This window comes from Narcine bancroftii, chromosome 3, assembly GCF_036971445.1.
Source record: "Narcine bancroftii isolate sNarBan1 chromosome 3, sNarBan1.hap1, whole genome shotgun sequence".
Lineage (NCBI taxonomy): Eukaryota > Metazoa > Chordata > Chondrichthyes > Torpediniformes > Narcinidae > Narcine > Narcine bancroftii.
In genome coordinates this window covers 117,675,182-117,747,270 of record NC_091471.1, presented here as the reverse complement: position 1 = coordinate 117,747,270, position 72,089 = coordinate 117,675,182, and the positions used below count along the sequence as shown (strand labels likewise).

The window sequence follows — 72,089 nt, the reverse complement described above, 5'->3', positions numbered from 1 at the left end:
ATATGTTAACCTTCTCATGGGAATAAAGAATATCCAAGAAGAAAACAACAGAAAAATGTCAAAAACTAATTGTCTGACTAAACAAGTGAAAATGACTTCATGGTGAAGCCAAATTGTTTTAAAATATACAAGTAAAGCAAGAATAATCAAAACTGACAACCATACAGAAATTGGCTGAACATAATCTAAAGAAGTCATGGATGAGATTGGAGATCAATAGCTGATGGCAGAAGAGAGGCAACAATTTTACTTATGGACATGCAAGAATGGGATTGAATTTTAAAAGGATAAATCGGTCAAGGGAATGTCAGAAAATGTATTGCGACCTTTTTGTCCCATCAAGCAAGTTCCTTCAACGGCCAATGTAAAATCTGTTCCCTCACATAGAATAGCATCACAGGGCCTTTAGACCCTTTTCCACTGGCATCCCATTAATTGGCTATGCAGTGTCCTGGGATAGGAGGCTCTTTGTACTGTTTCCCTGGGGCACCCTTAACTGGGACATTAATTGCTTTTCAGAGTTTCTACCTTCAACTGGAAATGGATGACTCTCTGCTGTCCCTTTTCCACTGGTTTTATCAACATGCTGGCATCAGCATACACTGGGGATATGAGTAGGGACAGAGGCAAAATTAATTCCTGGCATGAAATGACATAATTTGTTCCTTTTTCACTGGATCCTGTCCCAGTAAATTACCAGTTAATTCTTTGAACAGGATGCCAGTGGAAAAGAGTTATGGAAAGATGCAGCATAGAAACACGAAATCAGCCCATCAAGCCAACATTGATCATCAACTACAAATTTCCATGAATGCTACATGAATCCTATTTCATTTTTTTTCAACTCCCCCCCCCCCGCAAATTCTTCCAACCATATGTACAATGGGGACACTTTGCAGTAGTTCATTAACCAATCAACCCATGCCATTGGAAGGAGGGGGAAACTAGAGGAAACTGAGGCCGTAACAGGGAACAAGTACAAACTTTTTACTCGCAACACCAAGGTCAGGATTTAATGCAGGTCTTTGGTGCTATGAGGCAGTAGCTTGACTAGCCATGCCACAGTGGTTTCTGAACCATAGAGTCATGTTGAGCAGACAGAGACCTGTTGGGCCATAGTGACTGTTCCGGCTCTTTGAAGAATGTGTCAATTTAGTCCCACTCCTCTTCTCACAGCAAGCAATTTGAAAATTTAAGGAAAAGAAATAAGGGAAAAAAGCCCTTTACAGAAATTTCATTCTCTGGATATATAGGTGTGGTCAAAAAAAAATCAAACTGAAAAGTTCAAAACCAATTTTCAATGATTTTTGACCTATATTATAATACTGCCTATAATATGACACTGGTTGAAAAGACCACAGGATATCTAGTTTGGAAAGAAAAACATGATACACTCTTGCAGTAAAGAATGAGCTTTTGAGGTTAAAGCAGAAAACCATAACTGGGACAAAACAGAGAAAGCTTTATGTTAGATGTGATCATTCTGCATTTTATTAAAAGAATTTGATGCCAATAAGGATACTTGAAATCCAAAGTGTTCCACAGCACAGCATTAAAATCTCTCACTCCATTGAACATATAAATAAATCTCACCATTTTTCTCTGAATTAAATTGTGGAACTCCCTCCCCACCATGCTGGCATGTACGTTCAACAAATAGCCTGCACCATTTCAAGATGGTGACCCACCAAGAAAAATTCAGAATGCCTTTGTCCTAAAAGATGAATGAAACAAAAAGATTGAATGAAGGCTAAAGAAAATAAACATTTTCTTCAATAGGTTGAAATATAGGCCCCATGAAATAGATTTGTTTCTCTGGAAAGTGCAACTAATACAAGCCACAAACAAAGTAATTTTTTTTTTCAAAGATGCTGTGATTCTTACTCTTACCTGATGAAACTTTATTTAATAACTTGATGGAAATAAGGTCTAACTTTCGATATCTGGCCATGTTAAATGTCAATATCCAGAGCAGGGCACATCCCTAAACCTGAGCATGATGCATGTCTAAAACTGCGATTTCTCAGATTTTTTTTTTAATATTCTATTTATATTCTTGTTAAAGCCAAACATGCAATCTACAAGAAAAAAAGAGAATATTTTAAATATAGAAAAGAGCTAGTGACCTATGATACATGATGACCAGAATCCCTCATCCCACCTACCCCCACCCTTGCAAAGAAAGGAAAAGAGAAATTAGTAAAGAAAGAAGAAATCCCAAAAAAAGAAATAAAGAAAATTGTCAAGGATCTGTTGTCTACTCCACAGGCTTCATATTTCCATGACTTACTTAGATCTCGATGGGATGTTGACACAGATCTCGAAGGCTGGGGGTGGGGGGGGGGTGCACACAGCTAAAGACTTTTTGTAAATATGGCTGCCATATTTTTAAAAACATGCCATACTTATTTATTAAGTTTTAGGTAATCTTCTCAAGGGGAACACAACTATGTATTTCCGCATTGCATCAAGTGACACTTAGATGGGAATCAGACTTCCAAGTAATCGCTATACATTTCTTGGCCACTGCCAATATGATCTTGACAAATTCTGATTGATATTTGGACACCCTTATTTTAGATATTACACTCATAATAATCTCCAGTTAAAAACAAAGCTTAAAAACAGTTTTCCCAGATCTCAACTTTGTGAGTTTTGGTTCACAAGACGGGAACTATGAAATCACAGCAGGAGAATGCCAAAAGAAGTCCTGACAGAGTCTTCATAGGTGAAACAGCACCTACCTGACGGAAGGCAGGAAAGCAGTGTCAACTGGAAATTTTCTTATTTCCACTGAACACAATTCTCAGCAGATGATCACTTAATTGTTTCAGAGTGACAGGAAAAAACGTATTTTAGAACATGCAACATTAAATGAGTAGCACAGTGAAGAAGTGAACTCAATCAATTGTTGACACTATCAAGGACTGACTTGCTTTGCAGCAAAATAACTTGTAAACACCCAAGGGAATAAAATGTCGTGCACTAAAGTAAAAAAAAACACTTGGAAAAGAAATATGTCCTGACCACACTGGCAATATTGCAATCCTAGATTACGAAGCCATGATGATTTTAAAAAAATCTTCTGAGCATTTTGAAGTTGCATCAATATTGGATGATACTGCTTGAAGGGATTAATTGTATTAGAAACCATTTTAACCCGCAGTCTATTAAATTGGATAAAGTTTAAGGTGAAGGAATGTCAACAGGCCATTCAGTTTCTTGCCATTATTTAATTAGATGGCAGGTGATCTGTCTCAGTGCCATTTCTAGCTTTTATATTCATTGTGTAATGTAAACCTTCTATCTGCTTGAATTTAATTGTCTCATCTGTGCAGCAATGACAATGGTTTACTTGCAGTGTTCATTTGAAAATCACTATATCATCTTTCTTCTTTCTTCTTTCTTCTTTGGCTTGGCTTCGCGGACGAAGATTTATGGAGGGGGTAAAAAGTCCACGTCAGCTGCAGGCTCGTTTGTGGCTGACCAGTCCGATGCGGGACAGGCATACACGATTGCAGCGGTTGCAAGGGAAAATTGGTTGGTTGGGGTTGGGTGTTGGGTTTTTCCTCCTTTGCCTTTTGTCAGTGAGGTAGGCTCTGCGGTCTTCTTCAAAGGAGGCTGCTGCCCGCCAAACTGTGAGGCGCCAAGATGCACGGTTTGAGGCGTTATCAGCCCACTGGCGGTGGTCAATGTGGCAGGCACCAAGAGATTTCTTTAGGCAGTCCTTGTACCTTTTCTTTGGTGCACCTCTGTCACGGTGGCCAGTGGAGAGCTCGCCATATAATACGATCTTGGGAAGGCGATGGTCCTCCATTCTGGAGACGTGACCCATCCAGCGCAGCTGGATCTTCAGCAGCGTGGACTCGATGCTGTCGACCTCTGCCATCTCGAGTACCTCGACGTTAGGGGTGTGAGCGCTCCAATAGATGTTGAGGATGGAGCGGAGACAACGCTGGTGGAAGCGTTCTAGGAGCCGTAGGTGGTGCCGGTAGAGGACCCATGATTCGGAGCCGAACAGGAGTGTGGGTATGACAACGGCTCTGTATACGCTTATCTTTGTGAGGTTTTTCAGTTGGTTGTTTTTCCAGACTCTTTTGTGTAGTCTTCCAAAGGCGCTATTTGCCTTGGCGAGTCTGTTGTCTATCTCATTGTCGATCCTTGCATCTGATGAAATGGTGCAGCCGAGATAGGTAAACTGGTTGACCGTTTTGAGTTTTGTGTGCCCGATGGAGATGTGGGGGGGCTGGTAGTCATGGTGGGGAGCTGGCTGATGGAGGACCTCAGTTTTCTTCAGGCTGACTTCCAGGCCAAACATTTTGGCAGTTTCCGCAAAGCAGGACGTCAAGCGCTGAAGAGCTGGCTCTGAATGGGCAACTAAAGCGGCATCATCTGCAAAGAGTAGTTCACGGACAAGTTTCTCTTGTGTCTTGGTGTGAGCTTGCAGGCGCCTCAGATTGAAGAGACTGCCATCCGTGCGGTACCGGTGCGGTACCGGTACCGGTATCATCACTGAAAAGAAAATTGCGGTGGAGGACTATTTCATAGTGTGCTTTGATATATATGTACATATATAATTAACATTATAGTTCTTTTGTAAAAAGAGAGTAGTGGTAAGATCACTGCAACACCTGCTGCCCAACTGCAGGTGAAATCCAATCTACTATGTTCTGATGCTTGAAATCTTTAGGATCCACGTAAACTTATAATTATCAGGGCCTAATGGTTTAAATCAATGAAGGAATTAACATGATGTAATGTGTGAACTGAATGGGATTGGTAGTAAAGTCATAAAATCAATAGACTATTGAAATGTCCTTAATAAATATCATACCTCCATTATTTGAATATTCCTTTGCACCCATGGGAAAATTCTTCCCATTCACAGATATCACTTACTTACTAGCCTTCCACCTGCCAAGCTCATTTCTAAATAAGAGCTGCCAGGTTAACTACTACCGTGCTTTTGACAATCCATCAATAACTTAGACAACAAACATTCCTTTGGTCACCAGTCTACTGCAAATTTCTATAAAAACCCTTTTGAAAACCCACCCCAACTTTGCCAAATTAATTTCCTCAAAGGAAAATCTTCTCAGCATCCACAATTATGTAATTATATTCACCATTTTTTGCACTGAAGAATTTTTTAATGAATTCTTCTAATGCAGTTAAGAATATTTTAAATAATCTTGGACCACTTACATAAATATGACTAAGAGCTACCAGAAAACATCAAAATAAAAATAAAAATACTGTATCAGAAGCTGGTGAGACTGACCAACAGATTAGGCAGCCTTCACATAGTATTGTGTGCTTATCCATAAATAAATGGTGTACATGAAATTTGTTGAGTTCAATTAAAGTATGTCTTCATCTATCTATCTATCTATCTATCTATCTATCTATCTATCTATCTTTAGTGCCATAAAACACAGGGTTGAACTAGAACCTCAGAATAAACCAGCAGAATTTTTTATGTGTATATATATATATATATATATATATCTTCTAAAAGTATGTCAGAAAAAAAGGTACACATTTAAATATGGGTCCCTTAGAGGCAGACCCAGAAGAAATAATAAATCTAAGCAAATATTTAGCATCTTCACAACAAAATATGCAATATGATGTTTCCTATGTGTGAGTTCTTAGAGAAAACAGGGATGAAGGAAAAGTTTCTTTACTTTAAAGTTGTTGTAAGAAGCCACCACGAGGCATGCAAACCTCCATTACAGATCTCTCATACAGCACTCTCTCCATCTGTGTGAACACCCTGCTGGCAGCCTGAAGTGCCAGTTGATGAAGTAGACAGAGACGATGTGGTCAAACAATAATCATGGCTTTTGTTAGCAGAAACTCATGGTACAATCATGAAAGACAATAGATGCATATACAGTTATACACAAGGGGAGATAATGCACAGCCAATGTTAGTACAGCAAGGCTCGCCAGAGGGGAGACAGGCAGCTTGGCAGACAGTCACCACTCAGCCAAGTATAATCAAACATGAACTATGATCCTTAAGACATTGCTAGTAGCAAGGCAAACATGATCACTATCATTACATCTCCCTTTCTTAAAACAAAAGTAGCATATGTTTAACTAAGATGTTTCTTTGTATAACTCTGCAATTTTAAATTTAACACCAGGAACTTACACTTTCATTATTATCAACATTGTTAACATTTTTAAAACTTGTTTTGAATGTTCACATTTACATACACTAAAACATGAAGAGAGAATAAGATAGTACTACTTCATTCTATAACAGAAGTCTCTAAATTTAATCAATGAGTCTCTTAGGAGGATTCATGTGTCTTGATGATATCCTGATTGATTGTCCTTGAATCTGAGTTGTTGCATCATACAATGTCTTCTCAGCTGTATATTCTGATTCTTCAACAGTATCCACCTTTACATCTACTGTGTCTGGTCCCATTTGAAGATCTCGACAATTTCTTCACAGAACTGCACCTTTATCAGCCTGAATGGTGTATGATCCTGGTTGGACTTCACTAAGGGCAGTTCCCTTCAGAATCTATAAGTTTGTTTTGTCTTTTAGCCTTTCTTGGTCACCAGTGTAGAGTTCTGGTAGGTTTTTTTGTTCCTCTGTGAAAGTAATACTTTTGCTTTTCTTTCTGCTGTTCTTTGAACTACTTCCCTTTTTCCCCCTCTTTTGTTTTTAGGAGGTTCTCCTGAATGGGTAGGTTTAATCTTAGACTATGTCCAATAAGGAGTTGTGCTGGTGACATACCACACTCGATCGGTGTTATGCGGTATATTAGCATGCTCTGGTAGAAATCTGTTCCACTGTCTTTTGCCTTGTTTATCAATCTTCACTGTCTGTAACAATTTATCCAAAAGACCATTGGACTGTGGAAAATAAGGACATGATGTGGTGTGTACATAGTCCCACTCTTTGGCAAACTGTCGGAACTTTGAATTGTAAAACTGCAGTCGAGTGGTCCTCACCATCCTGGATTGCCCTCTGTGGGTAAGATGATGTTGACCTTGAGTTGCGGCAAGATGGCTGCTGAGGCTTTTCATGCCATTTTCTCACTGCCAGTGCTGCCTGCCATTAGCATGTAGTGCAGCTAGTCAGCTCGGATGAATTCAAGGCAGACAGCCTAAGACTGGAATTGGATTTGGGAATGGTGCAGGCTAAGGACTTCCCCAGTCTTCTCCTTGCATGGTAAACCAATGCCCTTTCTTGCCACAGCTGGAAGACACTGAGTTTTTAGCCGGGCAACGAAATCGGGGATGCTGGCTCTTGCCACAGAAAAAGCACTTCCTAGCACGGGAAGCGGCAACCATTAGTGGGAGCAGCCTGTCCTTGGGAAGGGTCACCTGGTTGAACGAGCTCGCTGGCTTTGAGGTCATCATTCTCGAGTTTGGTCTCTTCCAGTGATTTTGCCAGTTCAATGTGGCTATCCAGGTCCTGCTTTCTCTACTCAAGCAGTCGCTGCCTCATGTACCTTGAGCAGAACCCCATGCCTAGAATGTCCCAGATCTGTTCTTCTTCATGGACATGGTCTGTCGCTGCTTCATACCTGCACTTCTTGGCAAGTGTCAACAGATCCAGCAAGTAGTTATTGATGGTCTCTCCTGGCCGCTGGCAAAGTAGTGCGAGTCAGTGCCTCACTAGGACCTCATTTTACGACTTCAGGTACCTAGCCTTCAACATCTCGTTGGCAGTGTTATTTGTAGTGCAGTCCTTGATGACAGGATACCCTTTTTTCCTACACTCAAAAAGAGCGTGGACCTCCTGAGTTCATCAGTGTTGAAGATGTCTCTGGTCCGTGGAGAAGAATGACATAAAGCCTCGAAATCAAGACTGGTAATTGCACTGGATGATGTCCTGATATGGGCTCCAGGTGCCGATGTCAGGGCCCAGCTTCATCAGAGCACTGGCCTGGGATTGGCCTGTGTTCCTACCATAGTTCCCTATCTTCCCACCATGTGGGAGGTCACCTGGGATGACAGCCGGTGTCACCCCCAGGTGAACACAGTATCTGTGTTCGTTGACCATTTTGTGGGCCAGTCCGCTACTCCATGCATGGGCCACTACATGACCTTCCCCCAGAATTGGCCATCGGGCCGTTGTCCATTGACTTGTGCAGTCTTCCATGCTTCATGAGGGAGGAGTTGAGGCCAGCTCATTACAGTCCAGATATGCTGGTTTCAGGTGGTTGACAGTAAAAGTCTTCTTCTTACCACCGATGTCAAGGACGAAGATGGAGCCATTGTCCCAGATGACCCTGTATGGCCCCTCATAGGGCCGTTGTAGGGGCAGCCAGTGTGCACCCCTCTCACAAACATGAACTGACAAGTCTTTATGTCCCTGGTGATGCTATGTTTAGGCTGGTCATGTGGTAGGGGTTGCTGAAGGATCAGGGACCCCAATTTTTGCTGCAAGTTCTCGAGGGTTGCCACAGGATCTTCCAGGCATTCATTGGGGGCCAGGAACTCCCCCAGAATGATTAAGCGTGTGCTGTAGATCATCTCCACTGCTGTGGCATTGAAGTTCTACTTCAGCGCAGTACAAATCCCCAGGAGGATAAAAGGTAGTTTGTCCAACCAGTTGGGACCCTTGAGCTTGGCCATCAAGGCTGCCTTGAGATGCCTGTGAAATCACTTCACCAACCCATTGGCCTGAGGGTGGTATGCCATGGTATGGTGGAGCTGTGTCTACAGAAAGTTAGCCAGTGTTGCCCAGAGCTCAGAGGTTAATTATGCTCCCACCCCCCCATCCAAGGTTATGTACTCCAGAACCCCATATCTGGACATCCCTTGTGTCAATGAATGCCCTGGCACAGGTTTCTGTGGTGGTATCAGCCAGCGAAACTCAAAGACTCATCATCCGAAGTAATGTCTTTTGACTTTCCCAACATCAGCGCGTAGGGGTGGTACATGATGTGGGCCACTGTTTGTATGAACTTGTGGTAAAAGTTTATCATAGCAGAGAATCTGTGTAGCCCTTTTACAGTGCGTGACTTGGCGAAGTGCCGGACCACCTCAACCTTTTTGGGGAGGAATGTTGCCCCATGTCTATTTATCCTGTGCCTCCAGAAGTCAAAAGTGTCCAGGCCGAACTGGCACTTAGTGGGGTTGATCGTCAGCCCAAACTCACTCCACCAGATGCAGTTACCTCAGTTGGGTGACTTGGTCTTTGAAGTTGCGGATAGTGATGAGGGTATTGTCCAAAATAGATGAACGCAAATGGGACGTCCCAGTCCACTGTGTCCATCAGCTGCTGGAATGTTTGTGCCTCCTTCTTTAGACCAAAGGGCATGCGGAGAAATTCCAACAAGTCAAACGGGGTTATAATTGTGGTCTTGGGGTTGTCCTGGGGATGAACTGGGATTTGGTGGTATCACAGGATGAGGTCCACCTTGGAAAACATCCATACCCTGTGCAGGTTGGCGGCGAAGTCTTGGATTTTGGACACAGAATATCTGATGGGCATGATGGCCTCATTGAAAGAGCTTTGAAAGAGCCACTTGGCCTTCAATCCCCCACCATTTTTGGCACCAGGTGGAGGGGGGGGGGCGCAGGGACTGTCAGAGTGCTGCACAATCCCTAGCTCCTCCATTTTCTTAAACTTCTCCTTCGTGAGGCTGAGCTTTTCAGGAGGGAGTCAATGTGCCCTGGTGTGGAGTGGGCTATGGGGTGGGGCCTCAGTCAGAATATGGTGCCTTAACCTGTGCTTTGGTTCAGCTGTGGAGAACTGTGGCACCACTATCGAGGGGAACTCCACCAGGATGCAGGTGAATTCTTTGTCCAAAAGTGTAATAGAGTCTAGGTGGTTGGCGGGAGGGGGGGGGGGGGTTGGTGTTTGGGGTGGGTGTGGGTAGCTTGGCTTCCCCCAGAAGCAGAGTCTGAAAAGCACCATCCCTTGTGGTCGACAAGCAAGCAGTGGGCATGAAGGAAGTTGACCCCCAGGAGCAGTTGTGCCACTGCCACGAGGGTGAAAGTCCATGCAAAGCAGCTGTTGCCGAACCAAAGGGGAATGGTGAGGGTACCAAAAGTCTAAATGGAGGAGGTTTTGGCTGCCCTCACTGCTGAACCCTGTTTGCCATTGTGGGTGTCAAGAACTGCAGTGGTGGGGGGGGGGGGGGGTGGGGTAGTAGGATGCTTATCTCAGTACTGTTGTCGACCAGGAAGCACCTAACTGAATAAACATAGATGAGGCTATCACGTGGGCCAATCACCACAGCCATCAACAATGGTTGGCCAGGGTGTTTCCTGGAAAACTGCAGGGTTGGCAGCATCAACTGGCCTCCACACCCCATCGCTGATGATAGTAGAACTGTCTTGGGTTATTACCTTGCCTCTGTGCTGGTCGTGGTCTCGCAGGCGGCTGTTCGTAGGGGCTTGCTGATGTGGTTTACTAAAGTACTTGTTTTCTTCTTTGATCTTCAGACCATGTCCACCCAGGCTGCATCCTTCCAAGGGTCGCTGAAGTCCTCATCCATGAGCAGAGTCAGATATCTTTTGCCAACTGCTCCTTAAGGATCTTCTCAAAGAGCAGGCAATGTTTGTGGCCCTCAATCAAAGAGAGCATCTCACTCATTAGGGCAGACAGGGCCCTCTCTGCCAATCCATCCATATGCAACAATCGGGTGGTGCACTCGTGTCAGGAGAGCCCAAAAGTGTGGGTTAACAGCTCTTTGAGGGCCGCGCATTTCCCTTGCTCAGAGGCTGCCACTGTTTCTTCATCAAGAGTGCTCATGACATTGAAGTAACAGGTGCCGTCAGCGATGATGTGTCGAAACTGGAGCTGGGGCTTGGCAACACTCAAAACATTGGGTGCCAGAGTGAGACCATGTGGATGGTCATTGGCTCCACTTGACCCATCAGCTTCAGGTCCAACTGCCGGTTGGACTTTTTGGGTCATCGATATAGCATTCATGCTATGCAAATGTGGAGAAGAATGACACACACTCCAAAGCCTTAAAATTGAGACTGGTTTATTGCACTGGCTATTGTGCTTATATGGGTCCCAGGTTCTGACATCAGGGCACCGTGTCATCAGAATGCCAGCCTAGGATTGGCCAGTGTTCGTGCCATAGTTCCCCATGTACCTCCTATGCACGCGGCCACGTGGGTCGACAGCCGGTGTCACCCACAGGTCTGCCCTCATCAACTATTTTGTGGGTTGGTCTGCATCTCCATGCACAGGTTGCTGCAAGAATACAAAATTATGATCCGTGGTGTGTGTGGTACTTTTTAGAAATCCATTCTGCTTTTTAAAATTTCTTTATATTTCTTTATATTTCTTTTTCTATATCTACATCTTTTTTCTTGGGGTTTTCTTGGGTGGGTGGGGTTTTGATGCGATTGGGTTATACCCATCATGGAGTAAATATTGGGTTTACTTTTATATGTGTACTCTAAATTTGTACTTGACTGCATGTATGATCAATTTTTTTTAAATAAAATATAACAAAAACAAAATATGCAATAAATGAATGAACAAAATATTTAAATAAACATAACAAAACAATGGAGAACCAAGAATCTATAGGAGGAAGAAACGTGAAATAGCAAATTTATGTAAGATGTTGGAGAAATTACACTAACTACATATCAATAAAACATGTAACTGCATCTTCTAAATCCAAGATTTTTAGAAAATTGCAAGCACTTATAAGGTAAAAATTGACTGCAACTTCTCTTACATGTTTCTTTGAGTTCATCTTGAACCTATCCAGGTGAGAAAAACAAGTCAAAGCTCAGGGAGTTTATTAAAGGTGACCAAATTCCTGAATGCAGAAACCTCAATTACAGTAAAAGTTCTACAATCCGGACGGCTGAGGGAATGAGTTGATCTGGATTTTAGGATTTTCTGGATTCACAGACTGTACTTTGAAACTTCAAATTGATGGGGAAATAAAGAGATGAGCAGGTAAATTTTGATTTTTTCATATGAAATACAAACGACATAAAAAATTATTTGCTCATTTCCGCGACTTGTCTTCATCTGCGGCACTTCTGCATGCATGTACCCACCTAAAACCCGATAAATTTTTTTAAAGTTTGAGTTTTCGAGAACTCTGAATTCTTTTGTCATCTGGATTTCTGGCGTCTGGATTTTTGGACTTTTACTGTGGCATGACATAGGTCGTTGAATGAAATGACTGAAAACTTAGTGTAAAATATGAGCATCATTTTTAAATATCTGCTCTGTATTCTGTTCCTTACACAGTTTTAATCATTAACTCAAATCTAATACATCATATTCACACATGCTCTTTCTCTCCACAGGTGGTCAATTCTGTCTGCAGTTCCCTTGTAAGCATATCTTTAATTTTATAAATTACAGAATTGTTAACTCTGGATGAATTTAAACAGAACTCACCCTGGTGATCAATCAAAATATACATTCTGTACTGTCCACAGCTCCTTGTATATTGCTCGTTTTTTTTCCTAAGTTCTGCTTAATTAATAATTCAGAAATTGCATACAGGAAAATGGATTGACACAAGCTTCTATTTTGATGGCACCATTTTAATCTTATTTACCTGCTACAAGACCATGATCTTTCCAACATAGGGCTGTTTGATGACAAAGCATTAATACAACAAAGATGCTTTGAAGAAGGAAAAAGTCTGAATTGATCAGCAGTCCCAAATGCTGCTAATGTGTTCTCCCCTTGATATTTACTCTCAGAAGTGTGTTTGGGACAGATTTGGACACCCCAGATCAATCTTGTTACTTTTTGTATCACATATAACTTTTGTTGTCATTCCCACACAGCAAAAGTCTAATGGAAAAAAAAAAGAGGTGGTATAAATGAATTCTACAGGATTTCCTTTCCAGCCTACAGCCTATTTGAAAAGTTCATGGAGGCCCCCAGAGCATCTGGTGATAGGAGTTGGGCTCATTTTCAGTCACCATGACCTGTCCTATCTTGCTGAAGGCAAGTAGTGCAAAATATAACATTGCGGCACATCTGCAGGAGGAACAAAACTAAAGAGGAAATATCTAGCAAATTGGCTAGCTATTGGAACACAATTTAAACACATGAGGCAATGAGGAACTTGAGAAGAGTCCATATTATCTTGTTATGAGGAAATTCTGTTCATCAAATCATTTTTTTAAACTTTGGAATGGCTAAGAGTTTGAATGTCATTCCTCTGAATAATTGTATCGTTGATGTCCTTTTGATAAGATAGAATGGAGGACCATCGCCTTCCCAAGATCGTATTATATGGCGAGCTCTCCACTGGCCACCGTGACAGAGGTGCACCAAAGAAAAGGTACAAGGACTGCCTAAAGAAATCTCTTGGTGCCTGCCACATTGACCACCGCCAGTGGGCTGATAACGCCTCAAACCGTGCATCTTGGCGCCTCACAGTTTGGCGGGCAGCAGCCTCCTTTGAAGAAGACCGCAGAGCCCACCTCACTGACAAAAGGCAAAGGAGGAAAAACCCAACACCCAACCCCAACCAACCAATTTTCCCTTGCAACCGCTGCAATCGTGTCTGCCTGTCCCGCATCGGACTGGTCAGCCACAAACGAGCCTGCAGCTGACGTGGACTTTTTACCCCCTCCATAAATCTTCGTCCGCGAAGCCAAGCCAAAGAAAAAAAAAAAAAAAAAAGGGTGTAGTATTTCTACTTTTGGTTAAAGAGAATGTTAGATAGCAATGATTTACTGTACTCAAAATTATGTTGGTCAGACTGCAGTTCAAGTTTTATAAACAACCATTTTCACAATCACAGGTATAAAACTATCCATGTATTGAGATGAACAGGTGGTGTTTTGGAATGAAATTGTTTGTTTTATTTCCATTATAATGATAGATTTAACAAATACACCTTTATACTGCAGCTAAAATAGGGTTCATTACAAAAAAAATCACAAAAAAATGTGTCCAGTCGTACATCTAAGAAAACTAACTGAAAACACTCGAAAGTGACTTAACAATGTATAATGTACCAGAATGTGCCATTACGCTGCCTGATGTGTGAGCTGGTTGACCCTGTTGTGGTTGATGATGACTATACAGGGAGTCCCCAGGTTACAAATGAGTTCCGTTACCCAGGTCTGTCAATAAGCTGAATTTGTATGTAAGGTGGAACAGGTACTTACAGTTCTTATTTAGCATTTGCGAGGTAATATTATGCGTATTTATGTGCATGCATGAATTGGAGGAACAGACCGTTCATAAGAATGACTTGTTCTTAGCCCGGATTTTTGTAATCCAGGGACTGTCTCTATCTACACAATTGTTGGTTGCTCATAGAGTTCATATTCAAAATAGATGGACTGGAATCTGAGCTTCTAACACTGTGAAACATCAAGGAGGGGTTGAGGTACCTGAACACTTTGTTTTGCGAGGCAGTCACACCCATTAGAATAGCTGCTTCATATTTAGCCTGTGGTCAGGTACAAGAGGGGGTGACTGCAAGTGAGGCAGGTAGTGGGATACAAGAGACAGTCCTGGAAGAGCTTCAGCCCTTGATCTTGTATCACAACTCTGAGATTCTTACTCCTTGTATAGATAAGAGTTGGTGCTGTAGGAAGGATGAGCAACATATCTGTGGCACTGTGGTTCAGGGTTCTAGCCAAGAGGAGAGAGAGAAGAGAAATGTATTGTTAATCAGGGATAGTTTAGTTAGGGGAATAGATCAAGTTCTCTGTTTCAGGGATAGAGTGTTCTGAAGGCTGTCTTAAATACTTGGTGCCCAGGTTCACGTCATCTTATCTAATCTGCAGAATAATTTGCAGTGGGAGGGGAAAGATGCAGTTATCATGGTCTACGTTAGTACTGTTACGGGCCCAAAGGATCCTAAACCACAGCAGCAATAGAAATTCACCAAGACAAATGTTTACTTAAACTAAAGTAGTTTTTAATTTTCTTTAAACATAAAAAGGACCTTTAAACTATTACTATTACCTTAACTTAACCTAACTTAATCCCCTTCTAATTCTCAGCACACATGTATCTAATGTATATAAGTTCAGAAAGGTTCGTTGATTCACAGTCCAACCTCACTTCTCACTCCTCCAAATTCACTGGTATCCGAAGTTAACATTTATGAATTTTCACCAAGCTCTGGTGTTTAAAAGTAATTGGTTACTGCTCAGGAAGGTTCTTCTTGGTTTCAGAGAGAGATTGGTTGCTTGTTGGACACACACAAACTGATTCCCTCCAATCAGTCACTTTAGTGTCTTACCAAAGAAACTTGCCCCATCAGGGTTTTCCAAATGATAACCTCTTCTTCTGCAGGTCACCACAGAGTTCCTTTTGTTTCCCTTATTTCAGGTGAAACACTCTATCCAGCCATTTCCTCTTTTATGGACCTCAATGGTTTTTGAACAGCCTAAACTCAGAACTCACAACCCATCTTCAAAATGTTTTTGTTTTAAACAAGCTGCCAGCTTGCCATGCTGCAGAAACCAGTTCTCTCTCTCCCTTAGAGAAATCCTCCTTGCTCTCCTCTCATTCTCTCTCTCTCTCTCTCTTTCTCTCTGTGCTTGCAAAATCACATGACCTTCTTAGAACAGAAAACTGCATTCAGGCAAATTGCTCCACCAATTATCGGTTACTTTCAAAACAATAATCCATTACTCCACAGGATGTTGTTAGGTCTGCTTTGTTCATGAATGAGTGAGACAAACACCAGGCTGAGTCGAAATCAGGGTTCTTTGTTCTTTATTACCGGATTGTAACACTTGCGACCAACCATGTTAGTCGGAGAATGCATTCTGCCGTTATCAGCAAAATGGTGATTTTTTATACCCTTGGATATGTGCTTAGAACATCATCATATCATTACTTGTCCAATGACTAAAACTGTTGCTATCCTTTCCCTGCTAGCTTCCTGCCTCTCAATCCATCAATGTCTCTCTTATCTTGTAAGTACAAGGATGCATTCACATCTTGTTACAGCCCTGTACATTCCCATCTCATGATGTTTTACCTAACAGGAGTACAAGGACACCTCCCCTTCTTGTTACTGCCCTGTACAGGGTAACTCCCTACACATTCCCATCTCATGATGTTTTACCTTACAATCCCTCCTTTGTCCTCTTTAGAGGACAATCTCGCCCTGACTATGCTACCACCGCGTTACATTAGTTCGCCTATTATTGCCAAGCTCTATACGGGTTCTGTTCACAGGGCAGTTCGGCTGGTGGGCGAGGGCTCCCCCAACCCTCCTTTGCGTACACCCCCCATCCGTCACCCCGATCCCATTGCCCGTTTACAAGTTTCATCCCATTTGCCCCCAAGCAAAAAACTAGCTAACCCCCCGTACATTAGTAAATTCCCAAGTTAACATATGGTCTACAATCTAATTCATAATACTTGTTCTACAATCTGATTAATAATGTTTGTGTTACAATCAATGTTATAATATTTGTTCTACAATCAAGGTTATAATATTTAGGTTACAAGCAAGGTTAAAATTATATGTGTAACAATCTAATTCACAATCCCTCCTTCCCATCACATTCCCCTTCAGACTCCAGATCGATCTCAGCAACTTTCTCCGCCTCCTGTAATGTGAGATAGTCTTGCTCCACAGCCTGCACAGCTTGATATTTCGGAGGCAGTTCATCACGGTCAGCAAAGGCTCTCTCTATGGTCCTCGTGACCAGCGATCGAATGCATGGAATACAACAACAGCCACAAGTGATAAAAATTGATACAGAAATGAACAAACCCAGCAAAAGTTGTCCTAACAATGTGCTCCATCTCCCAAACACTCCCTGTAACCAGGATAAAACAGGATTGGAGACTCCAGACTGGGCTTTTAATTCTTTCGCCAATGCCCTAAGTTTCGTTAACCCCTTAGTGAGTGATCCATCTGGCCCTGTGTTATTAGAGATAGAAGTGCAGCATAGATCTCCAAACAAAGCACACACTCCACCTTTCTCTGCCAGGACCATATCAATCGCTATCCTATTCTGAAGTGTCATAAGGGAAGTTTCTGACAGTTGTTGATGTATTGCCTCAACAACGTCCCTGGTCAAATTTGCAAGGCGCTGGACATTATAGTGAATAAGGTTGATCCTATTAACATTCTTATTTACAGTGATGGGAAAAATTGCACTAAAAACAGGAAAGTTTTCAAACCCAGCTGCAATCTCATCGGCTAATTTAAATTCGTCCGGAATATTCCGGGCTTGGCCAATGGCATCAATCCATACCCCATCAGGGTTCCTTCCTCCCGGCCCCAAGAGTCCAACACTCCTCCTTTTCCTCCACAGCCAACTCTCTGTGTGGCGCAATTCTAGGGAATCCTCGTCTCCCTCCTGCCTTTTGACAATCAGCACTGGCGCATTAAGGGTTACTAGAGCACACCGACCATCCCAGTTAGCGGGGAGCCAGTTGTACAGCACTCTTCCTCCACAAAACTCATCTGTGTAGTCATTCAATCTGCTACAAGTCTCCTTAGTTTCAGATTCATTTTTTTTGTTATGGGACCTCAAAATCATCCCCTGTATATGTTCATGATAACCAGTAACCTGTTTGGCTGCCCTGTCAGCCGCCGCGTTTCCCTTCCCTTCCTTTGTGTTATCTGGGGAATGGCCCGCCACCTTAATTAGGCTCAGAGCCCGGGGAAGCATGACCGCCCTGACCAGTCTCCGTAAAACCAGATCATGACGGACGTTTTGTCCGGCAGCAGTCCGAAAATCCCTTCTTAGCCAGCCTGGTGCTTCAATATGTACTGCACTCCAAGCATATGCAGAGTCAGTATAAATATTAACTGTTTTACCTTCGCTAAGCTCCAATCCTCGTATGAGCCCTATCACTTCTGCTAACTGAGCTGATGCCGGTTGGGGAATAATAGAGGACTCTACTAGATAGGGTGCCTCATCCTCCCATCCTACCACTGCATAACCCGCCACATTACCCTCAGAATTTTTATGGCAACTACCATCTGTAAATAACTCCCAGTCCACCTCCTCCATGGGTTCCTCAAATAGCTTTTCCCTCAGCTTGGAATCTACCTTGACTCTTGCTACACAGTCATGCGTCTCCATAAACCCCGAGTTCAATCCTCTAGCCATGTTGGAATAGTTGTCCCTGGGTGACCTGAAGGTGATGTGAGGACCCTTAAGGGCGTCCTCCATCTTAATGGATCTGTTGGCCGAAAAGCTGAAAGCATTAGACATTAAAAGGGCTGAGACACTGTGGTCTGTATTAACAACTAGGGGATGACAGAGAACAATATGCGCGGTTTTTTGTATCGTTCTAGCTACTGCTGCGAGGTAACGGAGACATGGGGCTTTTCCTCTCTCTACATTATCCAGTCTGCAACTATAGTAATTTAGTACTTTCCTTCTTCCTCTATCTCTCTGATACAGTACTGAGCTAACAATGCTCTCAGTTTCAGCCACGTCCAAGTAGAATTCTTTACTGTAATCTGGATTAGCCAGGCTGATCGTTCTTCCCAGTTCTTGTTTGACACGCAGAAAAACCGCTTCACGTTCTACATTCCACCTGACTGGTTCTTTAAGCCTCCGGTGACCTATTTCTGTGACCATTTCCCTCAGACCTTGGGTTAGACTCACATATCCTGGAACATATGTTCGACTATACCCGCAAAGCCCCAAGAATGCCAGCATGTCTTGTACTGTAGTAGGTTTTCGATACCCTAGTATCATTTCTCTATGTGCCTCAGACATGGCCGTACCGTTTTTACCCACGAGTCTTCCTAGGAAAGTTACCACCCTCCTTCCGATCTGACATTTCGACCTTTTTACTTTAAATCCAGCCTCGCCTAACCCCTTGAGTAAAACTGCTGTCTCTGTCAGGCACTCATGTGGCGTTTTCCCTGCTAATAGTAGGTCGTCTACATACTGAATCAGTGTAACATCTTCCGGGAGCTTTAATTTCATTAGGATTTCGCTAAGGGCCTGATTGAACAGTCCTGGACTGTCCTTATAACCCTGAGGTAATCTAGTGTATGTGTACCGATGTGCTTGGTAAGTGAAAGTGAACCAGTCTTGGCATTCCTCAGCTAATTTCAAGCAGAAGAATGCGTTTGCCAGATCAATGACAGTATAGTATTCGTGCTCCGGACTCAGAGCCCTAAGTGCTACATATGGGTCTGGGACTGGTCTCCCGATGGTCTTGGTAGCCAAGTTAATCTCCCGGAGGTCGTGTACCATCCTCCAGTCTTTTCTACCCTGTTTGGGAACAGGCATGATGGGCGTGTTCCACATACTGTCAGGTGCCGCCCTTAAAACCCCTGACTCCATTAACCCTTCTATCGTTCCTTTAATACCCTCCTCCTGACTGGGCGACAAGCGGTATTGTTTTCTCCATATTGGTTTCTGCCCGGGGTTGGCCAATTCTAGAAATACCTCTCCTTTTATTACTCCCACATCATAGGGCCCCGTTGTCCATATATGTGGACTCAGATTAGAAAGATATTTGTCTGAGTCTCTGTGATCAATATTTTCTCCTTCTATGGCTCGGTCTCTTTCTACTTTCTCATTCACAACCTGGTCCCATGCTTCAATATTCAGTCTGACAAATTTTCCTCCCTCCGAGGTGGAATATCCCGGGATTTCTGTCTGCCTGTATTCACACCCTATCGCTTCCTTTACCATCGGACCCAGCTGTCGAGCGTGATGATCTTTGGCAATACCCAAGGTCACATGAGGCACACTTTCTACTCCTAAGCAGAACCACTCCATTTGTTCTTCTGTCATGACAACCATAGCAGCTATTCCCTCCTTACCTACAAAGATAAATGGACAATGTATCGTTTCTGTCTTCCCTTCTTTTAGAGAGTCCCACCTCTCCTCATATTCCTGGTCCAGGTGGATGGTGTAGTTTAATGTAACATGCATAGGATCTAGTGGATAATGGTAATCCCCATACCGAGGAATACTGGCCCTCCACTCAAAAAACTGTTTAATCAGCCCTGGGCCTGGTTCATCATACAGTAGCCGACTCCAGAAAATACTAACCTCCACAGTGTCTTCTGAAGTGTTAGATGGGGTCATTACTATAAACTGTCCTCCCCTTCTTATTGTATCCCCTGGGTATGTTAACCGAAGGCCCTTCTCAGAACATTGTATGGTTATTCCTAGTTTGGTAAGAATGTCCCTTGCTAATAAATTAATGGGGCAACTTGGCACAACCAGGACAGGCGTTTTAACCCTTTGTCGTCCAAATGTCATGTCGATGTTATCTGTATAGGGCTGTGTTTCCCTTATCCCGGAGAATCCTATTGTAGATAATGTTTTGCCCGAAAATGTGCTCCCTGGGGGTTTTTTAATCACTGTCGTAACTGCTGCCCCTGTGTCAACCATAAATTCAATTTTTTCTCCATTTACCGTCCCCCAAATTTTTGGTGGCTCCCAGGGAGGCGTGATTTTTGATTCTCCAGGGCACCTTCAATAATCAAATTCAGCACCTTCCTCAATATAGTCATTACACTGAGGTGCCTGGACTTGTTGATCACTCTGCCACCCCCCGATTCTCTGGGGCCCATCAATGTGTCCACCCCTACCCCTTGCTTGTCCTCTTAAGTTTCCTCCTCTTCCCCGATAGCCTCTCATAGAGGGTAATCTTTTTTCCCCTTGCTCTCCCAGCCTCCGGACAGTTCCGCTGGTAGTGTCCAGGATTTTGGCAGTACCAGCATACTGCATGTTCCCCTCTATACATTGTACCTAGCTGTCTTTCCCAACCATTTCTTACTTGGGGTCCCGGATTTATCACTGGCCCCATGACCTGTGGGACTATCTGTTGGGCCGCTAATTTAACCCCTATATGTTCTATGGCTCTCATCAATTTATCGGTTGTCTTGTCCACCTCCTTCTGGGACGCACTTTCTGACTTAGCATGCTCTGATTGACGATGTCGTTTGATTGCATGTGTCAGGTGTCTTTTCCACAAATCCTCTGACATTGTCTCTAATCCCACAATGTCCCTTAATTTTGCTTGAACCGTAGCAGGTAGTCCGTTTATTATCCCATTACGAAAGTGAGCCCTTCCTAAAGGGCTGTGGTCGGGTCTTTCTCCAGTCCCTGTTTCCCATAAGTCCCATGCTCGAGTGAAATACTCGTGTGCAGTCTCTCCTTCCTTTAGTTGAAGGGTTACCAAGGCATCCAAACTATAGGGTGTAGGAAATGTTTCTCTAAGTGCTTCCCAAAATTTATTCCGAAGTGGGTTAAATTCTATTTCATCCCCCAATTTACTGCTTCTTACAATTTTCTCTATTTGCTTCAGGGCCCCTTCTGCCTTTAATTTTATCATGATAGTTCTGACATCTGCGAGTGCTAATTGTTCTTGGCAGGTTTCTCGCTCAAAACAAGAAATCCATGGACTAGCCCCATTACTCAACGGAGGTAGTTTTTTCATTAAACTCTCTAAGTCCATTCGTGACCAGGGTACATATTTTTGAGTTCCCCGTCCCGTGATCAGTAATGGGCATTGATATCTCAATTTTGGGGATTTCTGCTCCTTCTTTACTCTTGGCATGCATTTATTTATCCCACCTTGTTCTGACTCTTCTTCGTCACTGTCACTGTCCCTATCAGTTTCCAATGTCTCAGGGTCAAAGGTATATTGGTCACGTTCATCTCTAAGATAATCTTTTCGGCCATAGTTTAGTTGTTTCACATCTTTCTCTTTTGTTCTAACTATGTCCAGGTAGGCATGTCTATTTTTCTCCCTCCCGAGTCTTTTCCTTTTACTTTCCTCCCATGGTGGATCGTATCTCATTTCCTCATCTGTACTACACTTTTCGTCCTTTACTCCTATTACCATTCCTTCAGCTTTAATTTCTCCTGACAGTGTTGTAGTTATCTTTTCCACTTCCTTAAATACACCTACCATTAATTCTTTTTGATCCTCACTGATCTGCCCCAGCACATTAATATCTCTGTTTAAGTTTTTAATGTTATCCTGAACCTTTTTCATGTTCCATTTCTGTATCTCTAACTCCTTTTCTATTTTCTTGGACTCCAGAGGGGTCTCTACATCTATTACTCCCCCTTCTATTTTTATTAAAGGGGCCTGTACCTCGTCTGATGTGTCCCTATTCCCGAGGTTCTTGTCACACCCCAGTGTCTCAATATCTGGATATAAGGGACGTGACTCCAGGATCCCATCTGGGGTGCCAGGGGCACCTTTTGACGCCACATATGTATAGGGCGGGGGTCTACAAGCTATTTCTACAGGGGCCATAATAGGTGGGTTATCAGGGAGACCAAATTCTTCGAATATAGCTAGGACATCGCGGTACTGCATCTCCTTGTCTCTAACCCTCTTTTTTGCTGACTCGCGATTAAAGATTTTGTTTTCTGTGTCCCATTTGTATAATTGTATAAGACTCACTTATAAATGATTTATTGTCAGAGTACATACATGACATCACATACATCCAGAGACTATGAGAGAGAGAGAGAGAGAGAGAGAGAGAGAGAGAGAGAGAGAGAGAGAGAGCATAGCGAGAGAAAGAGATAGAGAGGCAGATACACAGAGAACAAGAGATAGAGAGAGAAAATGCCTTGCACTGGCCCCACTGGGAGAAAAGTCTTCAGATTAACACTTTCGTTTCAAAGGTTTTAAAAGGTTCTCATCCTGTGATCACTGGTCTGGATCAGATTGGGTCTCCCACCACTGGGAACTATCACTCCTTCCTTCCCTCCCACCTCGAGTGAGCTACACGTCAGCCCACAATGTCTGCCCTGATCCCGCAATGGTGGGGGTGCGGGAAAGAGGGAGGGAGAGAGGATAAAACAGGATCCCATTTGATGCGGAGCTGGAATTGTGGGCACAAAATTAAAACCAAATTGTATTTCTCTGCCCTGTCCAACCTGGGGATTTCAGGGCAGCACCGCCACAGATTGGGATTGGGAGGGGGAGTGGGTGAGAGAGGAGGGGGGGAGAAGAGAGAGAGGGGGAGGGTGAAAGGAGGGAGGGAGAGAGCAAACCCGGACACTTCGTGGCTGGAAACTGGAAACAGGCACTTTTCCTTTCCCTTCTGTGTTTTGTTTCTTCCAGCTTATCTAAGCCTCTACGTTTTAAAATTTTTTTTTCCCTCACCTGTCAGGAACATCTCAGTGCCCCCGGGTAACCAACCCCTCTTCCTCCAGTGGTCTACACATTTTCGGAGCATTTTTTGTTTTTCCAATGCCGCATTACTGGTATTTCGCTCCTCTAATTCCTGATTAATTTCCTTAATAACTTGGTCAAAAGTCTTAGCAGGCAACTGTACAGCCATAGCTGCGGGACCGCTTTCTAATGCCTGTTTTAATTTAGGTTCTTGTCCGTTTAGGGGATCAATGTCAACGAAAATTACTTTTAAAAATGTCTCCTTGCAAGCTGGATGACTAATATCTTTTAAAAGAACAGTCTCTAAGTCTTGTCCTCCAATTGACTTCAGACTGTCCTGTATACTCTGATTGCTCGTTTTCCACTCTCTGTTTTCCCAAAGGGGTCTGAAAGTTAAATTACAACTAGAAAACCAAATATTTGGGCTATACTTTTGTCCTGTTTCCCTGTACCAATCTATGAATTTACGTAACTTTATCTCCTTGGTGATGTTGGGAATACCCTCATTTAACTTATCAAAAGTATTTCGAATAAACTGGGTGTCTCTTAGGAGTTTGTCAACTTTTTCATTAATATCTCCTACCTGATCCGGACACAGCTGTCGCAGCCTTCTGTCGTCGTTCTTGTTCACCAGGCAGGCGTCCCTGAGTACATTTTTGTTGTCTCAAGGTCTCTAGTGTCTGCTGTGGTATTCCACCACGGCGAATTGGGGAAATAAATTCTTAACTTCTCAAGTGTACAGACATTATCATACCTACCGGACATTTATAAGTCAGTCTCTCAGATACAATTGAGGCCAATAAGCCTGAACCTTTGTTTTCTTTCAAAGCCCAACCTTCACGTGGGAGATTTCTCCTCTTAATAACCAGTTTAGGGCAGAAAACTCAGGTCCTCAATTGTTTATAGACCACCTTCTCACTCTATTGGACTTTGCAACGACACAATAAAATCTTTTAAACTCTAGTAGTTTCTTGCGAAGCACTTAATAAATGTCATTCAAACACCTTAAGGACTTTTATCTTGTCTGTAATCACTTACGTGTTACAATCCTGGCATGCGACCTTCAATTGTGGTCGTCTAATTTGTCCGATCTCCAGTTCTTACTGACAATCATAAAGATTTAAAAAAAAAAAGAGAATTTTGTTAAAACAGGCTTCTCTGGACCTTTTTATCAGCCGGCTGAGATGATTGTCAGAAAAAACAGAAACCGTCGTCCAGTGTTCACTCACCCATCACGTCGGGGTCACCAAATTGTTAGGTCTGCTTTGTTCATGAATGAGTGAGACAAACACCAGGCTGAGTCGAAATCAGGGTTCTTTGTTCTTTATTACCGGATTGTAACACTTGCGACCAACCATGTTAGTCGGAGAATGCATTCTGCCGTTATCAGCAAAATGGTGATTTTTTATACCCTTGGATATGTGCTTAGAACATCATCATATCATTACTTGTCCAATGACTAAAACTGTTGCTATCCTTTCCCTGCTAGCTTCCTGCCTCTCAATCCATCAATGTCTCTCTTATCTTGTAAGTACAAGGATGCATTCACATCTTGTTACAGCCCTGTACATTCCCATCTCATGATGTTTTACCTAACAGGAGTACAAGGACACCTCCCCTTCTTGTTACTGCCCTGTACAGGGTAACTCCCTACACATTCCCATCTCATGATGTTTTACCTTACAATGTCCAATGAACACCTACTTGTGAAGTCCTTCAGCAGAGCAGTTTCCATTGTCTTTACAAAGGCACTGGGCCCAGAATGTCTGGTTTGAGCAGATATTTTACATGAGATCTGTTTTGTGAAGTGTTTGTGTTTGTTTGTGACCTACACTAAAAACTCCCCATCTAACTCTTCCAAAACATATTTAAACATAATATGAAATATGATATAATCCATCACAGTACCAACAATGTAGGTAGAACCAGGAAAGAGGTTCTGTTAAGGGACTTTGAGGAGCTCGGGTTGAGATTAAAAAGCAGGTCCAAAAATATGGTAATCATGAGAAATTGGCACCATTATTGTGGAAGGAAGGAACTATACAAAGGGAATGGGCTCCATATGAATTGTGATAGGACCTGGATCATGGCAAATGGAGTAACTAGGACTGTGGTCAGGGCTTTTAGCTAAATAGCAGGGAAGTGGTTTCCACAGATTGGAGAGAGATTAATAAAGTAAAGGGAAGAGTTTGGATAAAGTAAAAGCAAATGTTAAAATAGAGAAAAGTAAGAATAAAGGAGTAACACACAAAAGGCTGCAGACACTGTGGTTGAAGTAAAACACATTGCTGGAGAAACTCAGCTGTTTAAACAGTGTACGAAATAACAAAGATAAAGGCACATAATCATCATTTCAGATGAGTCCTTCATCAAGATATGAAAAAATGTAGGCAGGAGACCGAATGGAATGGTGGGTGGAGGGGCATGGGAGGGGCACAGTTCCAAAGGCAAGAGGTAATAGGTGGATAAGGGAGGGAGAGCACAACAGCAAGAAGGGAGAGGAGGGATGGTTCTGTGAATGGAGAGGGAAGTGGGTGAGAGCTGGAGGAAAGAAGACAAAAGGGAAAGAGAAGGGAGGGAGAATTGAGAAATTGGAGGTCAATGTTAATGCCATCTGGTTGGAGAGTGCCCAGACAGAAAATCAAGTGTGGATGTATGGTTCTTCTCATTTACAGATCGAATAGTACATGAGCCCATGTACAGGCATTTGAGCATGGGAATAAAGTGTGGAATTGAGGTGGTTGACCACCTGGAGTTCCCTGTCACTGATGCAGATAGAGCGAAGATACTCAGTGAAGCGATCTACTAGTTTACATCCAGTCTTTCCAATGTAGAGAAGAACATGAAGGGAGCAGTAGATGTGCCGTAGATACACGTGAAGTGTTGCTCAACTTGAAAGGATTGTTTGTGGCCCCAAATGGAGGTGAAGGAGGAGGTGTGGCACTTCCTGCAGCCACAGAGGAAGGTGCCAGGGGGCGATTGGTGGGGAGGGATAAATTCACGAGGGAGTCAGAGAGGGAATGGTCCCTATGGAAGGAGGAGAGGGGAAGATGTGTCTAGTAGTGGGATCACGATGTAGTTGGAAGCATTTATGGAAGATGTATTGGATGCAGAGGCTCTACTCTTATAAAATAAGAGTAATATGTATAAATGTCAAGAGAAAAGATAACCAGATTTTAAAAGCACAGTGAATATAACGGCACTTTATTTGAAGGCCCACAGGGTGGAAAGGATTGGAAATTAAATATCCAAAGAGATCAAGCAATATGGAAGGACAGGAAGGAAGGTATGGAAGGTGGGGGAAGTAGTGAGAGATGATGCAAGATTTAAGGAACAAAATGTTGACTCCATCTGGGTAGAGATTAAGAATAGAAAAGGGGGAAAAATTACTAGTGGGAGTTGTCTATAGGCCACCCAGTAATAACATTACAGTGGCACAGGCAATAAACCAAGCATATTGGAGACATGTAACAATGGAACAGCAGTTATCATGGGGGACATTAGCATACACTGAGTATGAGTGTATGAATTAACTAGGTAAATCAGATTGGTCAAGGCAACCTTGAAGAGGACTCCATAGAATGCATACTTGATGGAATTTTTGAACAATATTTTACTGAACCTACAAGGAAATATGTTATCTGGGGTTCAGTCCTGTGCAATCAGAAAGGTAAAATTAGTGATCTTGTAATTAGAGTTCATCTTGGAAAGAGTGATCACAGTATGATTGAGTTTCTCATACAAATGGAGGGTACAATAGTTCCATCTAAAATCCATGTATGATGCCTAATCAATGGAAACTACAAGAGGATGAGGGAGAAGTTGGTCAGAGTAGATTGGGAACATAGGCTGTATGGAGGGTTGGTTGAGAAACAGGGGAAGACTTTCAAAGCGATTTTCATGGTGCTCAACAAAAGTATATTTCCAGTTAAAAGCAAGAACAATAAGGATAGGTATAACCAGCCTTGGATAACTAAGGAAATACAGGAAGGCAACAGTTTAAAAGCTTATGTATATAAAGTCACCAAAGGCAGTGGGAAACTAAGAACTGCAAAGCAAGCATAAAAAAACAGAAGGTAGGCTATAAAAAAAGAAACTCAAAATATAAAAATGGACTATAAAGTGTTCATAATTATATAAAGTCCAAAATGGTAGATGAAGTGAAGGTTGGTCCTTTAGAGAATGAGAAGGGGAAATTGATATTGGGTAATAAGGAAATGGCTGAAGATTCTAATTACTATTTTATGTTGGTCTTCATGGTGGAGGACACATCAACCATACCAAAGACAGATGTCATGGATATGATGAGAGGTGAGGATGTAATACTATCTAAAGAGAGGGTACTGAGAAAACTTGAGTGTCTAATGATAGATAAGTCCCCCGATCCTGATTGAATGAATCCCAAAGTACTTCATAGAAATGACAGAAGTTATGGTAGAGTCTTTGGTGATAATTTCCCCAAAATCTCTAGAGTCTGGGTAGATCCCAGCAGATTGGAAGAAGGTAAATGTCACAACACTATTCAAAAAAGGATATATGCAAAAGGTAGGGAACTGAAGGCCAGTTAGTTTAACATCTATAGTTGGGAAAATACTTGAAACTATAATTGAAGAAGTAGTAGCGAGGCATCTAGAGAAAATGGATCCACCAAGCAGAGGCAGTAGAAATTCAGCAAAAGCAGGTCCTGTTTGACAAAGTTATTGAGTTCTTTGAGGACGGTAGATAGAGAGGAGCAGCTAAACGGAGCTTACCTGGATTTCCAGAAAGTGTTCGAGAAGTTGCCACATTAAAGACGTACATAAAATAAGGACTTGTAGAGTTAGGGGTGATGGATAGAGCTTGGGTAACCCAATAGAAAGCGGAGAGAAGGTGGTGTTCTTTTGGTTGGCAATCAGTGGTGAGTGGGGTACTCCAGGGGTCGGCACTGGGACTGCAACTGTTCATAATCTGGAAGAGGGGACAGAGTGTAGTGTATCTAAGTTTTATGGCCCAGCGAGATCAGAAGCATCACAGAGTAGGCTTGGTGCAGTTCTTCTGCAAAAATATGGTGACTGGCAACCTATTGCATATGTATCACGCTCAGTGACAGACGCAGAGACAGGATATTCCCAAATTGAAAAAGAGCTGCTCAACATTACATACACCTGTGAAAGATTTCATCAGTTTGTATCAAGACAAGCAAACAATGTAGAGATTGGCCATAGCCCTTGATTGCATTGTTCCAAAGGCCATTAAATGAATGTCCACTTAGAATACAAAGAATGATGATTAGGCTGCAATGTTAAACACTGAATGTGACGTACACTCCAGCTAAGCTAATTTACACAGCAGGCACATTGTCTAGAACTTTTGACACTAGAGGGCCCGCAAACACCTTCATAGATATGATCACAACTGCACTGCGCATATCAGATGCAAAAATGGAGCTCATAAAGTCAGAGACAAACAGAGATGTAACACTGAGACAACTGAGAAAAAAAACATCTTGGATGGATGGGCCAACATGAAGCAGGTCTGCTCATCTGATGTTTCAGAGTTCTGCAACTGCAGTGCAGAACTATCAGAAGTTGAAGACATCATCTGCAAAGAAAGTAAAATCCTATTGCAAAGAGTCTGAGAAAAGAGATGCTAAAAAGGATCCAGGGATGACATCTCGAAATGGAAATGTGTAAGAAAAGAGCACAACAGGTGTACTGGCAAAGAATCAACAATGATATAGCAAATGAAGTGTAAAACTGTACAATATGCAGAAATATCAAGCAAGCAATCTTGCAGAACCACTAAAGCCACACCCAGCACCATGCAGATCTTACCAGAAGTTAGGTGCTGACCTATTTGAATGTCAAGGGAAGGACTATCTTGTAGTAACAGAATATTATTCCCTGTATCCAGAGGTGTGTAAACTGAACACAACCACTGCAGACGCTGTAAAAAAAGATATGAAAGCCATATTTTCTAGACAAAGCGTGGCAAGCGAGGTCTTCACAGACAATTGGGCACAGTTTTGCAATTCAAAATACTGACATGTTGCCAAAGAGTGGGACTTTGTACACACCACGTCAAGTCCTCACTTTCCACAGTCCAACTGTCTATTGTAAAAATTGTTACAGACAGTGAAAAGACTGATCTACAAGACAAAAGACAATGGACAGACTTCTACCAGAGCGTGCTAGTATACTGCACAATGCCGCTCAAGTGTGGTATGTCATCACCACAACTCCTTATGGGATGTAGGCTAAGATGAAACCTACCCATTCAGGAGAACCTCCTAAAAACAAAAAAGAGAGAGAAAGGGAAGAAGTTCAAAGAACAGAAAGAAAAGCAAAAGTATTACTTTGACAGAGGAACAAAAAAGCCTATCGGAACTCTACACTGGTGACCAAGAAAGGCTAAAAGACAAAACAAACTTATGGATTCTGAAAGGAACTGTCCTTAGTGAAGTCCAACCAAAATTATACACCATTCAGACTGATGAAGGAGCTGTTCTGCGAAGAAATTGTCAAGATCTTCAAATGGGACCAGCCACAGTAGATGGAAAGGTGGATACAGTTGAAGAACCAGAATACACAGCTGAGAAGACATTATTAGAGGCATGTAGAGTGCGTCGAAAGAACCAAAGACTTGTTGATCCAAACCAAGGCTTTTATTAACAAAAAAGACTGGAGCATATCACATATAGGTCAACCAGTCCAGTATGACCTGGTCTGGCTAGGAGCAATCCTTTAAGACCTGCCAGTAGGTGTGCCTACGCTCTCAGCCAATCACAGTCATCCTACACTACAATCTGTACATATACACATGGTGATAGAATCTGTACTATCACAAGGCAACAACTCAGATTTAAGGTCAATCAATCAGGAGGACATGAATCCTCCTAAGAGACTCATTGACCTAATTTAAAGACTCCTTTTATAGATCTTATTTGATCTTCAAGTTTTAGTGTATGTAAATGTGAACACACAAATCAATTTTAAAAAAACATTAGCAATGTTGATAAAAATGAAAATGTAAGTTCCTGCTGTTAAAATTAAATTTGCAGAGTTATATAAAGAAAACATGTTAGTTAAAATTAAGCTACTTTTGTTTTAAGAAAGGGAGATGTAATGATAGTGATCATGTTTGCATTGCTACTAGCAATGTTTTAAGGATCATAATTCCCGTTTGATTACATTTAGCTGCCAGCAGGGGGATCACACAGACAGGGAGACTGCTGTATGAGAGATCTATAATGGAGCTTCATGGTGGCTTCTTACAACAACTATAAATTAAAGAACCTTTTCCTTGTTTAAGAACTCACACATACCAATACCAATAAAAGATGAAACACTAACAAAATTTAGAAAGTATCTAGACAAGAACTTAAGGCTTCAAGGCATGAAAGGTCATGGACCAAGTGCTGAGAGATGTGATTAGTTCAGATAGGCATGTCATGAACAGCATGGATATGGGGAGCTCTGCTGTTTCATTCCAATTCCTTCCATTTTTTTCCTACTGATTAAGAGTAAGATGATGAGGGACAATTGGCCAGGTTAAATCTAGCAGTCAAGCAGAATACATAAAACTAAATTGTTGTCACATTGCTGGATACATTCCATAGCTGCGCAAGGATAGCCAAGCTTGGCAATTGGCAATTTTGTTGTACAGATCTTTAGCACCACTGCAGGATATTGTCAATGTTCATAAAGATTAACAATTTGTTGTGTCTGGCAATGTGTACCAAATTGAAACATAAATGCCACCTACAAGCAAGGGCACTTTAGCATGAAGTCAAGGGAGATAATCCAGTCAATTGAAAAAGGATGCAACCTGCAGTGGGTGAGATGCTGACAGAGCAGCTTTTGCATGCTTATTTGCTTATCATTGCTTTGCGCTGGAAGTAGCTTTGCTTGTTTCATTTAGATATGAGAAAAACATCATTTTCTTTGGTAATTAATTTTATTTCTTGTTGGCGATTGCTCAAAGTTTTCTGCCGTAGATTTTATGTATACACCAATAAAAATGGTGGTCCATTAAGTTTGACAGTGAACAAGAATGATGGATGTGTGGATTTTAAAGTTATCAAATGTAAACAGGTATCCTGCTAAAAGAATTGCTGCCCAACTTTACACCATCTGACCTATCCATGGTTAATCCTGCCCTCCTATCATGTACAACTGTTATTTTGCAAAAGTATGGGGAAAGAACAAGTTTTTTTACAAAATGGGCCACATTCTATTGAGGAAGGAATTCTTCCTTCCCAAAAGGAGGGTGGGAGAGAGGAAAGGTTGGAAGAAACGTACTGAGTTTCTGGACAGGGTTCAGTACATTTATTCCAACTGACAATATTAGTGGGCTTACATTTTAACTCTCAGCCAAAATTATCACGATTGATGTCAATATCAGTGGCTATGTGTCAAAATGCAAACAGTCTTTGGTTTGTAGTTGTTTACCACAGAAATTATTCCTAGAAAAGAAATCCAAGATATCGTGAACTAGAGAATGGATGATGATAATGGCTTTTGAAGTATCCACAATTGAAAAGGAGGATGCATCAGATAAAGCAGGCTTTAGGTGAACTTTTTCATAACCTCAATAGAAATAATAACTGGCAGAGATGTATAAGCTATTTGAAAAATTTGCATAATCAGCAATATTTCTGTGAGCTGTGCATGTGAATAATTTCAGGAAAGCAACATAAAAATATGCAAGTTAACTTGTTTGGTGTTTTCTTTTGAATGGGTTAAAAAGTGAATAGAGGAGGCAGTTATCTACACTCTGGACATCATTACTATTGTAAAACCACAAATCTGGAGAAACTCAGCTGTTCAAACAACATACTTTATATTATAATGATAAAGATACATAACCAATGTTTTGAGCTTGAGCCCCTTCATCAAGTTCCCTACCCCATAACCCTCTATTTTTCTTTCTCTATGTGTCTAAGAGTCTCTTAAATGCCCCCCAAAATTTCAGCCTCCACCACCATCCCCAGCAAGGGATTCCAGGCACCCATAACTTTCTGTGTGAAAACCTTAACCCTGATGTCTCCCCTAAACTTCTCTCCCTTAACTTTGTACTAATAGTTACTGATCCTGACCTGAAAAACAGGTACTGGCTATTCTCCCTATCTATGCCTCTCATAATCTTGTAGATCTCTATCAAGTCTCCTCCCATCCTTCTATGTTACAAAATGAAAAGTCCTAGTTCTGCTAACCTTGCATCATAAGACTTGTTTCCCAACCCAGGCAAAATTCTGCTAAATATCCTTTGCACCCTCTCTACAATTTCCACATTCTTCCAATAATGAGGTGACTAGAAATGAACATTATACTCTAAGAGTGGTCTTACCAAAGATTTGAAGAGTTGCAGCATGACCTCTCTATTTCTGAATTTAATCCCCCTATTAATGAATCCCAGCATCCCATAGGCCTTCTTAGCTAACCTATTGACCTGTACAGCGACCTTGAGAGATATATGGTTTACATCCCAAGGTTCCTCTGTTCATCCACACTCTTAAGTAACCAACAATTAACCCTATACTCAGCCTTCTGGTTACTCCATCCAAAATGCATCACCTCACACTTATTCAGATTTAAATCCATCCACCACTTTTCTGCCCAACTCTACATCCTGTCTCTATTGTCTCCATCCACAACTCTTCCAACCTTAGAGTCATCTGCAAATTTACTTCCCCATCCATCTGCCTCTTCATTTGGGTCATTTATTCATTTAAATGTGTTCATTTAATCAAATTAAGCTGGGTAAAATTCAACATTTATTTTCATGCTGCTCCTTCACTTATTAAAATTAATTTGAAGGAGGGAATTATGAAACAAAACCACATTAACTGTTGGAATGAATAGGGTTTTAAAAGATAATTATCTGAAGTCTATGGAGGGAAAAATACAAACTGTTCTTTAAAAGAAGAAGAGTACATTTCTAAGACTGAAGTTCTCTAGAACGGAGGATTGATTTATACATTGATCCAACTTACGTATCACTTAATATGGTATTGAGCCTACCATAATTTGATCTTGGTTCTGGTTAATGCATGGTTGGCTGAGAATAAACTTCAATAAATTGTGACAACTAAAAACCCAGAGATTTAAAAAAAACAGCTATTTTTTGTGCTATTTGCTAATATCTGATCCATGAAAAACAAATAATTGGTGTAGGCATTATGAGCCAAATGCTCAATTGTACAGTTTTATCTTTCATAGGTCCACGTAAAGGCACATCTCTATCTGAATTCCCAACACCTGATGCAAACTCAGTTTGGAATTGCAATCCATCTAGACTGAGCCAATTAGAGCAACATTGGGAATTCTGAACAATTTTTATTGATATTCTTTTTATATCCACCTTTCTTTTACATATTTCACGAAGGCATGATTAACAATTCACCAATCTGGTAAATAATAATCAACAGAAGGTTTAATTTGCCTTCTGCACAGAGGATTTCAGGTCTCTGAACCCCATTCTGCAACTGGATCCTTGACTTTCTCATTGAAAGACCACAGTGAGTTCTAAGTGGAAACAATGTCTTCTCCTCACTGATTGTCAACACAGGTGCACCCCAAGGATGCGTGCTTAGCTCACTGCTCTACTCATTACATACCCATGACTGTGAAGTCAGGCACAATTCAAATGCCATCTGCAAGTTTGTAGATGACACCACAGATTTCAGCAGAATTACAAAGGAAACATAGAGGAGGGAGATAGATCAGCTCATTAAGTAGCGTAGCCACAACAACCTTGCACTCAATGTCAGCAAAACCAAGAAGATGATTGTGAACTGCAATAGAATGTCAGGGGAATATTACCCAGTGATCATTGAGGGTTCAGTAGTGGAGAGGGTGAATAACTTCAAATTCCTGGGTGTAAATTTGTCTAAGGATCGGTCCTGGAGCCTCCACGTTAATGCAATCACAAAGTCTTGCCATCGGTTATACTTTGTGAGGGGTCTGAGGCAGTTTGGTACGTCATTGAAGACTCTTGTAAACTTCTGTATGTGTACCGTGGAGAGCATTCTGGCTGGTTGCATCACTGCCTGGTCTGGAGACACCGACTCTTAGCACAAGAAGAAACTTCAGAGGCTTGTTAACTCGGCCTGCAAATCTGAAGGCCACAGACTTCACTCCATTGAGGTCATCTTCATGAGATGGTGACTTTAACAAGTAGCCTTTATCCTCAAAGACCCCCACCACTGAGGCCATGCCCTCTTCACTCTGCTACCATCAGGAAAAAGGTACAGGAGCCTAAAGACGAGCTCTCAGCAGCACAAGGACAGCTTCTTCCCCGCTGCCGTCAGATTCTTGAATAATCAGTGAACCAAAGACACTGCCTAACTTTTCATTCACTGTTATTGTTATAATTAATTTACTTTTTTTATAGTAATGACATAAGATGATTATAATATGTATGTTTGCACTTTGATGCTACTGCAAAGCATCGAATTTTATGACTTGCTCATGACAATAAATCCTGATTCTGATTCTGATTCTGAATTGATGTACCATGCTTTTGGATTGAACTCCCAAACTTGATGTGGAATAATCCAAAACCACTTACACTCATTAAATGATGCTATAGTCCATTATGGAATAGATCTAAGCCATGGATTAGGACATGAGGAAAATGGGCATTATTAGTAGATGAACATGATTCTCTTTTTATCTCTGTTTCAGCACATTGGTTTGCTTTTGTGATGCAATGGATATTGCTCCCTCCTGAACACTTGCTCACCACAGAGCTGAACAAGGAAGACTTTCTATTGCAGGTATAACATGCCAAGGAACTAGAGAGTAATAAACAATCTGCTGGAGGAACTAAACAGACCAAGTAATATCTGTGGAGGGGATAAATGAAATGTTAATATTTTGGGTCAAAACCCTTCAATGCAAAATGTTGATAATTCCATCTGCTGTCTCTAATGTCTCTATCATAATTGTAAATCTACTGGCATGTTCTCATGACCAGTAACAGGATGACTTATTTGACCTGTTTCCAGCGACAAGTATCAAGGTGCAAAAACTGGACAACTGTCAGTCACACATCATTGCAGCTGTTCTGAACTTCCTCCTGCTGCTGATATGGCTAACATCCTATCAATGTAGAAAGATCAGCACCCAGTGATCAGTGGACTAACTCTGCACAGCTAGCATCTTATTTGGATTTTGCTGCAAATGCTGAGATTCACAGAATTATTGTATAACATTTGATTCTCTGTTACCGACTCTATAAAATGTTTGATAGCCCGAAGGAAGATTTATGATATTTTTGTAATAAAGAATGGGTTTGCTGTATAATGCAATGACTTTAAAAGTAATATTTACCTAGGAAGAATGGCCGATCAATGACATAGTTGACTGAAAAATCTATAGCTAAAATGTATGGATAATCTCTGAATACCATTCACAATGATAGTCTTTCAAATATTCAAGGAAAGAAGTAAAATAATGAAGCACTTTATGTGAAAATTTGTGGCGAATTCAGGATGATTGATTGCTTCAATCTTATGATTAGGTCCATCGTAATAGTGAAGAATAGCAATTTGAAAGGGGAACTCCATAACATGTATTGCCTGATGCTAGCCTCCCAATTAATGAAGGGGGACTGCAAGCTGGATTCTAACTGGGAATAAGAATTTCAAGTGTAACCTATTGTGCTCCATTTCCCCATTCTTGAAAATCAAGTAATTTCAAGGAGGGGTATGAATTTTTTGCAAAAATTGAGAGCGGAGAATTCATGTGATTTGCAGGTAGCAAACATTATCAGAATTCCACAGGATGGAAGTGACAAATTTTGGCAACATATTGGACATTTGTGTGCTGACATAATGGACCACCTTCCTTCAAATTCCCCTACAAAGAGCTGAGAAGATGAATTCAGGGAACTAATCACATCTTGATTGGCACCAAGGAAAAAAAAGACTGGATCATGACAAGAATCTAACTGAACCATTTATGTCCTTCAGGAAATGAAAGCAAGACCCACTGTAGCAACTTGACCCTGATGTCACTTGAGTCCTACACTATCTGCTTGGCTGAAGATATCTCCTCAGTAAATGACATTCTAGCTCACACTCCAGGACCCTGGGCAGAGCTCTGACTTTGCCTGCACCGCTCTCATTTTTTGGCAGGTGGAAAGATGTATCATGCTATTGAAATTCAAGGTGTAGGAGATGCTCATGCTGTCAGTTTAAATTTAAATTTTAGACAGATAGAATGATAACAGCTCACGTGTTCATGCCACCCAATTTGCACCCAATTAACCTACACCCCGGTACATTTCAAATGGTGGGAGGAAACCAAAGCCCCCTGACGAAAGCAGTCATGGGGAGAGTGTACAGACTCCTTACTGACTGTGCAGGATTCAAACACCGGTCCTGATTGCTGTCTCTGCAAAGGTGTTGCTCAAACTGTCACATTTGTGGCCCAAAATGTGAAGTTAATAAAACATCAAACACAAGTTTTATCAGGTAAACTTCTCCGAGTCTTTATTTTCCAGTTTCCTTTGTTCTCCTGCTTGTGCTCTTATCTCCCTCTCATACCACGTGACATCCGGTACATCTCATACATATTCATTATCATGACATCCCTCCTTTAATCAGAAATAAACTTTACCTTCACTTACCAATATCCCTCGGAAACATACAAACATCGTAACTAATGGTAATACTATAACTCAACTACATAAAATTTACTTCCTACAGCACTCATACATGCACTTTACGATATAAGATTAAAATACTGTCCCAAAGTTCTTATTAAAACTATGGCACAAATTCTTCGTATTGTTTGGGCACTTTCCGGTTTCGTTTCGGCCTGCCTGCGATATTGTCGTCGCTTCTCGGTTGTTCACTCTCAGTGACGGAAATACTGCTCGCCACGGCTTCGGGTGTTTCTGGCGCTCTAGTCACTTCATCAGGAGTGCTGGTAACTGCCTCTGGAACATCATCAGGTCTCTCAGTTTCAGCATCTCGTATTGGCCTTTCAACCTCTTCGCTCTATGTATCTCTGGACTGGTACCTTTTTACACCTGAGACATTTCTCTTATACAGGACTCCAGTCGGAGACTTGACTGTCACCATACTGCCACTTCTGGATACAACAGTATAGGGTTGATGGTAATAAGGTGTGTCTAGCTTACCACCAGTTTCATGCCTCACTAGAACATTATCTCCTGGCATGATGTCTGAGTACTTGGCTCCACGTTTCGAATCTGTGTACAGCTTTGCTGCACCTTTCTTTTCAGCATCGTGGTCCCTCATCTCCTGGTCGTCTCGGATTTCCTTTATTTCTGGCATTTTTGTGCGGATTTTTCTCCCAAAAAATGCTTCTGCAGGACTTTTTCCAGTGGTTGCATGAGGCGTTGCTTGATAGACAGCCACATAAGATAGCAATGCTTCTCGCCAATTTTGTCCTTCTGCGTGTGCAATCCTCAATCGTTTTGGTACCAACAATGCCTAGGTGGCCTTCATGCGCTAAGGATACCATCTTCGGTCTCAATCTTTGCGGTATCACCAATCTGCAACCTCTTAATACACACTGTCCGATGCAACAAAGTTCGTCTCTAATGGGAATGTAAGCCTTGTGAGTACACTTGTCCCATTGTCCACTCTGTATGCATTCTCTTACTTCCATGAGTTCTGGATCACGTTCGGATTCTCTCTCGACTTCCTTCGTAGTAACAGCTTTCGGTGTCGACTGAATAGCTACGAAGCGTACAAAGCTCTCTGTTTCTGTTCCCAATTCTGACTTGGATTGTGGACCACCATCCTCCACCAATCTGGACAGCGGATCTGCAATGTTTGCTTTCCCTGCAATGTGGATTACTTTATATTTGTAGGGTTGTAGTCTGAGTACCCATCTTTCTATTCTGGCACATGGTTTGGATCTAGGTGCATAGGTCACCTCCAATGGCTTATGATCTGTGATGAGTTCAAATTCAATGCCGTATAAATATGCATGGAACCTCTCACAGGCCCATACAAGTCTGAGTGCTTCTTTCTCTGTCTGAGAGTATCTTCTTTCCACATCTGATAACGATCTGCTGGCATAGGCAATGATTCTTGGTCCTCCATCATGCATCTGGACCAACGCGGCTCCTAAACCAACTGGGCTGGCATCCGCTATGATTTTGGTTGATGCCACCGGGTCGTAATATCCAAGAGTTTTTGCATCTGTCAGGCTTTGCTTCAGCGCTGTGAACGCTTTCTTCTGCTCAGATCCAAAATGAAATGGTACACCTTTCCTGGTTAGTTTCCTTAGTGGTTCTGCCACTGTAGCGAAATTAGGAATGAACTTTGCACAAAAGTTGACCAATCCCAGGAAACTCCTCACCTCTGTTGCGTTCTGAGGTGCACGTGCTTCTGCAATAGCTTTCACCTTGGCCTCTGCAGGGTTTAGTCCTTCCTGTGTAAGTTTGTGTCCCATGAAGTCCATTTCTGACACACCGAACTGGCACTTGTTTCCATTCACGGTAAGGCCTGCCTCCTGTAGTCTAGATAGTACACGCCTCAACCGTTTGTCATGCTCTTCCTTCATTGGTGCATGGACTATGATGTCGTCAGAAATGTTGGCAACTCCAGGAATGCCTTGAATCACTCGATGGATTTCATACTGGTAGATCTCCGAAGCTGCATTAATTCCAAATGATAGTCTCTTGTAATGATACAATCCACAGTGAGTCACAAATGTTGTTACATCTCGGGAACCTGGATCCAGCTCTAATTTCAGATCAATTTTTGAGAATACCTTGCTGGTAGTTAGTTCTTGAAGTATTTCCTCCACTGTTGGTATAGTGTGTCGTTCTCTAATTATAGCTTCATGGCCATTCTCATGTCAACACATAGTCTTATGTCACCCTTTGGTTTGGGCACAATCACTACGGGACTGACCCATTGTGTCGAATGTTCCACCGGTTCAATAATGTCTTGTTCGATCAATTCTTTAATTTTGGCTTCGACTTTCCCACAAAGTCCAAACGGAGTTCGGCGCATTGGTTGTGCCTTGGGTTTGACCGTTTCATCTACCGCTAGCTTCAATTGTCGACCTTTCAGCTTTCCTACTCCTTGGAAGACTGTGGGGAATTCTTGCTTCATATCCTTGTATGACTGAATTGAATTGACACAAGCTCCAATATGAAGTATTGCCAGGTCTTGCGCTGTGCTTCTACTCAGCAATGGTTCTCCCCTCTCTTCTATGACCATAAACTCTGCTTCGGTGTACTTATCTCCAGCTTCAACAGTTGCAGTAAAACATCCAATGGTCTGCAAAGGCTTGGTTGCTGTGTATGGATACAGTTTCTTGGAACACTTCTTTGAGGTACAGATGATCTTTTTCCTTTTCAACTTCTTCCATAAATGTCGATCAATCACATTACTGTCACTGCCTGAGTCTACAATGACCTGCACTGTCACTCCACCAATGATCACTGGGATCTTCTCATGATGTACATCATTCAACGTAAATTGGTAACAACTCTGTCCCTCCTGGGTATCATCATCATCACCATCTATCTGGCGAATGGTATCTTTCTTTCCAGGATACTTTCCTTTCCCCCAGGCTTTGCCTTTGGAAGTTGTACTTGTCCTCTTCTGGTCTGCATTGGACTTGCTTTTGCACTTCTTTAAAAATTGGTCCTTACCTCCACACTTTCTGCAAACTTTGCCTTTGGCCGGGCAATATGGGTCTTTTCCAAAGTGATCTCGGTTTCCACATCGATAACACTCCACGTCCTGTGTCGACGTATATCTTGGCTGGTTATGGCGATGTGAGAGCCTCTTAATTTGCTGGCTTGAGTTGTCTTTCAGGGTCATGGTATGAAATTGCCCTTCAACAGCCTCTAATGCAGTAGCAATGGCTAAAGCATCAGTAAGTTCCAACTCACTCCCTCTTTCCAGTAGACGTCTTCTGAGTTTATCTGATCTGCAGTGCTGTACGACTTGATCCAATAATTGGTTGTCCAAATCAGCTGGCATGTAATTGCATCCAACAGCTAGCTGGCGTAGTCTCGTCACGTACTGAGCAATTGTCTGGCCATCTTCTTGTCTCGTTCTCCGAAACAAATGGCGTTGAAATGTAGCATTCGGTGTCACTACATAGTGTGCATTTAATGCATCTACCGCTTTCTGGTACTCATCCTTTCTTCCAGTATTCAAAAGTGTCTTAAATGTTTCCCGAACTGCAGGACCAGCAGTGAAAAGAAGTAATGCCCTCCTCTGCGCTTTTTGTTCAACTGTACCGGTATCTAGAAATAGGCCATGACTGTCGGCGTAGGATTCAAATTCTTCCAGCCTTGCCTTCCACTTCACACTTACAGTGCTTGCATCACCCGTTCGGTCAAAATGAGCAATTCCACTATGTGTTAGAAAGCCACCGTCTGCCCCAGCCATGAGGAAATATTCCAGCCCCAAAAGTACTGAGCCAAAGAGAAAATTCTTATCACCTTGAAGTTCTCTTTAATCCTCTGTAATCTTGTTTAGTCTTTAATTTTCTTCAAGCTTCTTTCATCCTCATCGCCAATGTCACATTTGTGGCCCGAAATGTGAAGTTAATAAAACATCAAACACAAGTTTTATCAGGTAAACTTCTCCGAGTCTTTATTTTCCAGTTTCCTTTGTTCTCCTGCTTGTGCTCTTATCTCCCTCTCATACCACGTGACTTCCGGTACATCTCATACATATTCATTATCATGACACTAACCATTACGCAGTCCGTGCCACCCTTAGTTCTGGGTTTCAGTGTAACTATGAATTATCAGTTCATTCTGGATGTTTGTAAACTGAACTAATATTCCATTTCAGATCCTTAAACACCGATGTAATAATGTTTGATCAATAATAGAATAGTTCAAAAGTTTGAAATGTTAAACATAGATTTTTAATTATTCATAATCATAAGTGATTTAGTTAAAGAACAAAGGCAAAGATAAGTGTTTGATCATTTTGTGATCAGTTCATTAACACAGTAATGTCACCATGCTAAAGTTCATGAGGTTTGGAAGAATGTCGTCTGAGAGAAATCCCTAAGTTTTTGTGGATCAAGAATGGTGCTACTTTTCCAAAAGTAAGGAAAGGCTTGTTAGCTAACCAATATCCTACATCCCACTGCATGCTTCAACTAAAGCTGCTTAATGAAACTGATGTTGATATGGAAAATTAATGGTTACCCATCTTTTTAGATCCTTACATAAGATTATGTCCTGCTGATTCTGTTCAGGTAAGTCACAACTCCACGAGATGAGTGGAAATCTCAATGGATCACAACAGTAGGCCAGGGGGCTCTTTTGCAATGACATTCTCTTTGCAGTTTAATGTTCACTGCATCCTAATAATCAAAAATGCCTGCATCTAGAAAGAATGGAACTTTGTCCAAATGCATAGCTATTCAAACTGATCCAGAAACTGAGAATGCAGAACACAATAAAGTAAACTTCAAAAAGCTCACAATAAAGGGTAAATATGCTTAAAACGTATCAGCTCAGGCTTCAGAATTGGAAGCAACAGAGGACCACTTCTGTTCACAGTGCTGAAACTTACCCGTAAAGACTTTGCAGCTATTAAGGCAGACCCAAATCTTGACAATCTTACTGCCATTGTGTTGTCGTCAGAAGTTGTCTGTTTTATCTTGCTGTAATTTAAAATGATGCTAGCAGTAAAAAGCAGTCAATTGTCAAAATTATTGGACAACTATTTCACACATTTACATGACATTTTACCATGTTCCAATTCAATGATTTAAAGCCTCCTTTAAAATAAGATATTCAAATATTATTAATCTCAATTTAACTCATGTTGACATGGCTTAAAGCAAGAGAGAATCACTCTAGTCATGGAAAAATAAAGAGATACAGCATAAAATGTGGCCCTTTGGGTCTAGGATGACCATCAAAAGCCCATCTATGCTAGTTCTCTATTAATCACATTTTTCTTTATTCTCCACACATTCTCATAAGCTCCTATCAGTTTCTATAATTCATCTACACACTGGTGAAAATAGACAATATCCAATTCACTTCACTATGGGATGAAACCAGATCACCCAAAGGAAGTCCACAAGTCACAGGCAGGAATTGCAAAGTATGGATGGACAGGACCTCAGTGTTGATATCTCTCATGTTCAAAATTCATCTGAATAGTAGAAAGACCAAAATATCAGTGATACAGAAAACTGATGTGTACAATAATGAACATGAAGAGTCAATGAGAAAAAATTAAATTTGTTTCTCTCTGTTTAATATTCCTCACATTAGGTGTATCTCAACAATGGTAAACACACAAAGTAATATTTAAGATTGTAAACAATATTTCTTAGCAACCCTCTGCACTCTAAGAAAAAAAAAGAGATTTCTCAACAAAGTTAACATTGAATGTTGAAGAGTGATATTCAAACTAATATTGGAATTGGATATGTGTAGAATAATAGAAATAGATTTTCTGACTTTATCAAGATCAATATTTTTCTTCTACAATAGATTTTCTTTGATGCTTATTCATTGTTTTAGCTGTAAAAAAAATTACCACATAATCCATCCTTTTTTCCAAACTCCCAAAAATATGAATTTGCAATAACCAGTTATATATTTTTGTCTGAAGTTACATGGCCATTCATTACAACTTATGAGGCTGACAAATGTGTTATTTTCAATAAATGTTATGCTATTTTACTTGTTGAATGGTTAATCAAGAAATGAATGGCAGTATTGAAATGCCTGGATACATCGCATAATTATTTCAAGATATTTTCTTAGAGTTTCATTTTACTCAAAGAATCAATTTAAAGAATCTTAAGTTACACAACACATAGGTTTGAAGTATTTACCAAAAATACAAAGATACAGTGACTGTGCTATTTGACCTGTTGCTTCCATAGCTCATTTATAATGGCCTTACCTCAAAGTGAGCACATGCAGACAGAGTAAAAATGACTATATTAGTCATATTGAAGCTCCGTAAGTGCTTTGGGGAGGAAATGCAGTGCATTGTAAGCTGCATAAATCATCTCAACTGGTCCTTGTGAAAATACCAGGGGGCTCCCACCATCCAACAGCTGACAAACGCTTATAACTCAGGTTCACACGGGTTCAGTGTCAGCTTGGATTAGAACTAAATGCCAAGTATGAATGTTTACTTTAGTACATGTAACTGTTTTCAAGAGATAGAAAATAGAACAATTTGAACTAATGCTCAACATAATGTTGTTGTACAGTATGAAATCCTATGCCATCTTTAATGGGATGAAATTGTCCTCCAGAAGGAAATAAATGAAATTACTTGATATTTATTCTCAATCACATGAAGGAGAAAGTAACCAAGCACTTATTTTCTCATGTGTTAATGTATTGGGAAAATCCATCATAATTTGACCATACCTAACCGAGCACCAGACTGGTGGGTGTGCAGGTAGTCTAGTCTAACCAGGAGAAAATTATAGCTTTCCTTCCCTGAATTACATTAGTGATCCAGAAATGTCTTGAAAACAATCCATATTTTTATAGCCACCATCATTGATATCACTAGCTTTCAGTTCCAGATATATATTATTACATGAATTAAAGTTTTCCGGATGCTGTGGTAATATGTTAACTCTTGCTCAGTTCAATGGTTCAGGCCTCTGGACACTAACTGATCCCAGAAAACCACAAAATGTTCACCATAAAACAAGATTGTGTCTATATCTATCTGAGAATGCAATATTTAATGAGAATTGAGAAACTCAATTCATGTGTTCATAGTCAACTTGCTGCTGGCACAACTTAGATGTTCTTTAGAGTTATCTGTACTTTGGCTCATGAATTTAGACTACTGTACATATGCTATACCAGTTGACATGTACTAGAGTGTAAGGGATGAGGAGAGACATGATAGATCTTTATAAAATTATAAGAGGCATTGGTGAGGCAGACTGTCATAATCTTTTCTCCCAGGGTAAAAGTGTTACATACCAGAGGTCATGCATTTAAACTGAGGCAAGGGCATTGGGGTGGGGTGGTGGGGGTGGGGGGGATTTAAAGGAGATGTACAGAGAAGATTTTAGACAATCTTCCTCTTCAACAGACTGCAGGTTGGCAACATCACATGTTCCTTGCTGATGTTTAGCACAAGGGTACCTCAAGGTTGTGTGCTTGGTCCCTGCACTATTCCCTTAACATCCATGACTGCAAAGCCAAGTTTAGTTCCAGTGCAATCTGTGAGTTGGTTGGTGATACCACCATTAATTGTGGAATAAAAGGAAATGATGAGTCAGAATGTGGAGTGGAGATTGAGCATCTGTTTGAGTGCTGCCAGAAAAACAATCAATGCCAAAGAGCTTTCTGTGGACTGTAGGTAAGTGAGGCCAAGGGACCATGCAACTGTCTGCATTGATAGGAAGAAAGTACACAGGATGAACCAAGTTCCTGGGAATCCATATATCAAAGGACATCTTTTGGAACCAGTATACTGAGGCAACTGTGAAGAAGACCTAGCGATGCCTTTACTTTCTAAGAAGTCTAAAGAGTTTTGGCAAGTCATCAAATACTCTATTAAACTTCTGCAGATGGAAAGTATACTCATGAGTTTCATGATGTCCTGGTTGTACAATTTGAATTCCATAGATTCCAGAAGGCCACAGGAAGTAGAAAACATAGTCAAGACCATCACAGACTCCAACCTCCCATCCATTCCAGACATTTATGTTAGATGCTGCCTGAAGATGGTAGCTACCATCATAGAGTACCCCCTAGTCACAACCTCTTCTTGCTGCTTCCTTCGGGCAGAAGGTACAGAAACCTAAAGTCTAGCTCATCTGAGTTCAAGAACAGCTCCCCCACCCCCCACCCACCCCCAACATCCATCAGATTCTTAAATCTCCCCTTAATTCCAAATCATAAATTACTTTGGCACTACAAAAAGATCTGTCTGGACTATTGAAGCACCACTTCTTTTTTTTTTCCCATGTTAGAATCATATACTGTATTTTGAAGACTCATGAGAATTCAGGTACATGAGTTCTGTAGAATGTTCAAAGGATTTTTAGGTCAAAGAAAGTTATATGGATTTTTCGTCATTAAATTTGATATACTGAAGAGTGCTTTACAGAACCAATTAAGCTTTCTTGTAACAGTGCAGTGAGCATTCAGAACAAAATTCCAAATCTTTTCAACATTTATTTTATGTCAGCCTTCAAGGTGAAAGATATGTTTAACATGTGAAAGAAAGATGTTATGGATATAAATGGAGATGAGGATTCTGATTCACTCTGAAGAGGTGGTGCTGAGCAAAATAGTGGGCTGAAAAGTAGATCAGTCATCTGGTCCTGACAGAATGCATCCCAGGGTACCGATAGAAATGGTGGAAGTTATAGTGGAGGCATTTGATAATTTTCCAAAGTCCTCTGAACTCTGGGCAGAACCTGGCAGATTGGAATACAGTGAAAGTGATTTAAAAAAGGCAGGTAACTATAGGCCAGTTAGCTTAACATTTGTAGTCGATAAAATAGTTGAAGCTGTCACAAAGGAAGAAATCACAAGATATTGGGATAGAAATTGTTCCGTCAGACATATGCATCATGGAACAAGGAAAAGTAGGTCATATTTTACAAATTTACAGGAATTATTTGAGGATATAAGGAGCACAGTGGATATAACACAACAGGTGCAAGTCGTGCACTTGGATTTCCACTAGATGTTCATTAAGGTGCACATAAAGGCAACCATCAGTTAAGGATGCATGGGGTTGTGGCTAAAGTATTAGGGATAGGAGATTGATTAACTAATAGAAGGCAGAGTTGAGATAAGCAGGTGTTTCTGTGGTTGGCAATCATTGGTGAGTAGAGTGAAGCATGAGTCGGAGCTGGGCCCTCAACTGTTCACCATGTACATTAATGATATGGAAGAGGGCACCAGGTCTAGTGCATCTAAATTTATCAATGACACTAAATTTAATGGAAAAGAACATTTCAGTGCAATAGGTAATCAAGGAGTCAAATGGAATGTTGGTCTTCAGTTTCCAAGAGTTTATATTTCAGAGCTGGAATCTTGTACTGCAACTGGAGAGAGTACTGGGTTAATGTATGCAGTTATGGTATCCTAACCTGAGAAAACATATTCTGGTTTTGGAGGCAGTGCAGAGGTAGTTTGTCAGCATGAGCACAGGGTTGAGGGGATTTGTCAATGAGAAGAAATTGAATCACCTTGGACTTTTCTCACTGCAATTCAGAAGAATGAAAGGGAATTTTGTAGAAGCATAAAATTATGAAAGAGATTGAAAAAATAGAGGCAGGAAAGTTATTTCCTCTGATAAGTGAGACTAGAAATTCATGGGTGGAAATTTAAGATGAAATGATGAGGCACTGCTTTTCCCAGAGAGTAATGAATTCAAATCGAGGCTGGTTTCTTTAAGGAAATGTTTGGTTAGTAATGTACTATCTCAGGATTATCAGCCAATGAAGTTTATATTGAAGGCAACAAATGGAAAAATGTAACAATATCACTTATAAAATATGTGCTTCAGCTAATATTTATTTGCTTTGTTGAGAATTACATTTCTGGGAAAATTACTCTTAATATGACAAAAATACTAAGAATACATGTTGATAGAACAAAAGTAGATATCAAATAATTCCACTGGAAAAAATAACATATAACTTAAGAAATAACATCACAGTATTCGAACCAATTTGGGAACCATACATGGAACACAACAGAAAAGTCCAACCACGAAAATACATCAATTTTTGCTTAGTAGAGTGATGGGGATAGAGAGTAGGTGGAGTTGAGTCCATGACCAGAACAGCCATGATCTCATTGAATGGCAGAATAAGCTCAATGGCCCAAATGCCTACTTGTGCTCCTGTTTCTTACATTCTTAAGGGCAAAAAATAAACCAGTTGCTCTTGAATTGCAATAGCAACTGCAGAATTACAGATAATAAGGTAGTTGTCAAAGTTAGTCATTGAATAATTGTTCTTGCATTATGTTGTCATGCCTTATAATTGAGATGTACGTATAATTGGTTTTCAGCAATAGAGGTAACTTAAAATAAAATATAATTAGTATTCTATTGGGGTAATGTGCACCAATGAGATATACCAAAGGTATGCTGTGTTAATGAAACTTAAAAATAGTGTTTTTCCTCGAGAAATTTTGTCCTAATATTTCCTTATAATAAATAAATTAGGCAACAACAAATTAAAACATGAAACAGTTTAAATAACTGTTAGCAAAGAGTTAATCAAAATAATGTGTTTTTAGATCAAAATACAACTGAAAAAAGTATAGCTTCTCCAACAAAAAGGTAAATGTAATGATGGACTATGTTCTGGCTGTTGCACTGGAGGGACTCCATCCAACTCCACCTGAGAGAAATGCTGCTTGTCATTATGTTTAATGTTCCCAAATGAGAGGGTAAATGGGATAAAGGTGAAGGCTGATTCAATTTTTATACCATCAACGCTTTTAGATCCTTTTCACGTAACTAGCGGCATTAAATGGCATTTTTCAACATGTTTGCAACTTGTTTCTAACTGATACCATTTGAAACCCATTTCACAAATTCCCCAAGGCACAGAGAATGAAACAAGTGCTGTTTATCAATGCTGAGTTTATTAATGTCTTACAAATTGCCTGTAGCCACCTACCTATCCATGCACCTGTTAAGTATGGTCATGACTACTTTAGGAGAAAAGCTTCCAATTGATGAATGAGTTGGTCTTGTAAAATATCAAGAATATCACAGATAAGTGTGCCAGTTGTGCTGGAAGCATTCATGATTCATTTGTCCCTGCCAATTCTAATCGAGGCTGATTCCTTCAAGGAAATTGACTGGTTGGTAATGTACTATCTCAGGATTATCAGCCAATGAAGTTTATATTGAAGGCAACAAATGGAAAAATGTAGCAATATCACTTATAAAATAAGTGCTTCAGCTAACATTTACTTGCTTTGTTGGGAGGTACATTCTGGAAAAATTACTCTTAATATGATAAACATACTAAGAATATGTGTTGATAAAATTAAAGTAGATTTCAAATAATTCATACAATTCAGCCAGATGTTTACTTTCAAATATAACAACAAATATTTCTTCTTTGCTTTCTCTAACAGAAATTTTGTTTATCAATTTTATTTATCAAATTCTCCCCAATAGCCACTATTAATTTAATAGTTCATGAATAAATTTGTTAAATGCAATAAGTCATTTTCAGGATATGCATAGCTGTGCCTTAGGCGATATTTATTACCAGTCCAAAATGATCATTTGGCACTCTCTTGAATTGCTAAAGTCTTTTCTGGTGAAAATGTCCCCACTGTCCTCACATGCAGGGAATTCTAAAACTTGGGCCCAGTGATTATGGAAGAGCCTTTTCCTATCAACAATATATGGTCTGCAGCTTGGAGATGAATCTGCAGATGGTAGAGTTCTTGATGATTAAATTTGCAGTTCTGAAGAAACTGTTAGAGAAGCTCAGGTGATTGATTGAATCACATTTGGAGATGATTCACTCTGCAGCCACTGCAGACTGACAGGAAATGAATGTTTAGAATGGTTTATGAGGTGTCTATCAAACAGATAACATGCCTTGAATGATATCAAATTTCTTGAGAGCTTTGCACATGTCCAGGCATATGGAGTGTTTTTAATCATATTCCTGACTCACAGATAATGGAAAGGCATTGGTGTGTCAGAAGGTGAGCCATTTGCCTCAAAATACCCAGCATCTGATTTGTTCAGCCCAACATTATTGAAAGGACTGGTTCAGTTTGGCAGGAAAGTTTTGAATGGCAAAATTAGGTGGTTAGGTTAGTGTAACACTAAGAGTGAAGCTATTACAGTGTCAGTAATCTGGGTTCACCAGTGTTGTCTGTATTAATTTAATATGTTCTCCCCATGTTTGTGTGGGTTTTGCCTGGGTGCAACAGTTTCCTCCCACTCTCCAAAATGTACAGGATTGTAGGTTAATTTGGCACTAGTTTAAGTGGCCAAAGTCAGCTTCTACCACGCTGTAAATTTTTAAAAAAATTAACAAGTTACATTTCTACACTGGCTTTATCCAGCACTTTGGAGGCACAAATGTTGCTATCCAATTATCAGCCCATGTCTGAAATTTGTCTGGGTCTTTCAACATGCAAACTGGAATCCTTAATTTGCTGAGGAGTTGTGAATTGAATTGAACATTGTGCAAATAACAGAGAACATCTCCCTTGCTGGTTGATGATGGAGGGAAATCCATTGATGAAGTCACTGAATATTAATGTCCTTGGGTTTTCCATGAATAAATTTGATTTCTTGTGTTTTCTTGCTTTTTCACTCACCAACTAAGTACCGTATTTTACGACCTATAGGACCTCCCTTTTTTCCCCCAAAAAATCACCTCAATAACCACTCCGTGTCCTATACGTGAAGGTGGCATTTTGGTCCCGCCATTTATGGCATCGAAATACAAAGCACTCAAGCTACTCACCCAGCTTCAAGAAGCCCGTGGAGGTGCTGCAGCTGTTCAGGAAACTGGCCACAGCATTGTGGACCACCTTCTGCTCAATTTCCCTGTGAGAGGCCGACCATGGCAGTATCCGCCTGCAGCGCAATAGCCATGTTTGTAGTACACACTAATGGTACAATGGATGGCTTGCCTTGAGAGGAGCACTGGGCTTCAATGGTCATTCTCCATGCTGAGACTTTGTTCGATGAGCACAGCTCCCCGAACAGATTTTATGAGGCGCGGTATGTGGGTGGGGAGGGGGGGGGGAGGGGTGGCAGTGAATGTCGAGCTTGACAGGCCACTCGTCACTGCCCCGCCCCTGCACCTCATTTAATTTGCTCTGAGGGGGCCGTGCTCATCGAACAATGGCTTAGCATGGAGCCTGATCACTGAGACCTAGCACTCCCCTCAAACCAAGTGATCGATCGTCTGCTCCCTGTGATGGTGAGCCCTGCCCTTTTCCCTGGTGATTGGCTTCTCTCCCTCCCTCCCTTGCATGCCCACGGCTCCCGGCATGCCATTCAATCAATCGGCATTTGCACAGTGGGGAGGGGGCGGGGGGAAGTGGCCTGAACCTCAGCATGCGGTGGGCAGCAAGACGTGTTGCTGTTGTTGCTTGTGTGCGAGGAGGCTTCGGCATCTTTGCCATCAAGGCTGGAGGGTTTTCATTGAGGTGAGGTGAAGGCACACATTCACGAGTTATCTTCAAGAGGCCTTGCAGGAGGAACCCGTTTGCCATCTTACTGGGTACTTGTTAGGACACTGAAACAATATTTTCCTCAAACTTTACACTGAAAATGGGAGACTTATATGCCCGTGGGTCCTATACACAATTAAATACAGTCGATCAACACACTTCTGACTTGTATTTTGTCAAAATGGAAAATATTTATTTAAGTAGTCCAAAAAAATGGGCCTCAAAAACAGAAGACCCATCCTGCTGTTACAACCTCTCAAAGTAACTTTCTCGTTAATGGTCCCTGCAGGCTGTTGATGCCAATTCAGTTAACGATTAAGCCCTCTTGCTTATGCAAGGTCATTGCTGGTACTTGGGTGACATGCATGCCACTTGTCATTTATTGTTTTTTTTTGTCTGAAAGTTGTACAGAGCTCATTACATGCAGTCGTAAAATGTTTCATTTTCTAAGGAATTACAAAAGAAATTAAACATTGTAAGTGAATATTCCCACTCATGACTTAAAGCTGAAAGGAAAGTCATTGATGAAGCAGCTGATCATAATTTAGCCGAAGACTCTATGCTATAACTCTCCCTGAGCAATGGGAGGATTGAGATGATTGATCTCAGTAACCATGGTCCTTGTTCTTTGTGTTCAGCATGCATTTAATCAGTTTAGAGATTTTCCCCAAACCTTTCAGTTTATTTCACATTTTCCTTAAAACCACACTGTGAAAATAATAAATGAGAGGTAGGAATTTCAAATCAACTATGGCAACTTTTATGCCACTGTTTAGATCAATATTAGAATAAGGTTCAGAACTGACAGATGTCAGCTGAGCAGTGTTATTTCATAGAATTGTCTTGACTCTTGCATCAATTTGTTGATGAATGTTGGGGTGGATTTGTGGACGGGGTATTTCAGGGCAATATGGTGAGAGACACTGGGTTCAGTGCACTGTTGGAGTCATCAACTATTAATGTTTCCAGCCCAAAGAGACATTATTTTTTCATAGATATGCTTCATAAATATATCTGAGAAATATCTTGGAAAATAATTGTATATTTTTTGCATGGTTGAAGCAAACAACCCTTTATCTGAGAACTGCGGAGTCAAAGTGCAGGGGAGAGCACAGTTGCAGTGCTGGCTGCTACGAGATTCACAGACAGATGTGTAAACATTATTTTTTATTATTTAAGTTGATTATGATGATAAATTTCTTGTCATACATATTGTACATTGTATGTAAGCACCAAAATTCCTACTTGCTTCAGCCAAAGAGATATTTGTAAAGACAAACCATTATTCAAGATTCCTTTATTATCATGTAATAGGACAGAAAATGCAATATTACACAAAACTGCTGTAAGACGGGCAAGGAGTTACCATTCGTGTTGCCCAGCACCACTTACAAAATGAGAGAAAGAGAAACAAAAGACAGTCCCTTCTGAGTCACTGTGGATTCACATCTAGCGCTCCTGCAGCCTCTGTAGCAATGCCGTCTCCTGTTTGATAAATCGGCAACCTGAGCTCCAGATCCAAACCTTTGACTCCATCAAGAAGCCTTCAGCACCCAAGGCCCTTTGGGAGCACTTCTTGCCCACAGCATCCTCCCAAATCTCAGCTCCAAAACCTAATTCCCATGAGCAAGTCCAGCAGCCTGCAGCCCATGTGGGTCCCCCAACTGCAAGTCACCTGTAGCCTTTGTGGCTCCTTCAACTGCTGAGCCCATTGGTCCTCTGCCCTAGTAACTTTCCCTGTACGGTTGTCTCCTCTGCTTGGCTTTCACAATGAGTGGTGTTCTTCCCATTTCTGGTGCTCTCTACTGGTTCATTGCTTCCCAGAGTTTGCACCCCTCATGGCCACTGCCAAGTACAGGCACCACCATCCTGGGCACAGACCTGATGGTGTTTTTAGTTTTAAAACACTGAGGTTCCTCTAATAGGCTGTTTAACACTTGTACGCACTTGCTGGCATTAGGACCAGACAGTTGAATACTTCAGAGCACCATTATATATCTGCACTCCTGGATTCGAACCAGAAGCAGCACTGCCATTACAGCTGCACCTGCCGGGCTGCTATTTTTTATATACTGACCTAAGTGAATTAAACCAAAAGAGACAATAAATAGATAAATATTCTTAATAATTCTGATGCAAAAAATGTCTCTTGCAATAAAGCAGACAGTCCATGATTAACATAGAAGGGGAGATTCCAAAGTCTGAGAGCTGTTGGAAAGAAACGTCTTGAAAGTCGTGGTGCTGGTTTTCAGGCTTCTGTACATTGTGCCTGAAGGTATCACTGAGAAGAGGTTGTGACCAGTGTGGTGGGGATCTTTCATGATATTGGCTGCGCTTTTGAGGCAGAAGGGAATAGATGAGGTGCTTGAGGAATATAAAGAAGGTTAAAAAAATTCTTAAAAAATAAATTAGAAAGTCTGAATGAAGATATGAGGTTGCGTTGGCAGGAATGGCAAAAAATAAACCCAAAGGGTTTCTACAGGTACACTAAAAGTAAAAGAATAGTGATGGATAAAATTGGGCCCCTTGAGGATCAGAGGGGTAGGCGATGTGAGAAGTCAGAGGAGATAGGAGAAATATTAAACGTTTTTTTTTTCTTCAGTATTCACTAAAGAAAGGAATATTGAGCCAAGTGAAGTAAGGAAATCTGGTAGTGAGGTCACAGACAATATACAGATTAATGAGGAGGAAGTGTTGGCTATTTTAAGGAGAATCAAGGTGGATAAATCTTCAGATCCTGACAAGATATTTCCTAGGACCCTGAGGGAGGTTATTATATAAAGAGTGGGGGCTCTGACAGAAATATTTAAATGTCACTGGCCAAGGTCAAGGTGTTGGAGGGTAGGTCATGTTGTTCTACTTTTTAAAAGGCACCAAAAGTAAACCTGGTAATTATAGGCCTGTGAGTCTGACATCGGTGGTGGATAAACTAACGGAAAGTGTTCTTAGGGATGGTATGTACAATAATTTGAAAAGATAGGGATTTATTAGGAGTAGTCAACACAGTTTTGTACATGGTAGATCATATTTAACAAACCTTAGAGTTTTTTGAGGAGATTGCTAAGAAGGTTGTTGAGGGTAAGTGTGTAGGTGTTGTCTATATGGACTTTAGTAGGCCTTTGACAAGGTTCGGCATAGTTAAGAAGGCTCAAGCATTATGTATTAATGCTGAAGTAGTGAAATAGATTCTACAATGGTTGGATGGGAGATGCCAAAGAGTAGTGGTGGAAAATTGGTTGTCAAATTGGAGGCCGATGACTAGTGGAGTGCCTCAAGCACTGGTATTGAGTTCATTGTTGATTGTCTTATATATATAAGACAACATCGACAGCATCGAGTCCACGCTGCTGAAGATCCAGCTGCGCTGGATGGGTCACGTCTCCAGAATGGAGGACCATCGCCTTCCCAAGATCGTATTATATGGCGAGCTCTCCACTGGCCACCGTGACAGAGGTGCACCAAAGAAAAGGTACAAGGACTGCCTAAAGAAATCTCTTGGTGCCTGCCACATTGACCACCGCCAGTGGGCTGATAACGCCTCAAACCGTGCATCTTGGCGCCTCACAGTTTGGCGGGCAGCAGCCTCCTTTGAAGAAGACCGCAGAGCCCACCTCACTGACAAAAGGCAAAGGAGGAAAAACCCAACACCCAACCCCAACCAACCAATTTTCCCTTGCAACCGCTGCAATCGTGTCTGCCTGTCCCGCATCGGACTTGTCAGCCACAAACGAGCCTGCAGCTGACGTGGACTTTTTACCCCCTCCATAAATCTTCGTCCGCGAAGCCAAGCCAAAGGAAAATATATATATATATATATATATATATATATATATTAATGATCTATATGATAGTGTGGCAAATTGGATTAGTAAGTATGCAAATGATACGAAGATTGGTGGTGGTGTGGACAGTGCAGGAGATTATCAAAGCTTCCAGAGGGGTATGTTAGAAGAGTGGGGAGGCAGATGGAGTTTAATACTGATAAGTGTGAAATGCTACATTTTGGTAGGAATAATCAACAATGGTCATACACATGAAGTGATAGACAATTGAGGAGAACAGTAGGACAAAGGGATTTAGGAATTCTGGTACCTAATTCCCTGAAAGTGGAGTCACATGTAGATAGGATGGTGAAGAAAGTTTTGGTATATTGGCCTTGATATATCAGAGTATTGAATACAAGAGGTGGGATGTCATGTTGAAGTTGAATAATGCTTTGGTGAGGCCAAATTTGGAATATTGTGTGCAGCTTTGGTTGTCGAATTATAGGAAGGATATCAACATAATAGAGAGAGTGCAGAGGAGATTTACAAGAATGTTTCCTGGGTTTCAGGGTCTGAGTTACAGGGTAAGGTTGAGCAGGCTGGAACTTTATTCATGGAGTTTAGAAGATTGAGGGGTGATTTGATAGACATATTTAAAATTATGAGGGGGACAGATAGAGTCAATGTGGACAGGCTTTTTTTTCCATTGAAAGTGGGGAAGATTCAAACAAGAGGACATGGATTGAGAATGAAGGGGGAAAATTTTAGAGTTAACGTGAGGGGGAATTTCTTCACTCAGGGGGTGGTGGGCGTGTGGAATGAGCTACTGAGCAAAGTGGTAGATACAGGTTCAATTTTAATACTTAAGGACAAGTTGGATAGGTAGATAGATGAGAGAGGTTTGGATGGTAATAACCAGGAAAAAATAGGAAAAAATGGTAGAAGGTGTTTGGCATGAAATAGAAAGGCCAAACTGGCCTGGTTTTGTGCAGTAATTAATATGTGGTTATATTATATAGCACCTCACATAGATGTCTTCAGTGGTTTGGAGGTCAGAGCCAGTGATGGACCTGGCTATATTTACTACATTCTGCAGCCTTTTGCATTCCTGGGCTGTCAAGTTTCAAAACCAGGTTGTGATGCAACTAGAATCAGAATCAGAATCAAGATTTATTGTGATGAACAAGTCATGAAATTCAGTGTTTTTCATCAGCATCACAGAGTAAACCTACATCTTATAACAATCTTACAACATTACTATAAAAATAAAATAAAATAAAAAAAAACAATAATAGTAAATGAAAAGTAAGGGAGTGTCTTTAGTTCATTGATTATTCAGGAATCTGATGCGAGCGGGGAAGAAGCTGACCTTGTGCCATTGAGTGCTTGCCTTTAGGCCCTTGTACCTTTTCCTTGATGGTAGCCAAGTGAAGAGGGTAAGGCTTGGGTGGTGGGGGTCATCTTTTAAGACTCTGCCTCATGTAGATGTCCTTGATGGAGTGAAGTCTGGTGCCTGTGATGTCGCAGGCCAAGTTAACAACCCCCTGGAGTTTATGCTTGTTCTGAGCATTGGCACCTCCATACCAGGCAGTAATGTTCTCCACGGTACACCTGTAGAGGTTTATGAGAGTCTTTAGTGACATACTGAATCTCCTCAGACACCTCACAAAGTATAGATATTGGTGAGCCTTCTTTGTGATTGCATTAAATTGGATGCTCCAAGACAGATCCTCGGAGATGTTGACACTCAGGAATTTGAAGTTCTTGACCTTCTCCACTACTGAGCTCTCATTGAGGACTGGGTCATGTTCCTTTGTCTTCCTCCTGAAGTCCACAATCATCTCCTTTGTTTTTCTGACTTTGTGCGCAATGTTGTTGTCAATACACCATTCAATTGATCTATCCCCCTCCTGTATGCTTCCTAATTACAATTTGTGATTCTGCTGACAACCGTGGTGTCATCAGAAACTTGTAGATGCCATTGGAATTGTGCCTGGCCACACAGTATGTCTGTAGAAGTTTGATAATCTGATGACAAGTCAATTCTCCTCAATCTCCCTAGATAGTAGAGGCATTGGGGTCTCTTCTCCATCGTTGCTTCAGTGTGCTGGTTCCAGGAAAGTTCTTCTGAAATGTTGACTCCAAAGAACTTGAAGGTTCTTGCTTTCTCCACTTCTGTCCCATCAAGGCAGATGGGTGCGTGCATCCCTTCCTGATATAGTATCTGCCCTTGATCTGTTGTGAATATAAGTGAACTGAAGTGGACCCAGGTCCTTTCTGAGGTAGGAGTTTATTTGCTCCATAAATAACCTCTCGAAACTCTTCACCATGGTAAGTGTCAATGGCATCAGCCAATAATCATGGGGGCACGTTACCTTGCTCTTCTTGGATGATGGATGCCCATTTGAAGTAGGTGATGACCTCTGACCGCTCGTGAGAGGTTGAATATTTGACTAAACCTCCAGCCAGTTGTCCCTGATGATCCATTCTGTGATGTAGCTACATTAATCACAGTGCAATATCTGCAAGGGAATCTCACTATCATATCTGCAAAGGATTTATGGCCTTTCTCAGTAACAGTCAATTTTGGATCAGTATACTTCAGGCACCAGGTCCCTGGAGTATCCCAGATTTAATTAGCTGGGGAATGGTAAAGCATGAGGCTTAATTTCTATTTCATTTCTTCAAATTGAAATTATGTCTCTTACTGGGATATTATTGCAATTTTAACATTTTAAACTAAAAAGATTTGTAAAATATTTTAAATGAAGATATTCCATTTGCTTTTCAATATTTGCATGACAAAATCATGTCAAATATTTCCATGATCCTCCGTTAAAAAAAACTCTCAAGTTGATTCTACTAAAGTCTGATAGATTACTTTGAAGATTATTCTTAATGAGACTTAATCAATGTGTTTTCTCAAGGAGAATATTCCTTGTTTATACATACTGTATGTAATGTTTCTTTAACTTGGTAGGTATCTTTATAAACTGGATAAGCTATAAATAATTAATGATGCAAAAGTAATTTTTGAAAGTAATTTTCTCCTATATGTGGTGGTAGATAAAGGCCTATAGGCAAACCAATTACATTGTTTTTTTGTGAAAATTTGCAAATGGTAATATTCCCTAAAGGATTAATTATTTTTAATCCTACATCAATTTTGTATTTCAATTCCAAAGTGCTTCACTGGCAGATATCCAAAAATGAGAAAGACAGTATTCACCTATTACTTTAAAATTTCATTATCATTGATTTTGGAATATGGTATTTGACAGCACATGGGACCAATTAGCATAGAGACCCTCCCCCTCCACCATTTTCAGTGCAAAATTTTAGGAAAAAAATTGTTTTAGTGTATTTATGGGTACTGGTAAATTGGCGTACAGGTTCCTCCTGCAAGGCCCTTGATTGAGAGGATTGACAGGCACTCCATGACCCATAGGTGCGCGAGGGCGGGAGGAAGAGAAGCCAGTCACCAAGATAATGGGAAGGGTCTACCGTTGTGAGGAGCAGATGATCAATCACTTGCTTTGAGGGGAGCGTTGGGCTTTGGTGATCAGGCTCCATGCTGAGCCTTCGTTTGACAAGCATGCCCCCCCCGAAGCCAATTGACTGAGGCACAGGGAGGGTGGAAGTGAGCGAGCAGCCAATGGAGCTTGACAGGCAGCTTTCTCACTGCTACCCATACCCATGCCTCATTCAATCTTTTTGGAGAGCCATTCTTGTCAAACAAATGCTCAGCATGGGGAGCCTAATCATTGAGGCCCAGTGCTCCCCTCAAAGCAACCGATAGATCATATAATCAGCATATACTAATAAACACGGCCATTGGGCTGCTGGTGGAATCTGCCATGGTTGACCTTCTCAAGGCAAAAGTGAACAGCGACGGTGGCTCCACGAAGCATGGGCCACCTGAGGGCAGATGGTCCGCAAAGTTGTGGGCCATCTTCCTGGTCAGCTGCAGCACCTCCACAGGCTTGAAGCTGCATGAGTAGTTTAAGCACTTTGTAGTTCATGCCTAAAATGGCGATACCAAAATAGCGGGAACAAAATGTTACTTTAGTGTATGGAATCCGGGGTGGTTTTTGAGATGATTTTTTTGGAAAAAAAGGCAGGGACATGAAGGATACTGATCCAACATTGACTATTACTGAGAAAGGCCATAAATCCTTTGCAGATATGATAGTGAGATTCCCTTGCAGATATTGCACTGTGATTAATGTAGCTACATCACAGAATGGATCATCAGGGACAATTGGTTGGAGGTTTAGTCAAATATTCAACCTCTCACAAGTGGTCAGAGGTCATCACCTGCTTCAAATGGGCATCCATCATCCAAGAAGAGCAAGGTAATGTGCCACCATGATTATTGGCTGATGCCATTGACACATCATGGTGAAGTGTTTCGAGAATCGTTCAATCCTATATGCTATCACTTATAGTACTAAAGTATTTTATCTTTATGGGTAGGGTTAAACAAGAAAAGATCAAAAAATGTTCTACAGCGAATATATCAAATATAACAAGTAGACTCTGGAAGCATAATTTCATGAAAAATAAAAGAGATGTGCACAAATTTAATGCCTAACAAGTATAGTTTCCTATAAAAAGTAGAGCACCTATGCTTGGTATTCTTAATGTTCTTTTCTACCTTACAACCATCTAATCACCCATGGAACTTCTTTTTGAGTGAATTATCTTCTTGGTTCAAAGTTTAAAAGTTCAGTTGTCAGAGTACATACATGATATCACATACAACCCTGAGATTATTTGTCTTGCAAGCGAGGCAGAATTACTACTTATTGATAGTCAAAAAAAATCTGTAATCAATGTACACATGTAAACAAATAAAGAAATGTAAACAAACTGACTGTACAATGCACAGAGGAAAAAAATAATAAAATGCAAAAGTAAGTGTCCTTAAGTAGGTCCCGGATTGAGTCTGATGGTCGAGGGATAGCAGCTGTTCATGAACCTGATGATGCAAATCTTGTGGCATCTATACCTCTTTCCTGATGGGAGCAGCAAGTACAGAGCATTATGGTGTGACATGGATGGATCCTTGATGATTTCTGCTGCTCTCCAATGGCAGCATTTCCTGTAGATTTTCTCAATGGTAGGGAGTATTTTGCCTGTGATGTTCTGGACAGTGTTCTCTACCTTTTGCAGGGCTTACTGCTCAGGGGATTTGCGTCCCTACAAATGGTTGAAACATCAGTTCAGATAAATGTTTGAAAGTTTATATTTGCTGTACTGATCATAGCAAAACATAATTTTAGGTAAGTGTTCATGGGGAAATTGTAATGTGAATGTGAACATGGCTTTCATCACAGTTTTAAATGAAAAGTCTTGAAAGCTGATCTAAAGGAACCTGACTCTATGATTAAAGGCAACAAGGTTCAGTGAAAAAAAAATCTCTTGAGACCACAGGTGTTTTTATACTTATAGTGGTTTTCACTTGCAATCTTATTTAGTGGGATAGTACAGATTCTATCACCAATGTGTATATGTACAGATTGTAGTGTAGGATGACTGTGATTGGCTGAGAGCATAGCCACACCTACTGGCAGGTCTTAAAGGATTGCTCCTAGCCAGACCAGGTCATTCTGGACTGGTCGACCTACTTGTCATATGCTCCATTCTTTTAGTTAATAAAAGCCTTGGTTTAGATCAACAAGTCTTTGGTTCTTTCATACATTAATAATAAGAACTTAGAAAAATAAACTAAATTTTGAGGAAAATTATTGAAAGACTTCTATGTGCTATCATGATGTAATTCTGTATGCTTTGCCATAATTGGCAAATGGTGATGAGCAGGTGGGATATATGTCAGTGGGGGAACAACCTAGGACTAGTGACCATAATTCTATTAGTTTTGGAAAGTTATTGAAAGCAAGGCTAATTTTCAGGACATCAGACAGGAATTTCTGAAAGTTGATTAGAAGAGGCTTAGTTAGCTTAAAGGTTTGCAAAATGATCCAGGTTTGAATCCGGAGCTGTCTGTAAGGAGCTTGGACATTCTCCTGGTGTCTGCATGGTTTTTCCCCATGTGCTATGGTTTTCTTGCACCCTGATGTCATGGGCTGTAGCAGGATTGGTTTATTTAGGGGCACGGGCTCCTGGTTCAGAAGGGCATCTTATTTTGCTCTACATTTAATTTCAAAAAAGACTATTTGGAAATAAAGGGAAGTCTGGAAAGTGGGAACTTTTAAAGGTCAAGTGATTTCAGGGCCAACGCCGTCCAGATAAGGTGAAGGGCAAAGTAGGAAGGATTAAGAAATCCTGGCAGAAAAGATGTTATTGAAGGACTGGTCTATAAAAAAAGGATGCATATGTAAAGGAGAGGCAGTTGTTTTTGAACAGATCCCTTGTGGATTATAAACGTTGTGGGAGAATACTTCAGAAGAAAGTTAGGAAGGCAAAATGGAGACACAAGATATCCCTATCAGATAAGGTAAAGGAGAATCCTAAGAGATATATAAGAGCATAAAGTAAAAACATAAAATGCTGGAGAAGCTCAGCAGGTCAAACAGTGTCCCTTATGTAGCAAAAATAAAGATACATAATAGAAATTTTTGGCTTGAGTCATTCATCGAAGTGTGAGAAAATGCTGGCAGACGTCCAAACAAAAGGTTGTGGGGGGGGGGGGGTGGGTGGGGGGGAAGGGCGGTAGCAAAGGCAGGAGATGATAGGTGGAAAAAGGAGGGAGGGGGACAGCAACAATCAGGGGGAGGAAGTGCAGTAACCTCCTCTCCATTTGCACCCACAGTGATCTGGTATTCCCTTTGTGGCATTCTCTACTGGTCGCAGACTGGGAGATCACTTCACTCAGCACCTCCACTCTTTTCACAACCCCAGTGGCCAACCACTTCAATTCTGGGTCACACTCCCATGTTCACATGTCTGTCCATGGCCTTATGAACTATCCCACCCTGACCATCCACAGATCGGAGGAACAACACCTTATTTTCTGATTGGGCCCTCTCCAGCCAGATGGCATTAACGTTGACTTTACTGCTTTCCACTAAACCTGATCGCCTTTTCTTTCTCCTCCACGTTTCCTGTCTTTCCAGTTCTTTCACCCACTCAGCCAACCCTCCTCCCCCTCATCGCTGCTGTCTCCCTCCTTTCTCCACCTAACCTGCCTTTTGCCACCGCCTTCCTCCACTACCCCGCCCCCCCATCCAACTCTTTGTTCAGACGCTTGCCTGCAAACTTTGATGAAAGGCTCAAGCCCGAAACGTCAGTTCTGTATCTTTACCTTTGCTCCATAAAGGAGACTGTCTGACTTGCTGAGCTTCTCCAGCATTTTGTGTTTGTACTCCAACCATATAACCAGATAACCACTTACAGCACAGAACAGGCCAGTTCGGCCTTACTAGTCCATGCCGTAGCAAATCCCCACCCTCCTAGTCCCACTGACCAGCACCCGGTCCATACCCCTCTAGTCCCCTCCTATCCATGTAACGATCAGGTCTTCAGATTTTTGTGATTTACTATAAGAACATAAAGGTGTCTTGGGAGAGAAGCAGTCCTATTATGTGGAGAACAGGAAATTAACAAGGTCTTAAATTAATACTTCTCATCTATATTTACCATGTTCAAGATTATGGAAGCTAGTGATTTCAGGAAAGTAAACAGTAATGCAGGCATATGAAAGAAGAGCTGCTGGTGGAGTTGAGCCATATAAAGGTGGATAAATTTCATGGACTAGATCAAGTTTGTCTTATGATGTTAGAGGAATCAAGGGAGGAAATTAGTGTCGTGGGAGAGAATTCTGAAATAAATGCATGAAATTAGACACAATCCAATCTTACAGAACCTCTTCCTTAGCCGTGGGTGATGTTCTGTATGACAGGACAGTGTCTAATCTTATGCATTTATTTTAGAACCATAGGGACAAGCGAGGCCAGTGAGCCTAATATCAGCTGGGCAAAAGTTTCTGCTGGGGATTCTAAGAGAAAGGGCCCATCTGTGTTTGAAAAGGCAAGGATTATTTAAGGAGGGTCAGCAAGGCTTTGTGTGTGGAAAAACTATGTCTCACATATTTGATTGCATTTTTTGAAGAGATGACTAAGTGAAATGGTGAGGACAGGGTGGAGAATGTTGCCTACATGGAGTTTAACAGGCTTTTGACAAAGTTCTGTATGCTTGGCTGGTCAGGAAGGTTAGATCACAAGGCTTAAGGGAGCAAATTAAGTAGAAAATTGGCTTGATGAATCGAGAGTGGTTGTGAAGGATTGCTTTTTAGATTGGAAGAATGTGATGAGTAGTGTGCTGTAGAGGTCAGAGCCGGGCCCTCTATTGTTTGTCATATATTAACAAATAGCAAATCAGTGGTATGATTAGAGAGTTAGTGGTTGACACCAAAATTGTTGAAGTGGTAGATAATGAAAAAGTTATCTGAGGGTATGACAGATCTTGATCAACTAGGAAAGTGTGCCAAATAATGGCTGATGGAATTTAACTCAGACAAGTGTGAAATGATGCACTTTGATAAGTTAAACCAAGGCAGGACATACAGAAAATGACTCTGGGAAATGCTGTAGAACAGAGAGACTTGTGGGTATGTACTTAATTTCCTGAAAGTTGCAACACAGCTAAACGAGGAGATGAATAATACATATGGCATGCTTGATTTCTTTGAACAGGGCATTGAGTGTACAAGAGATGGGTCATTATATTGTCACTGTAGAAGATATAAATGGGATCATACCTGGAATATTGTGTACAATTCTAGTCACAATCTGAACCCTTCTCCATTAACAATGGCGTGAAGCAAGGCTGTGTTCTCGCACCAACCCACTTTTCAATCTTCTTCAGCATGATGCTGAACCAAGCCATGAAAGACTTCAACAATGAAGACGCTGTTTACATCCAGTACCGCACCGATGGCAGTCTCTTCAATCTGAGGCGCCTGCAAGCTCACACCATGACACAAGAGCAACTTGTCCGTGAACTACTCTTTGCAGACGATGCCGCTTTAGTTGCCCATTCAGAGCCAGCTCTTCAGCGCTTGACGTCCTGTTTTGCGGAAACTGCCAAAATGTTTGGCCTGGAAGTCAGCCTGAAGAAAACGGAGGTCCTCCATCAGCCAGCTCCCCACCATGACTACCAGCCCCCCCACATCTCCATCGGGCACACAAAACTCAAAACGGTCAACCAGTTTACCTATCTCGGCTGCACCATTTCATCGGATGCAAGGATCGACAACGAGATAGACAACAGACTCGCCAAGGCAAATACCGCCTTTGGAAGACTACACAAAAGAGTCTGGAAAAACAACCAACTGAAAAACCTCACAAAGATTAGCGTATACAGAGCCATTGTTATACCCACACTCCTGTTCGGCTCCGAATCATGGGTCCTCTACTGGCATCACCTATGGCTCCTAGAATGCTTCCACCAGCGTTGTCTCTGCTCCATCCTCAACATTCATTGGAGCGACTTCATCCCTAACATCGAAATACTCGAGATGGCAGAGGCCGACAGCATCGAATCCACGCTGCTGAAGATCCAACTGCGCTGGGTAGGTCACGTCTCCAGAATGGAGGACCATCGCCTTCCCAAGATCGTGTTATATGGCGAGCTCTCCACTGGCCACCGTGACAGAGGTGCACCAAAGAAGAGATACAAGGACTGCCTAAAGAAATCTCTTGGTGCCTGCCCCATTGACCACCACCAGTGGGCTGATATCGCCTCAAACCGTGCATCTTGGTGCCTCACAGTTCGGTGGGCATCAACCTCCTTTGAAGAAGACCACAGAGCCCACCTCACTGACAAGAGACAAAGGAGGAAAAACCCAGCACCAAACCCCCACCAACCAATTTTCCCCTGCAACCGCTGCAACCGTGTCTGCCTGTCCCGCATCGGACTTGTCAGCCACAAACAAGCCTGCAGCTGACGTGGACATTTACCCCTCCATAAATCTTCATCCGTGAAGCCAAGTCAAAGAAGATACTGAAAAAAAGATCACAGGATGTTGTTGGGTCTGGCAGGATTGAATTATACTGAGAAACAGGACAGATTCAGAATATTTCCATGGAGTGAAGGAGGCTAAGGAGTGGCCATATTAAGGTTTATGAAATCATGAAGCGGATAAATAAGATAGATTGTCACAGTCTTATTCCCATGGTAGAGAAGCGTAAACCAGAGTGCAAAGGTTAAAGTTGACAATGGAAAGGTTAGAATGGGTCCAAAGAGACACGTTTCTCACACAGAAGGTGGTGGTTGTGTGAAACAAGTCTCCGGTGGAAGTGGAAGTGCCAGGTACAATTAGTAAATTTAAAATAAATTTGGATAGATACATGGTTGGGAAAGATGTAGAGGGTATGGGTCAAACGTGACTAGCTCAGGAAGACCCCTTGGTCGGCTGGATAAGTTGGGCTGAGAGGCCTGAATCTGTAATTTATAATTCTATGACTATAATCAAAAACTAGGTCTCATCCTTTTTCTAAGAACTAAATATGGACTGTGTAGCGTGCTAATAAAAATTGGATCCCAAAAAAGACTGGTGAAGAATTTATTAAACATCTGTGGAGGCTTGCACCGGAATCATGCGTTATAGCAGGATCTGAAATGGTGTGTAAAGCTCCCATCTTTGATCACTGGGAAGGGATTGAGAGCTTATGTTTTTCCTCTCTATCGCTTTGCAGAACAGCTGCCTTAAAGGCTACCATGGAGTTGAAGAGAAAGTCATATTATGCTAGAAAAGGAGAAATCTTCAATGTGCTGGGTACCTGACAGTTGACTTGTTGCCCTGACTGAATCACATGCCATGAGTAACCCCATATCTCCGTCAAATGCAAGATGATCAATGTGGCAGCACACAGTGCCAGTGTGTTTAGTGCGTAAAGACTGCAATCAGTGAAGGAACAACTAGGGAAGTGTTTTGAAGTATCCTGGAGCTTCAGCAACTAAACCTGGAAGACGTGATTGAAATAAAGATGTAAAAGTAGACATCCTTTAATTGGCTCCACTTGGCCAATATCAGCAATTATATACTCCAATTTTTTTTTCTTAAACATTAAGCTACAATTCTGGCTGAACTGAAAATTCCAATTTATGCTAGAGAGAGTGATAGAGAGCAAATATACAGCTCAAGATATCATTAGCTGTGCATCAAGGCCGGAAAAAATAACATTGCTGTGCCAAATTGATCATGGCTGTCCAAGGTTAATCTCCAAACTCAGGAAATAACCACCAAAACAATCTCATGTCAGTTGTGTGCATATTTTGTGCATAAAAACCCCTGTTAGTCTAAATGTCAAAGACAATATTTTCACACGTGTCAAAAATTGATCTGAAAGCAAAGTTGTCAGCATTTATTTTATAAAGATCAATGACGCTTATGAGATTCCTGCCTATAAAGATGAGATGCACCAATGTCGGGAATAAAGTCTTTTTTCCATTGAAGATTGGGTGCAATATTGAGCTGCTTCTGTTGCCTTGGGATCACACCTTGCAGAAGTCTTAAAAGAAATTCCCCCTGCTGTGTTAGTGCAAATTTTAATTTCCCACATCATCTGTTCTGATTGCTTCTTTGAGTGAGGTCGTCCAATTAGTGCCTGTTGGAATTAGCACAAAATTATATGCAGCTTCATGTTAGAGCTTTACAGACATTGGTGATTGGGTAGATGCTAGCCAAATTTCATTATCTTACCCTCAGAAAAAATAAATTTGTGTCCTTTGTGGATGATTTGAATACTGTGTTACAACAATGATTTTAGAACCAGTTTGGTTTCCTTCTTTTGTTTGTCTCTTTTACTTACCCACCTTGCTTCCTGCCAGTTAATTAGAATAAAGTCCATGTCAAATGAAAAGATACTGAATTTAATTATATCTGGGCCTAAGGCACAAGACAAGCCATCCAATTTCATTGGTGAGTTGCAACCTGATCAGTTCAAGCCATTCACATTGAAGGGGTTTACAGGTTTACAGGTAATGTAAAGCTCAGCTGAAGCAATCAGAGGTCTGGGGGTGTTACAAATATTGGATGATTTTCTTTTGCCCTGAGGTCACTGCCTGCTGGTACTGGGCCATTCCAGTTCCAGAGCTTGTGTTCCAGTGGCAGTCTGCTTTACACAGGATCTGTCAAGCTGAGTTTATGGCCTCTCTTTGTGGATCTGGAAAGCTGCAATGACAGGCTAGCTTTGGCATCTGCCCTAGGCTCACCATTTATCCAGACAGTCACTGTTCCTGTTTACTTAAAAATGGCTTTGACATTCTTACCCTGTTTTCTGATTGTGAGGATAGAAGCTAAGTGCATCATTCAAGGATCAACTGGATTTTAACTAGAGTATGATAGAGGAAAACACAGGTAAATCTAGGAATAGAACTATAGAAACAAAGAACGTTATAGCACAGAAACACTCCTCTTTGGTCCTTCTCGTCTGTGCTGAACCATTTTATTTTTGCCTAGTCCCATTGATCTGCTCCTTGTCCATAGCCATCCATGTACCTGTCCAAATTCTTCTTAAATGTTAAAATTGAGTCCTCATTCACCAGTTCAGCTGGGAGCTCATTTCACACTCCCGCCACTCTCTGTGTGAAGGAATTCCCCCTAATGTTACCCCTAAACTTTTCCCCTTTCACTCTTAACCCTCGTCCTCTGGTTTGTATCTCACTTTCCCTCAGTGGAAAAAAAAGCCTATCTACATTTACTGTTTATCCCCCTCATAATTTTAAATACCTCTATCAAATCTCCCCTCATTCTTTCACACTCCAGGGAATAAAGTCCTAACCAGTTTAACCTTTCCCTGTTATTCAGTTCCTGAAGTCCAGGCATCATCCTAGTAAATCTTCTCTGCACTCTTTCTCTTCTTGATATCCTTCCTGTAGTTAGGTGACCAAAACTGCACACAATACTCCAAATTTGGACTCACCAATGTCTTACATAACTTTACCACTTTCCCGACTTCTATACTCAATACTTTTAAATACAGTATTAAGGCCAATATGACAAAAGCTCTCTTTACAACCCTATCCACCTCCAATGCCACCTTCTGGGAATGATGTATCTGTATTCCCAGATCCCTCTGCTTTACTGCACTCCTCAGGGCCCTATCAGTTACCATATATGTCCTTTCTTAATTTGTCCTTCCAAAATGTAAAATCTCACACTTGTCTTCATTAAATTCCATCTGCCATTTTTCATCCCATTTTTCCAGCTGGTCCAAATCCCTCTGCAAGCTTTGAAAACCTTTTCTTTTGTTGTCCACAATGTCTACAATCCTAGTGTCATTTACAAACTTGCTGACCCAATTTACCACATTATCATCCAGATCATTGATATAGATGACAAAGAACAATGGTCCCAGCGCCAATCACTGAGGCACACCTCTAGTCATAGGGCTCCAATCTGGGAAGCAATCATCCACCACTATTCCTTGGCTTCTCCTATCTAGTCATTGTTGCACCAAGTTCACTACTTCATCTTGAATACCAGTGTCTGAACTTTCCTAACTAACCTCCCAAAGGTCTTACTACAATTCTTGTAGTTAACATCTTCAGTCTTTCCTTTGTTGACTTTCCTGGTAACCTCCTCAATAAAGCTCTATAACATTGGTTAAACATGACCTACCCATGCACAAAGCCATGATGACTATATCAAATCAGTTTAAGGCTATCCAAATAATTGTATATCCGACCTCTCAGAACACCTTCAAATAATTTACCTACTACTGATGTCAGGCTCAATGGCCTATAATTTCCAGGGTTATTTTTGGAGCCTTTTTTTAAAACAAAGTAACAACATGAGGTATCCTCCAATCCTCTGGTTCCACTCCCATGGCTTAGGACATTTTAAATATTTCTGCCAGACCCCTGCAATTTCTATACTAGATTCCCTCAAGGTCTGAGGGAATATCTTGTCAGCCCCTTGAGATTTAGCCACCCTTATTTGCTTTAAGACAGCAAGGCTTTCCTCCTCTTTAATCTGTATAGATTGAATGACTTCACTCCTTATTTTCCTTACTTCCAATGACACCATGCCATTTTTCTGTGTAATTACTGGTGAATTTATTTTTTTAAGATTCTCCCCCATCTCTTTTGGTTCCAATATAAAGCGGACCTCTCTGATCTTCAATGGGATCAATTTTGTCCCTTACTATCCTTTTGCTCTGCCAACAGAACATCATGTCTTCTTTTAGCCTTCCTGATTTACTTTTTGAGTTTTTTCTTGCATTTTTATACACCTCAAGTACCTCATTTGCTCCATGTTGTTTGTACCTGCTATACACCTCTCTCTTCTTTTGAATCAGATCTCCAATATCCCTATATCTGTTAACCTTGCATTTAATCCTGACAGGAACATACAAACACTACACTCTCAAAATTTCGCCTTTCAAGGTCCTTGCACATCTGTACCCAAAAACAACTTATTCCAATCCATGCATTCTAGATCCTTTCTCATTTCCTCAAAATTAGCCTTTTTCCAATTTAGAATTTCAACCCAATGCCCAGACCTATCTTTCTCCCTAATTAACTCGAAACTAATGGCATTATGATCACGGGTCCTACACATGCTTCTGTCACTTCTTCTGTCTCATTACCTAATAAGAGATCCCGTATTGTACTCTCCCTTTCACACCCATCCTTGGCATCTCAGACAAAAAGGGATGAGGACTCTGTGGGAGGAGCAGAGCAGTGCAGGATGCCAGAGTGAGAGAAACCCTCTGCCCAAGGTGAAGCTATGAAAAATTTCCTATATGGCAAGAGACTACAGTAACAAAACAGGAGGCAAAGCAGTGACCAAAGGCCTCAGACCATATTCCAGGTTGCTGGAGGCTGACTCTTTGGAATCAGGGACGGGGATTCAGGAGAGGGCTGATGGTGATAAAAGGTCCCAAAGGACCTCAGGCACTGACAGCTTCCTAATCGTATTGGGGGATCAGAGCCAGGGGCTGAAGAGGCTGACTTCAATGCCTCGAGCTTGGGTTCACAGTAGGAATGAAGCAAGGCTGTGTGGCAGAGGAGGCACTGGCACTGGAGGACATAGTGCAATCCACAGTCACTTAATATCTCTGAAGGGTCTCTCTATTTAGTTTATTATTTCTCTTTTCTTTCTTAGTAGGGGCACTGGACAAATCGCACATCTTTGAGTGCTTTGACAGGCAAACAATTCTGAACACCTTTGTGTATTTATGCACATGACAATAAAATAATCTTGACCTTAATGTATATCAAGTTCAATTTTATTTGTCATCCAATTGTACCCGCATAGCATGACAAAACTGTGGTCTCTGGTCCATGATGCAGACAGGGCAAAACATGCGTACTGATATAACACACAGACAGGCAAATGATACATTACATAGTACATAGAAAATAAACATTCTTAATAAATAATAGTCAGAGAGATTTGTTTTAGCAGTTACTGCCCGTGGGATGAAACTGTTTCTCAGCCTCATTCTTCTGGATCTGATACATCTGTATATTTGTCCTAACAGAAATTGCTGAATGTGGGGTGGTTGGAGTCTTCCCTAATTTTGTGAGCCCTCTTTAAACAATAATCCCAGCAAATCCTATCAATGGAGGGGAGGGTAATCCTAGCGATTTGCTGCTTTTATGGTCCTTTAGATTGACCTCTGATCCAATGCTCTACAGCAATTGTACTACATTGTGATACAGTTGGCCAGGTGCTGTAGAAAGTTGACAGGATAGTGGCTGGTAGCCTCGTCCACCTCAGCATATTAAGGAAGTTCAATCACTGTTGTGCTTTTCTGATGTGAGGAGATGCTATGGGTTCAGAAATTACCACTTCTTACATTGACTCTAAGGAACATATTTGTCTCCACTACCAAGTTATTAATGTGAGTGAGGAGTGGTCATCCCTGTTCCACCTGAAGTCCACAGTCATCTTTTGTCTTGTGCACATTAAGACTTAGGTTGTTATTCTCAGACCATTCCATAAGAATTTATACCTCTTCTCTATATCAACTCATCGCTGTGGTTAATGAGGCCAACTACTGTCATGTCATCTGCAAATTTGATTACCCTAATTGAGCTGGATCTGACATTGCATTCATGCACCAGAAGCATGAACAGGACTGAGCACACAGCCTGAGGTGTACCAGCAGTCAATATAATGGTGCTTGACGTTCAGCTGCCAAACCATCAGACTATAGTCTTTCCATTAGGAAGTCCTGATACTTGTTATGGAGAGGAGCGTTGAGTCCCAACAAGGACGACTTCTCTACCAGCTTCAGGGTATGATTGTATTAAATGGAGAGCCGAAGTCAATGAACTGCCTACCATATGAGTCATCATTCTCCAGGTGGGTCAGTGGAGGGACAAGGCTACAGTATCGTCAGCGGAATGGTTCAGTCTGCAGGTGAATTGAATTGACTCTAATGTCTCTGGGGGTGTGCTTTAATATGTTCCATCAGCAGATACTCGAATCATTTCATAATGATGGAGGTCAGGGCCACTGGGCAGTAGTCATTGAAAGTCCCTGTATATTCATGTGTCCATCTAAAAGTCTCATAAACGTTACAACTTATCTGCTTCCTCCCTTAGCTGTCCATTTCAGGAGCCCTACTTCTCTCAGAACGATATTTGCTCTGCACATCTCCTTAAAGTTTTCACTTTAAACGCATGTTCTCTAGAATTTGATATTTTTATCCAGGGAAAAAAAAATTCTGACTGTCGACTTTATCTGTGCCTCTCAGGATTTTATAAAATTCTATCAGATATATCTTTAGCTTGTCCCAGATAAAAGAACCAAAGTTCTTATAGCTCAAAACCTTTAATCCCAGCAACACCCTTGTGAACTCTTTGGCACTTAATCCAAAGACTCTTCTTCCTGAAAAGGAGTGGCCTCACTCCAAGTGTGGCATAATCAAACTTTTTTTTAATGGCTGCAATGTGACGTACATGCAATGTAAATGTAAGGGGTAAAGGTTCCATTAATGACACATAATACTACATTTAGAATGTAACATACATGAAATTCTTTAACTTTTGTCTACCATAAGGCAGACACTTTGTCAAGTGCCCCTTACAGAAACTTACAGCACCTGGTGTTCTGAGACTGTCTCCTCTCCAAGTACTGAGCCTTCTTAGCTTCTGAGATCAGACAATCCCAGGATTATTCAGGGTATTAGGTGCTGTCAATGTCCTGAACAATTCATGTTGGCATGCCATATTCTTCTTTACCACCCTCTTTATTTATGTGACCACTTTCAGGGAGCAAAGGGCTAGCCCCAAGATTCCACATCAACGCTATTAAGGGTCCAACCATTGCCTGTCTATTACCTCTTACCTTTCATCTCTCAAAGTGCCACACCTCAGACTTGCTCAGATTAAACTACACTCTCCATTTCTCTGCCCACATATGCAAGTGGTCTACAGTATATCCTGCTGTATCCTCAGATAGCCATCCATACTGCAAAGGGAGAAAAATTTGATCAGAACTCCATGGAAAAGTCCACAACCCTTATATCCAAATCAAGTAGAGTAAAACCTTGTTAGAACACAGTAGCTGGGGTCCAAGATTTCATACCGGTTTACAGCCGAGCCGCGGAACAGGTGCATATATGTCAGAGTGCAGGCTGCCACCACGGGCCGCCCCTGCCCCAAAGTACCATGTTGGGGGTCAGGGGCAGTGGGGAGGGGGGCTGTCAGGCAGCAGGGAGTTGGGTCACCAGCTGATTGTCATCAACCCATCCCTTAGCAATTTGGGGTCCACAGACACCTGCGTTATAAGTAATTCCGCCGATTAACAAATCGCATCCTAACGAGGTTACGCTGTATTTTGAATATCAGATCACAGTAAAAGCTGCCCTTGAATGTGTGAATTGTTTATTATCATGTGTACTGCAACTCAGTCGATATTGTTTACACAGAAATCCCATGATAGTGCCATAGGAAGACCAAAATTAAGATAGTTTTGGTCATTTACACTGAACCGAATAAAGCTGGCAAAATGCCAAGTCAGTGTGTCTTTTTTCACAGCAAGCCAGTATTCCGGGATCAAAACTGACAGGATGTGGAAAAGCAGTAGCATTGCTGTCTACTGTCATGTATAGCATACCATATTTGACGACATGCTAGACCCAATTTTTTTCACCAAAAATGGCTCAAAAATATTTCCTTGGTCTTATATGTGAAGTTGAAATGAGGCTGATAATGGTGAGTAATGCT

At 41.3% G+C, this 72,089-nt stretch overlaps 1 long non-coding RNA gene across 2 annotated transcripts; it reads left to right on the top strand.

Moving 5' to 3' along the window:
* The first annotated feature begins 26,544 nt into the window (after positions 1-26,544).
* Positions 26,545-64,867, top strand: LOC138756200 (uncharacterized). Of its 2 annotated transcripts, XR_011352851.1 has the most exons (4): positions 26,545-26,704; positions 31,482-31,584; positions 34,701-34,792; positions 64,601-64,867. It is a non-coding gene; the product is annotated as an uncharacterized lncRNA (long non-coding RNA). The 2 variants fall into 2 exon arrangements; XR_011352850.1 differs by lacking the exon at positions 64,601-64,867 and having other exon boundaries at positions 34,701-34,836.
* Positions 64,868-72,089: the final 7,222 nt, after the last annotated feature.